We start from the raw sequence: 70,225 nt of genomic DNA, 5'->3' as shown, positions 1-70,225 counted from the left end.
CACTGTATTTTCTACAATCGACGAAGTTACGCCTTTGCATATACAAATTCCACGTAGAGCTGTATTACTTACGACGAAGCCAATTTTCCAACTGTGGAAATCTATATATCTAGCCCGATGTGGATAGTCTACGACTTTACAAACGTCTTGGTAATATCTTAAGCTGTAAGCTACGACTTTCGCTTAGCGGTTCGGAGGTGTCAATTCTGGGAACCAAGGGGCTAAAGAGTATATAGAATTTAAAAAGTGATATGATCCTTGCTTACAGCTCCGATAATTTCGTAATCTCGGTTTTAGCTGTCACCCCCTCGCGTAGCCTAACCCTATTGACAAAAACACTCATGTGTAGATTTTGAGCTTTGCATATGTTTTGTGCTGTTCGAACATTACGTTAAAGGTAACGGCTTGCAACATCGTCATCCCAGCTCACCTCGCCTACATCTTAGTCGGTGCACGCCAGCGCTATGAGGATGCTCGCCAATTCGTTGTCTACGTTTGATTCACTACTTTTAAGTGGCTCCTTCACCCGTTCGTCGAAAAGGAGGTCGACTTCTTGAACCCGCTTTTAATCGTCGCTTTGCTGAGGCGGTCCCGAGCCGAACGTACCCACGCGACGGCTTGACTGCGGTCTGGCGCTCGCATCTTGTCCTCCACGAACGCTGTCAGCCTGGCGCATTGTCGCTTCAGAAACGGCAGTCAATATCCTCTCAATCGTTATTTTAAGGGCTTGTTCCAGGAAATATCGGTAGGCTGGCAGCAATGTGTGTAGCCAGGAGGCACGCGTTGTAGGACAACCTTTTTCTACTGAACAACCTCAGCAAATCGACGGCGTACCGTAGCTGCGAAGCTTTGTGCAACGTCTTCGGAGTCGGTTGGCTCGGAGTGACAGGTTGTAGCGTGATAGGTAAGATGCCATCCACGTTGAAGATGCTGCGAACGTTGTCGACAGAATGTCGTAGATTGCAGCGATATCTAGAGCTTCCTGCCGCAACATGGTTGCCGAGACCGGAATTCCATTGCGACGCAGCGCTTCGAGCCACTCAAAAATGTCAATCTCTGCGTCGCCGACCCCACCTCTCTGCACCACTTCGTCTTGGCTGTCTTGGTGCTGGCAGCGAGAGTGTCGATGCGAGAACGGTGCTGCCTCCACTGCAGAATCACTTTGGTCATATAAGCTTTACTGCGTTGCGCAATTCCTGGCCAAAAAGACCCAACTGACGACATGGTACCTTGTGGTGACATCTAACCAAAACATTTAGTGAGCTGGCAAAATCTTAGCCACGTATTGGCTAATGGGGTGGGGTGACAATTATCAAAGGGTGACAGTTAACACCGAGTTACGGTAAGTACCGTTGCATTTTTTTAGTGAGTGGACGAAACAGATTTTTTTCTATCTGCGCTAACAGTCCCAAAACTCAAAATGATTTCAAAAAAACATATTTTCGCCTCTGTTTCTATCAACTCGGTGGACATCTTGAAGTTTACTAGCGCAATGTCTTGTAATTTGATTTGAGTAAATACCGTATAAAAGATAGATCCGACACCAGACTGTCGTACGTCTAAAAAGTGAGCTAAACGAAGCTGGGATGCTTTCCCAATAGCAACGTCCTCCTTTGTTCTACTCTTTGTGGGTCAATTGGTCTCCTGTTGAATAACGCGTTAGAAATCACCTGATTAGCCGAAAAATTCAGGTGCGAGTTTTGTGGGTGTCTTTCCGACTTCGCTTGTGTGGGATCGTTTTTCTGGCTTTTTTCAGCACAACAGCGACCTAGGACTCGTAGTAAATGGCGACTCGACCTTCGTTTTTGATGCTGTTAGCAGCAAACACCTTCTGAGCAGTCAACTCCAGCTTTAATTGGTCAACCGTCAATTATGTGAAGTCTTCTGATGCTGGCGAATGGCCCAAATTGCTTGTAATCCGGTATTTGCTGAGCAATCACTCGCTACTTACTACAGCTACACCAGCGGTGTCAGGGCAAGGTAGAAGCGGAAATTATGCCCAAACACATGAAGCTGACAAATAGACCGCAGTGGTTCTCAAACAAAGACTCGGATTGTGCTCTTGTTAGGAAAGAACAAAAGGCCATGCATGGCTTAAACTACCCCGACCCTCATCTTTGGGATCTTGCTCCGTGATCTCCGTTAGGAACGGCCCATCGATAGAAGTAGCAAAGCGGTACGTGTGAGCAACAATACGAATAAACCACGTCTGTTTCTACTGAATATCTTTCTATAGCGTTCCCACTCGCACGGAGCTTTGTGGCATTTATCGCAAGCCAGTGAGCAGCGGAGTATTGCAACGAGCTTCTGGTCGCAAAGCAACGCGCGGTTGTGGTCCAAACGCCCTTTTTCTTGATTATGATTGAGGTTGGTGATTCGCTAAAAAACACACCAGTGTATTGAGGGGTACCGGTTTCAGGCGGTAAGTACACAAAAACCGGTAGCCAAACCGGTCCAACACGATCCCGCGATAATTACGGTACGTTGATTAGACGAGTAGGATGATTGGACGAGTGCAGAATGTTGGTGATTGGATGCACCAATTGATTGGATGACCTAGGTAATGAGGACTTTGTAAGCTCCGATAAATCAATCACTTCGTAATCTTCCTTCTTCCCCTCAAGTGTCTTCGCTCCGGCTTACTCCCCGAGTGGTGACTCTTCCCTTCGCTCCGTACAAGCCCAACGTTGCCTAAAACCCGTGACCTCTATCAGGTTATGAGCCCAAATAACATGTCCTCTGCGCAAGACGTTTCAACTAAGGTCTCCATCGACAAGCTCAACGGTGACAACTACTCGACGTGGAGCCGCTACATGCGTGCTGTGTTCCTGACCAAGTCAGTATGGCATGTCGTGAATCGAGAGACGACTCCAAGCTTCACGGACCCTCGTGCGAAGGACAATTATGTCAAGTCGAGCAACATCGCGTTCGGATTGATGCTGCTCCACATGGATGCGGAATACCACCACGTGGTCGACAACTGCGAGGAAGCGTGGACCGCGTGGGCGTGCTCGAAGACGTTGTACGGTGGATCGCAGAAGGCTGGTCGTATTTACCTGAAGCGACAGCTCTTCAGCATGGAGATGTCTGAAGGCGCTAATGTATTGCATCACTGCAATGAAGTTCTCAACATCAGCGCCAAGCTTAGTAGCATCGGCGCTAAGATGGAGGACGAGGACGTTTCGATCTGCTTGTTGCGCAGTCTCCCCTAGAGCTACGAGAACGTCGTGCTACCCCTGGAGATGAGTACGGCTGAGCTGAAGACGCAAGACGTTGTGAAGGTGCTCACGAACGAGCATATCAAGCGACAAGGCGAGAAGTTCTCTGCGGTGAAGACTGAAAACGCGGCGAAGGCGTTCAGTACCGAGCGGGAGTCTCGCCAGTGTACTTACTGCGGAAAATTGGGGCACGTGATTGAGAAGTGCTGGACCAAGCAGAAGGATGAGAATCGAGGAGGCCGACGCGGCAGCAACAGTCGTGGACGCGGGGCCAACAATGTCCAGTTGCGAAACGACGACTACGACCACGGCTATGATCGCGTGGCATTTGCGGTTTCGTTGGAATGTGGAGTTTTGACGGGCAAGAGTATGTCCGGGCTGTGGGCAGTCGACAGCGGTGCGACACACCATATCTGCAATGACAAGATTAAGTTTGTCATGCTGAACGAACGAGAGGAAGGCGAGCTGAAGGTCGCTGATGGCACTAACGTTGCAATCAAGGGTGTGGAGACCATCATCGAGCGCGTGGTTCTGCCCAACGGCGATGAGCGCGAGATCGAGATCAACAACGCGCTCTACGTGCCCAAGATGAAGAAGAACTTGCTATCAGTGCCGCAGATCAACAAAAGCGGCAAATTTCAAGTGGTGTTCGACGGTGAAACCATGCACGTTGCGCACAAGGATTCGAAGGAAGTGGTGGCTACAGCAGATCTCGTAGACGGTCTTTACTGGCTGCGCACACCACTATGCTCGATAAACGCAGTGACTTCGGAGGCGAACGTTGACTTGCACGCGCGCATGGGCCATGCTCCTATCAACGTGGTACGCAAGATGGTCAACAGCGGCATGATCAAGGATGCCAAGGCACCTTTGAAGTCAAGTGAGCAAAGTGTCTGTCGCGGGTGTCAGCAAGGGAAAACGGCCCAGAAGCCGCTCCCCAGTAACCGCGACAAACACAGTTACGACACGTTCGAGTTGCTTCATTTCGACATCTGCGGCCCCATGGAAGAAGAATCGCTGGGTGGGAGCAAGTACTTGCTGCTCATCGTTGACAAAGCCAGTGGATGCATGAAGGGTTTCTGCTTACGAGCCAAGTCGGACGCTGAAGAATGCCTCAAGAGCTATATCACGAAGGTACAGACGCAATTCGGCAAGCGGGCAAGTTCGTACGCCATAACGGAGCTCGTAAGTTCGCGACAAACTCACTCAGGGTGTTCTACGAAGATCGAGGCATCGAACAGCAGACTACGGTTCCGTACGCGCACCAGACGAACGGCACTGCAGAGCGAGCTATCAGGACTATCGTCACGATTGGTCGCAGCATGTTGCACCATGCCAAGTTGGAGAAGTGTTTCTGGGGCGAAGCGGCAATGGCCGCTATCTACGCTAAGAACCGTCTACCGTCACCCAAGATCGAAAGCAAGACTCCATATGAGATCGTGTACAAGTCCAAGCCAAGTGTGAGGCACATGCGTGTGTTTGGTTGTCGGACGGACGTCCTAACGCCGAGGGAAAAGAGACTCAAGTGGGACCCCAAGGCTCGAGAAGGGTTCTTCATGGGCTACGAAGAAGTGTCAAAGGCGTATCGAGTTTATGACATCGAGGCGGGGCAGGTGGTGGTTAGTCGCGATGTCATTTTCGACGAATCAAACTTTGGGTTTTCAACGGCTAGTCCAAGTGACGACGATGCAGATTCTGAGCTCGACCTCGACTCTCTCAGTATCAACGATACCGAAACTGCGAGCCCAACGGAATTCAAGCAGGCGGGGAAACGCAAGTCCCGCACAAGTAACGTTCACGGTATGACTACGAGACCGCGCGCTGCACAGCAGGCTGCCGGTTTGGAGGAAGCCAGTGCTCGAGAAACCTCGTTTGAGCGTCAAACAAAGCGCCGATCAGGTGTGCGAAATGACGGCGATGTGGCCGATGAAGAAGAAAAAGACGTCGAGGATCAAGACGACGATGACGCAACTCCGCCTGTATTTTGGCGAGCATGTGCCAACGCAGTGGAAGCTGGTGATTTAGCTGAACCGGCAACGTTCTAAGAAGCGGTAAACGGGTCTGATCAAGTGCATTGGCGCAAGGCCATCCGTGCCGAGCTTAAGTCGATGCGACTTCGCGGTGTGTTCCGAGCTGCCAAGTTACCGAGCGCTCAACGGGCCATCGGTACGAAGTGGGTGTTCAAGATCAAACACAAAGCGGATGGTTCAATCGAGAAGTACAAGGCGCGCCTTGTAGCGAAAGGCTTCAAGCAGAAGTATGGCATTGACTACACCGAAACGTTTTCGCCCGTGGTGAAGAATGTGACGCTGCACATGATCATTGCTTTGGTCGAGTACCTCGGCTGGCCCCTGGACCAGCTGGACGTGGTAACAGCATTCCTGTATGGCATAATGAAGGAGGTGGTGTTCTGCATGGTGCCAGAAGGTGTCGAACTTGATGATGAGTTCGACTGCCTGGAGCTGGTGAAGGTGATCTACGGTCTCAAGCAAGCATCGCGCGTGTGGAACGAGACCTTCGACGACTACGTGTGCTTCATCGGCTTTCAAGTTTCAGCATACGACCCGTGTCTCTACATCAAGATTGTGGATGGTCACTGTGTGCTTCTGCTGGTCTACGTAGACGACGTTTTGGTGACTGGTAGCTCGGCCGACCTCATTCCAACCACCAAGAGCGATCTCAAGAAGCGCTTCGAGATGACCGACAGTGGCAAGTGTGCGTTCGTACTGGGATTCGAATTGGTGTACAACGCTGACGAGAGCGTGACGATGTGCCAGCGCCGATATATCGACGACATCCTTAAGCGATTTGGTATGGATGAGTGCAAGGCGGTGGTGAGTCCAGCTGATTTGAGCTCTCGACTAGTCCCAAGCAGTGCAATGACCAAGGTGAACGCTCCGTTCCGCGAGGCTGTAGGTGCACTCATGCACTTGATGACCGCGACACGACCGGACATTGCCTTTGCCGTGGGATACGTTTCTCGCTTCATGGAGAACCCACAAGTCGAGCACTGGGCTGCTGTAAAGCGCATCTTTCGCTATCTACAAGGAACTAAGTCGCATGGAATCTGCTTCAATCCTGGTGACAAAGTGGATTTCCGCGGGTACTCTGACGCAGACTGGGCTGGTGACCACTCCGATCGCAAGTCAACTTCGGGCTACACGTTTCGTTTGATGAGCGCACCCGTGAGTTCGGGGAGCAAAAAGCAGTCAAGTGTGTCGTTGTCAACAAGCGAGGCAGAATACATCGCGCTAAGTTTAGCTATTCAAGAAGCCAAGTGTGTTCACCGCCTACTTTGCGAGATTTTGACGGCAGCAGGAGAATCGGGACCAGAACTCAAGATCCTCGAAGACAACCAGTCATGCATCAAGATGACCAAGAACCCAGTGAGCCATCGTCGGGCCAAGCACATCGACATCAAGTACCATCACATTCGTGATGAGGTCAAGCGCGGTGAGGTCAAGCTGGAGTACTGCGAGACCTCGGTGATGCTGGCGGACATCATGACGAAGACGCTTCCGGGGCCACGTCACAAGGACCTTACGGCGGCGCTCGGAGTCAACGCGTGTTCGCATGAGGGGGCGTATTGAGGAGTACCGGTTTCAGGCGGTAAGTACCCATAAACCGGTAACCAAACCGGTCCAACACGATCCCGCGATAATTACGGTACGTTGATTAGACGAGTAGGATGATTGGACGAGTGCAGAATGTTGGTGATTGGATGCACCAATTGATTGGATGACCTAGGTAGTGAGGACTGTGTAAGCTCCGATAAATCAATCACTTCGGAATCTTCCTTCTTCCCCTCAAGTGTCTTCGCTCCGGCTTACTCCCCGAGTGGTGACTCTTCCCTTCGCTCCGTACAAGCCCAACGTTGCCTAAAACCCGTGACCTCTATCAGGTTATGAGCCCAAATAACATGTCCTCTGCGCAAGACGTTTCAACTAAGGTCTCCATCGACAAGCTCAACGGTGACAACTACTCGACGTGGAGCCGCTACATGCGTGCTGTGTTCCTGACCAAGTCAGTATGGCATATCGTGAATCGAGAGACGACTCCAAGCTTCACGGACCCTCGTGCGAAGGACGATTATGTCAAGTCGAGCAACATCGCGTTCGGATTGATGCTGCTCCACATGGATGCGGAATACCACCACGTGGTCGACAACTGCGAGGAAGCGTGGACCGCGTGGGCGCGCTCGAAGACGTTGAACGGTGGATCGCAGAAGGCTGGTCGTATTTACCTGAAGCGACAGCTCTTCAGCATGGAGATGTCTGAAGGCGCTAATGTATTGCATCACTGCAATGAAGTTCTCAACATCAGCGCCAAGCTTAGTAGCATCGGCGCTAAGATGGAGGACGAGGACGTTTCGATCTGCTTGTTGCGCAGTCTCCCCTAGAGCTACGAGAACGTCGTGCTACCCCTGGAGATGAGTACGGCTGAGCTGAAGACGCAAGACGTTGTGAAGGTGCTCACAAACGAGCATATCAAGCGACAAGGCGAGAAGTTCTCTGCGGTGAAGACTGAAAACGCGGCGAAGGCGTTCAGTACCGAGCGGGAGTCTCGCCAGTGTACTTACTGCGGAAAATTGGGGCACGTGATTGAGAAGTGCTGGACCAAGCAGAAGGATGAGAATCGAGGAGGCCGACGCGGCAGCAACAGTCGTGGACGCGGGGCCAACAATGTCCAGTTGCGAAACGACGACTACGACCACGGCTATGATCGCGTGGCATTTGCGGTTTCGTTGGAATGTGGAGTTTTGACGGGCAAGAGTATGTCCGGGCTGTGGGCAGTCGACAGCGGTGCGACACACCATATCTGCAATGACAAGATTAAGTTTGTCATGCTGAACGAACGAGAGGAAGGCGAGCTGAAGGTCGCTGATGGCACTAACGCTGCAATCAAGGGTGTGGAGACCATCATCGAGCGCGTGGTTCTGCCCAACGGCGATGAGCGCGAGATCGAGATCAACAACGCGCGCTACGTGCCGAAGATGAAGAAGAACTTGCTATCAGTGCCGCAGATCAACAAAAGCGGCAAATTTCAAGTGGTGTTCGACGGTGAAACCATGCACGTTGCGCACAAGGATTCGAAGGAAGTGGTGGCTACAGCAGATCTCGTAGACGGTCTTTACTGGCTGCGCACACCACTATGCTCGATAAACGCAGTGACTTCTGAGGCGAACGTTGACTTGCACGCGCGCATGGGCCATGCTCCTATCAACGTGGTACGCAAGATGGTCAACAGCAGCATGATCAAGGATGCCAAGGCACCTTTGAAGTCAAGTGAGCAAAGTGTCTGTCGCGGGTGTCAGCAAGGGAAAATGGCCCAGAAGCCGCTCCCCAGTAACCGCGACAAACACAGTTACGACACGTTCGAGTTGCTTCATTTCGACATCTGCGGCCCCATGGAAGAAGAATCGCTGGGTACTTGCTGCTCATCGTTGACAAAGCCAGTGGATGCATGAAGGATTTCTGCTTACGAGCCAAGTCGGACGCTGAAGAATGCCTCAAGAGCTATATCACGAAGGTACAGACGCAATTCGGCAAGCGGGTCAAGTTCGTACGCCATAACGGAGCTCGTAAGTTCGCGACAAACTCACTCAGGGTGTTCTACGAAGATCGAGGCATCGAACAGCAGACCACGGCTCCGTACGCGCACCAGACGAACGGCACTGCAGAGCGAGCTATCAGGACTATCGTCACGATTGGTCGCAGCATGTTGCACCATGCCAAGTTGGAGAAGTGTTTCTGGGGCGAAGCGGCGATGGCCGCTATCTACGCTAAGAACCGTCTACCGTCACCCAAGATCGAAAGCAAGACTCCATATGAGATCGTGTACAAGTCCAAGCCAAGTGTGAGGCACATGCGTGTGTTTGGTTGTCGGACGTACGTCCTAACGCCGAGGGAAAAGAGACTCAAGTGGGACCCCAAGGCTCGAGAAGGGTTGTTCATGGGCTACGAAGAAGTGTCAAAGGCGTATCGAGTTTATGACATCGAGGCGGGGCAGGTGGTGGTTAGTCGCGATGTCAATTTCGACGAATCAAACTTTGGGTTTTCAACGGCTAGTCCAAGTGACGACGACGCAGATTCTGATCTCGACCTCGACTCTCTCAGTATCAACGATACCGAAACTGCGGGCCCAACGGAATTCAAGCAGGCGGGGAAACGCAAGTCCCGCACAAGTAACGTTCACGGCATGACTACGAGAAAGCGCGCTGCACAGCAGGCTGCCGGTTTGGAGGAAGCTAGTGCTCGAGAAACCTCGTTTGAGCGTCAAACAAAGCGCCGATCAGGTGTGCGAAATGACTGTGATGTGGCCGATGAAGAAGAAAAAGACGTCGAGGATCAAGACGACGATGATGCAACTCCGCCTGTATTTTGGCGAGCATGTGACAACGCAGTGGAAGCTGGTGATTTAGCTGAACCGGCAACGTTCTAAGAAGCGGTAAACGGGTCTGATCAAGTGCATTGGCGCAAGGCCATCCGTGCCGAGCTTAAGTCGATGCGACTTCGCGGTGTGTTCCGAGCTGCCAAGTTACCGAGCGCTCAACGGGCCATCGGTACGAAGTGGGTGTTCAAGATCAAACACAAAGCGGATGGTTCAATCGAGAAGTACAAGGCGCGCCTTGTAGCGAAAGGCTTCAAGCAGAAGTATGGCATTGACTACACCGAAACGTTTTCGCCCGTGGTGAAGAATGTGACGCTGCACATGATCATTGCTTTGGTCGAGTACCTCGGCTGGCCCCTGGACCAGCTGGACGTGGTAACAGCATTCCTGTATGGCATAATGAAGGAGGTGGTGTTCTGCATGGTGCCAGAAGGTGTCGAACTTGATGATGAGTTCGACTGCCTGGAGCTGGTGAAGGTGATCTACGGTCTCAAGCAAGCATCGCGCGTGTGGAACGAGATCTTCGACGACTACGTGTGCTCCATCGGCTTTCAAGTTTCAGCATACGACCCGTGTCTCTACATCAAGATTGTGGATGGTCACTGTGTGCTTCTGCTGGTCTACGTAGACGACGTTTTGGTGACTGGTAGCTCGGCCGACCTCATTCCAACCACCAAGAGCGATCTCAAGAAGCGCTTCGAGATGACCGACAGTGGCAAGTGTGTGTTCGTACTGGGAATCGAATTGGTGTACAACGCTGACGAGAGCGTGACGATGTGCCAGCGCCGATATGTCGACGACATCCTTAAGCGTTTTGGTATGGATGAGTGCAAGGCGGTGGTGAGTCCAGCTGATTTGAGCTCTCGACTAATCCCAAGCAGTGCAATGACCAAGGTGAACGCTCCGTTCCGCGAGGCTGTAGGTGCACTCATGCACTTGATGACCGCGACACGACCGGACATTGCCTTTGCCGTGGGATACGTTTCTCGCTTCATGGAGAACCCACAAGTCGAGCACTGGGCTGCTGTAAAGCGCATCTTTCGCTATCTACAAGGAACTAAGTCGCATGGAATCTGCTTCAATCCTGGTGACAAAGTGGATTTCCGCGGGTACTCTGACGCAGACTGGGCTGGTGACCACTCCGATCGCAAGTCAACTTCGGGCTACACGTTTCTTTTGATGAGCGCACCCGTGAGTTCGGGGAGCAAAAAGCAGTCAAGTGTGTCGTTGTCAACAAGCGAGGCAGAATACATCGCGCTAAGTTTAGCTATTCAAGAAGCCAAGTGTGTTCACCGCCTACTTTGCGAGATTTTGACGGCAGCAGGAGAATCGGGACCAGAACTCAAGATCCTCGAAGACAACCAGTCATGCATCAAGATGACCAAGAACCCAGTGAGCCATCGTCGGGCCAAGCACATCGACATCAAGTACCATCACATTCGTGATGAGGTCAAGCGCGGTGAGGTCAAGCTGGAGTACTGCGAGACCTCGGTGATGCTGGCGGACATCATGACGATGACGCTTCCGAAGCCACGTCACAAGGACCTTACGGCGGCGCTCGGAGTCAACGCGTGTTCGCATGAGGGGGCGTATTGAGGAGTACCGGTTTCAGGCGGTAAGTACCCATAAACCGGTAACCAAACCGGTCCAACACGATCCCGCGATAATTACGGTACGTTGATTAGACGAGTAGGATGATTGGACGAGTGCAGAATGTTGGTGATTGGATGCACCAATTGATTGGATGACCTAGGTAGTGAGGACTGTGTAAGCTCCGATAAATCAATCACTTCGGAATCTTCCTTCTTCCCCTCAAGTGTCTTCGCTCCGGCTTACTCCCCGAGTGGTGACTCTTCCCTTCGCTCCGTACAAGCCCAACGTTGCCTAAAACCCGTGACCTCTATCACAGTGGTATGCTCAAAAGAGCTAATAGCGTTACTACGAGAACATATTTGCTACGACAGCATAACTCACTCTTTTAAATCTTTAACGGAGAGGAACAGCAAACCTTTTCCGTGACATCGACGCACCCGGCGTCCCATGTGGTAAAGCATCAACGGATGTTGTATCCCAGTAATTAGATAATGATGGCGCTGGGGCCATAGTATTTAAGCAATGAGAAGCTCAAAATGTTAGGCACATTCGTGGGTCAAACGCATTCATTGTTTTGCAGGCGCTGGTGGATTACTTTTTCAGCGACTCGACTTCCTTTATGCGTTTGCCACGTTGTTTTTACATGTCTGATCAAAACGTTGCTCACGGGATAGAGCGGTTAGGGCGGCAAATCGACTTTTTCTTTGTCAAAAGTAGATTTTTCGCAAAAAGTATCATTAACCCCTTACTTCCCGTGACAAAAGTGGGGGTATATTTTGTTGTTATGTTGGAGGTCCAACATATATTAATATGGGATTTTGTATGCTTTAGAATCCGTCCGGTTTTGTCCTGTGGATAGTACAGGATACCTCCAGTAAAAAAAAAGACGAATCCAACTTACTAGCTTCTTATGTTGGCACTAGTGATTGTCAAAATAGTTTAAGATGTCTGGGCAACATAAGAAATGCCTTGTTTATTTGGAGGCCATGTTTCTGCATCATGGCACGCGTCTAACACCACTGCCTTGAAAAGCGAGAGCCAATAGATAATGTTGAGAAGAAGACGTTTCAATTAATTACGTGCCCCAGCAGCGAAAACAAAATAAAAACACTCAGAAAAAGGCTTCCTAGGCGTCACTCGCCTCCGCTTCGCTGTCCAAGTCGTTTTCAGCTTCTTCGCGGTCGCTTTGAGCGGTGCTCTCGACATCCGCGCTGCGCCGACGTCGCTTCTTGCCAGGGTGACGTGAAGGCGGTCGGTCGCGGACTTTGTGGTCCATCAGCAGGCGCTGGGGAATGTCGTTCCCGTTGTTCCAGTCCGTATGCCATACGTGGAAACACGTCTTAGCTCGTCCTTCACGAGCTACGTTACACATATACTTGCGGCGATTTCCTGTAGAGCACCCGGGACAGAAGTATTTCGTGTGCTTCCGCGGCTTGACCTTCAATAGCGCGCATACTTTGCAGGATCGGTGGCGTCGCTTCAGTCCGTGTTCTCCGTCTACGGTGTCCGGATTCTCCTCCAGTGTATGCCCATTAGCGATAACATCGTCTGGATCGGTTTGTCTGCTCGAATCTGATCTGGCTGGAGACGCAGCAGTCCAGGCTTGGGCTTGAGTTGATTGCGCGATAGTATCGAAGGCCTCAATAGAATCCACGGCCAGAAGCTGGTCCATCAAGGTCTCGAAGAGCTAAAAGTGTTTCGCCGCGCTCAGGTTGTTCATCTGCCGGTAGTGGCGAAACACGATGAAGGCGTTTACGAGCGCCATGTCGAACAACCCGAAGAACAGGGTTTTATAGTACTTTCTCGTCTTGTAACTGAGCTGGACGCTGTAGCGCTGCATCCGGAGCTGGTCGTGCACATCGACGCCACCCATCCAGCGGTGGTAGTCCCGTACCAACTCCGGAGCAGGTACTGGGGTCATCTCTCCGTGCACACGACGCATTACAGTCCCAGTGACTCGGCTGCCTCCGCTGGAGAGCATGTGGACCGGGTTACGATCCATCCACATGAGTGCCGTGATTGCTGGGAGCATCTTGTTCTCTGCTATCTTCACCGTGCCCTGAGGAGGAACTACCTCTTTTCGGCCATTCACTTGCTTATACTTCTTCGACGTGACCACTCCATCCGCATATCCAGTGCGATCTGTTTGTGTGGTGCCAGTCAGGTACATTCGTCGATGGAGGGGTTCTAGCGCCAGGCCCACCGAGGTATAGAATCTATCCGTGACCACTAAGCGCCAGGGGCTTGTAGAACTAGGCGGGCACATAGCATTCATGTTCCGGATCACAGCGGCTTCTCCACAGTTGTTGTCCTCAGGTACTGGTGTCCGGAGTGCCCACTGCGTCCTCGTCATCACCACTGACCAGGTTGTCGTCTTGTAAAACAGGACGTCGACGTCTCTTCGATTGACTTGACTTTCGAGGCTTGGGGGGTCGACGGCTCGTGCCAAGAGCTGGCGGCCTCCGCGTAATCTGCTCTTTTGTTGAACTCCGTGAAGAAGTACGCGCAGGGGTGTCCGCATCGTTGTCCACGCGAGCCGCGACGTCGCTCTCCAAATTGGACATCAAGTCGGCCAATATCTCGATCACGGCTGACTCTAGAGGCACCTGCGCCTCGGTAGGTGCTGCGGATGACGACGGTATCGCTATTGCCTCAGCAGCGACGTCCGTCGCGTCAACCTCAATGTCCTCTGCGTCCTTGGCTTTATCACACTATTCTGATCCAAAACCCCGAGCCCTGTGCAATGGCTCATCTTGAACACATAATACTACCTTGACTTCAGTATGCCGATCTCAATAGATCTGTTCCAATACAAAAATCAAGTATGACTTTCGCTTATGTTGGTCCTCCAACATAACATAGATGCCCAAAAAAAAGATACACCCGTTATGTTGAGCGGTCCAACATGCGGGAACTAAGGGGTTAACGTTCTATTACCCCCCCCCCTACGCCCAAACGTTGTTTCTTTCAGCATGAAACATGTTGTATAACATCGACGTACAACATTTCCCAATAGGGATTGGCTTTAAAAGCAGCCAAAATTTAGCGAAACCACAGACGATTATGCAAATGCACAGGAGTAGGCATTTATCTCGCATAAATAGACGGTTAGTGTGCTGCACATCGCTCCCTCTCCTCCCTGTTGAGTGGCTGGTGGTCATTCGACGAAAGCCCGACTTGACATGAAGTCTTAGGCAAAGCAAGAATGCCGCCCAAACAAGTTCCACCTCGGGAGACGCGCAGTGAGCGCGAGCCGTTGATGCGCCGACTCGAGGGTCGAAGAAGGAGCACACACCCTTCCTGGCTAGAAAGAGATAGCGATACGCTGATTTTGGAACTGGAGCTCCGCCTCCACCAGTGGTGGCGCTTACACCTCGCCCGACAAACAAAATACCCACGGGCAACGACGTTTCGTGTTTGAGGGCTCAAAAGGGACTTTACTGCAGCAGCGGCGCGCAGTGGCGGCCAAGACCGTGGTCAGGACTGAAAAGAAGACCCCATCTGCCAAAAACGTAAAACCAAAGGACGATGACTACGTGCCTGATGACGATGAAGAGGACGAGCATGACGATGATGAGTGGGAGTACAAGCCGATAAGCTCGTCCAAGACGGCGAAGAGGAAGGCGGAGGCAAAGCCCAACGCGACGGCAAAGCCCACCATCAAGTCAAGGAAACCGGCTGCAGCTCAGATTGCCAGGGTTAAGGCGAGGGAAGCTAGGAAGGCGGCGACGGGGCAACGGTGTGTTGCGGGGAAGTAGAAGGTGTGGTGGAATCTGCTCAAACTCGTAAAATATTTTAAATTAGAGCAAGAAGAAGACAATCACATTACGTTCAGCTAATGGTTTTCATACGTCGTCCAAGCCAAAGCGACGCATGCAGCAAGTTATAACTAAGAGCCCCGACTCGTCAGAATTGCCACCTCCAGCATCGCCAAGGTACAACAGGATTCTAGTTGTCTTCTACAACATGATCTAACATCTCATGTTGTATTCATGCAGTGGTCTACATCATGACAATAATCAAGCATTTTTACTACAGCATCTCAAGATCCCAGCAGGTACAACATGATGATACAACATCTGGGGTTGCATCGCTGTCTGGTACAACATCGTGGATATACGATGTGTCACGCTAGTCCGTTTATTGTCCTAGATGTTTTCGACTGCAGTCCGATGCTCCATCAACACCAACTTCAAGTCGACAGCTCTCTGGCTCAGGTATCATCGGTCCTCGCGATGAAATCGAAATTGAAGCACCTCGACTCCCGATCGAGAGTACGAGGAGTTAGTTAGATTTGGGCTGCGATAACACTGAAACTGAATTTTGTTTTTATGACGATGACGAGGAGCTGGAAAAGCTCGATATGAAAGACGCGCAGCACGACATGCAGTCCGATTTGGGGAGGAGGACGACAGTGCTGAAGGCACTGCTGATGACCAAGATAGCGAAATGAGCGAGACGGATAACGAATGCGAGCATGAAGGAATGGAGCAAAGCCTGCACGACATGGAGGTGAGCGAGGATGGTGTCGCAGTGCAAGATGATGGAAACTACGCTGAACTCGACAAGTATGAGATGGTTGATTTAGCTCAGAACGAAGGCAATATGGCTGCAATGCGAACGAACGGGTGGATATTTGATAAGTGCTACAAATGTGTTGTATAATATAACATGTACTTAAGACCAGATGTTGTACGTGATATCATGTAGACCACTCAGCGTTTCCACCCGATCAGAGATATTGCAGAGTGGAGAATATGGACCCCAAACGAAGTTTTGGCGTTGGCTGACTCTCCGTTGAAGTTGTTTCTGTTTTTTATGCCGAAGACGTTTTGGAGCTTGTTGCACGTGAATCAAATCACTGCTTCATACCTTCAAGCTCGTGTGAACCAAATGTATGAGAAGCAACGAGCGCCCGGTAAAATGACAAGGGAGGATTTTATGACACGGAAAGCAAAGAAGGATGGCGTTTCGCCTCAGGAGAATCCGCATGTGTTGGGATTGCTCATGGCGCGTATGCTGAACCCGCAACGTCGCCAGTTTCGAGATCATTGGCAAACAGAACGTGTTGGAACAATTGCCCGCGGCGCTTTCAATGATTACATGCCTCGACATCGCTTCGAGCACACTATGTCCAACTTGCACATTTCAAATAATATATCGTAAACTATGCCATTTTTTTACTCTTTCTGACAATTGGATTGGTATGTCATCAGGGAGACGAGCACGAGGCACAGGAGGGATACGTCACTTCGTCCCATGCCCATCCATGGTACGTGACTATCACCGTTGGATGGGAGAGGTCGACATACACGAACAGCTTCGACTTCAGCGGTATTTACTCCAGCTGCAAGCATGGAGCAAGAAATACTACGAGGCAATCTTCATGGGGCTGGTTGACGTAGCAATTGTGACCGCCTATATCGTGTTCCGCGAGGCACAAAAGCGAATTGACGTCAAACCTACTTCTCACGCTGATTTTTGCTGGAGCTCCATGCACAGCCGCTGACGATGAAGAGAGAAGACTTCGTTGAGAGGGTAAGCGCTCATGTTGTATGGCTGACATGCTGGATGTATCGTCGCATCTGTCATGTTGTATGGTTGACATGCTGGATGTATCGAATTCACGCTATATTGTGTGTAGTCTACCGCCTTGGATGTGAATAGTGATGAGGAAGATCTAGCACCGCTTACAAGAGATCACGAACCAGTGGAATGCCCAGACTGGCAGGTCGTAAATGGCGTTCGCAAGCGTCGTCAGAGGCAATGTACAGTGTGCTCGATTTCGAAGCGCAAGATTGGTAAGCGTCGTGCAACTAAATACTGCTGCGCTCGCTGCAGCAAGTCTGACAAAGGGCGATACGGTACGTACAAGTCAATTCGGCTGCGGCGATTGAACGCACCGACTAATCAATCACTGCAGGTTGTATCTGTGCAACAAGGCGGGGAAGCGTGCAATGTTGGTAAGTGAGCAGGTCCCATCGTTCATTTGTTCCATCGCTCGGTACTTGGCGCCGCCTACCGCTGAATTTTTTCAGTTGTCAATCCGCATTCTCCTTTACACGTACTAGTAATAATTGATGTTCCTTAAACTAAACCACCAAAATGATGATGTAGCCTGGTGAAACTTATGGACGTGTACATGTGAGACATGATCAGTTTTAGGACGCAACGGCGACGACAACACCAACTGACATGATTGAGAACGAGAAAGCAAACCGAAATATTCATCTCTCGCGTGACGACAATCTCATCATGGTGAATTGGATGAAGGTCGAGGACAGCCTTGCGGCTATTCACGGCTCAGGTGACAAGATTCGCATCGACGGGAAGCCAAAGATCAAGAACTTTGACGCTTCCACAGCACTAGCGAAACATGTTATTATCAAGACTGACAATAACGCGCTACGTGGGGTGGGGCTAACGGGTCAGAAAATGCAACAGCGTTGGAGAGCCTATATGCGCCGCAGCCAATACACTGTCGATCTTCCGTAGAGGTTACTGGTGAGCACTCAGCTATGGCATCCTCGAATTCTCGTATCGTGGTCTACGATATGTAGGGGAGCTAGCTGAGGGTCGGTCTTAACGAGGCAGTAGTTTGGTTGACTGGTGGTTAGCTGGGCAGTCTACCTCAGATCTTGTCGTTAAGAGCGATATGGTGGTTTGTGACTGAGGCGAGATTCGTACCAATCCTGTCCGTCTCCATCGCCTATCTCAAATAAAAGCCAATCAGCTTTTATTAATAACAGCAGATCAGCCTCAAGAACGACCGGACGTACCAACGGGCTCTGTTCTCAAAGACCACGTCTTAGTCCAGCACCTCCAATTCGGTTATACCTAGTCCCAACTCCGAGCATGTCAGCGCTGGCATCGCAGCATCAGAGTCCAGCTCATCGAGCAGCTCCGTGCCCGCGCTTACTGCAGCAATAGTGGTATGTAGAGCCGACTTATTAGAGCTCGTCTCGACCAGAAGCTCCTTTTTTGTTGTTGATGGCTATAGCTGTTCTATGCCTGGGTCAATTTGAATCGGAGTGGAAAATTATGTGTGGGCGTATAGAGTGATGAATCATGCGATGAAGAACTAGAAGACGAGGTGTTGATGTGTATAGCAGCAGCTACGGTGGCAATGAGAGGTATTTTACCGCCAACAGATAATTTGGAGTTTCCATGTAATGACACTTCACAGCAAGATTAAATTTAAACGAAACTATCACGGTCGCTCACTTCTTCCAATATCTCCGAGCAAGGCGGACGAATAGGCAGAGGAGGCGTCAGCAGTGCTTCTACAGTAGCTGGGGCTGAGCGAACATAATCCATGAGAGGTATTACTAGTTGGGCGTGTATAGGCTAGATGAAAAATCGGGCAATGAGACAAAACTACACAAACAACTGCTTTAAGCCCCTCGATGCTGGTCTTAGTGATACTACCGCTCTTTTCACATAATAATCATAGCCGTAGTTTGACAATATCACCAAAAACCAGTTTCAAACTACCTGGCCACCTAGAACCATCCAGACTACCGCAAGTTATGAACAACCATGAGGGGAATTTCTCCTTACTTAAGTGCGTAATTCTATTTTAAGTTCGACTCTCCCTTTGCCCTTTATGCTCGGTTTTTAAGCACACATCTAATTACAAGTTGGACACGTCTTTGCTCACTTTTTGAATTATATTTTAAATTTCCCACTCCGAGACTCGGCTTCGTCTAAGAGCTAAGCAGTTGGTCCCCGCTGTCCTTGAAATGAACCCCTCGATATCCTGGCGGTTTTTGCATTAGTATACTGCCACCTGTACTGCTACTTGTGCGCAGGGATGATTGTACTACTTGTGTCGCCCATGGAATTCGCAGAGGAAGACCCTTGAGGCTAACCCGTGCTTTGCAGACGTTTTTAGCTTGCACTGTCCACAGTAACACGTTGTTTCTCTGCTAAGTGAGGCGCCTGCAGGCTTCAAAACCGAGCACGCCTTGCAGGCGCGCTGCCTGCTTTTTTTTACTCCTCTCTGTTTTTTTTACGCCACTCTTAATGCGAGTGACTAAAAAACGTCAAATTTGGTCGGAGCTCATAATTATAAATTTGACAACAAGTTGCCTTATGGAAAGCCTCTTTGGGATGTAGCACAGCACTGGCACCAGTGTTGTGCACGACTCTGAGCCTTTCATGAAAACGCAATCGACCCCTAGGGATGATATTTACAAAAGCAAGGCAACGGCGCTCGGTGCTTTGTTACTTGCGCAAAGGATATGGAGCGATTCCTCTTGTCACTCTCTACCTCTATCACCATCAAGAAAAATGAAAACCAAGTAGCTTTGAGGAAGTGTCCTTCTTCGCACCAATCTGATACTTTTTTTGTTTCATTCAAAACGAGAGAGCGTATTGTACTTTTCATAATTTGTGACATATTAAATGGCCTGCTGAAGCGGCTTATAGTTATTAATAAACAAAAAACTGCTATATTTTGCCAAGCGTATCCTTAACCTGCAGCAGCTACTCTTTTTTCTAAAACGTTTGTCTGTTCATCAGAATTGTTGGGTTAACACTTCGACTTTGACAGTGCTGGAAAAAATGATGGTGAGAAAATGTAGTTCTTGAGACCTAGATAAGAATCTAGATGCATATAGCAAAAACTGCGCGAAGAAGCTTGTAGCTCTTGTATTATCAGTATATACTTGACGGCAACGCGCTTTTAGCCGACCTACAAGACGCACCAGATAGCAGTCCAGGTAAATAAACAAGCTGCATTTGGGATTTAACCTTTTTTTTATTAGAGCCTATAATAATAGATCTTTCGGTAGTACACGATAGCCACAGTGGTGTTATCTTGTAATTATTGAACTTTTAAATAGATATTACGATTGTGAGACCTATCTGTTTGTTCGAATGTCCCATCACAGTGCGAGACGACGAGCGGCATTGAACGGACTCTGTCCATGAAAACCACATGAATCTCGAAATTGTCCAATATTAACTCTTGATTATTGCATCGCCAGGTTGCGAGCTTTTTGAAACTTCTGAATGATATTTTTTGGGAGCCTGTAGCGGTAAAACGGCTACGAATGAGCTAAATCTGACCTATTTTTCGGAATCAGAGACCGGGAAACCCCTATATGTCTAACTGCTGCAATCGGTTTTCCTTGAATAAGACCCTTCTCTGGCGAGTTAAAGCTTGGTGTCAGGACTTCTGAAGAATACAATAGATTTTGCTCGCGCTCACATTCTGACTCTTTCTCTCTCTCTGTCTCTCTCTCTCTCTCTCACTCACTCACTCACTCACTCACTCACTCACTCACTCAATCACTCACTCACTTACTCACTTACTCACTCACTCAGTTCCTCACTCACTTACTCTCGCGTGTTCATTCTGCGCGCCAGGTTGTAATGACCATCTATTATTAATAGGGACACGGGTGGTGAACCCGGAGAGTTCAAAGTTACGGATGGGATGCTGTGCTTAGCGTTGAGCTAGTTCACGAGAAACTCCTACATTATTTTCGCAAAGTATTAATAAGTATCTTGGTATTATAAGCACAAGGTTTGCATGTAAATGTCAGAATAAACCTAGATTTTCGGATAGTTTTCCCACACTACTAATCTTAGTGACAACGATGCAGGCCGACAAACGCAAGTGGACGGTTCTCCACTCCTCAAGAGAAAGCGTGTCACCACGAAAGTGTTGTGGAGAGCCGCCCACTCGCGTTTGTCGACCTGCATGGGTGCCATTAGCGTTGCTACTACTTTAGACTTATCAAAATTAGGATAATACCATACGGCTTGCTAGTGTTAGTGCGACGATATCAAATATATGGTCCTTGGTACGCCGATCTCCAAGACGAAATGTCAAACATAGTGGTTGAAATCGGTAATTGCCTCGCCACTTCATTAATTGACTGATCATGCCTCTTACCATGTGGAAATTTCAGGACACTCCAAACTGATGGAGTGTCATTGCAAAATTGGCTATTTGAGCCAATGACGTCGAGCATTTTCGCGTTTGACCCTGTGAAAATTTCTAGTATTGTGCCTTTCCAAAGTTTTGGCCAATCTGACCTTTAAAGGCTGGTCCTAAGCAAGGGTGGGTAGGGCTAAAGGTGGAATTTGAAGACGAACTGGAGTTGAATTGCTAAGCCAGGCCACTAAATAAAATGATATTTGACCAATAACACTGTTTGATTTTGCCGACTAGATCCAATAATACTTAATTGTGGAGGCCCTCCGATTTGGTTTAAAAGGTACCTTTTAACAAATTAAGGGCTGAATGACCAGTATTTGCCGGCCATTTATACCTTACGTAAGGCATCCACAACAGATTGATTTTACCCTTACGTAAGGCATCCACAACAGATTGATTTTAAATCAAATATGGGCTACTCATCAGACATACGCTGGCGAGGCAGGAGTATGTGAACAGGCTATTGCCTTTCTACAGCGGGCCAGATCAAATCGTGTTTGTCGCAAAGGATGGAAAGTATTGTTCTATTTCAATTTGTGACTGCTACATCTTACCTTGCTAATTTGTTGTATGGTATTGCTACGGTTTAGGTCCTCCCTGAGAAAACACGCGTGGCCCGGTCAAAAATGTCTTTGATTGGCATCGTCTTTTTTTTTCGTCAAAGGGTTAGGCTAAATTTTAGTCGGATGCACCCGATCAGATAGGAGATCTTCCGTAAGAGCCATCCTCCTACGTAGGACCATAAAACTGAGGGCGTTCTGGCAGAAAGGCACAATACCTGGTTAAGTGTTGTTTAGTACCGTATTTCGCATGTAGACCGATACACCCCATGTTTTGAGGGATAGGTTCCCCTTCAAAAATGATGTTAAAAAGCTGAAGAAACAAAATCTCTATTCTTTGACAGTTGTCTCTTCGATGAAGAAACAAAATCGTTATTTTTACTTTCATCTACCGGTTGCCCTTCTAGTAGCGAGCGTTTCTCGTGTTAGGCCACCAAGATCCTGCTGGGTCGACGCAGCTTGAATGTAGTGTCAGCAGCTCATCGACATCCGCTGGCTGCGAGACAGCGGTCGCGCTCTTCGGCACTTTCATTAGCACTACGTTGATTGATTTTGTACGATGCGGCGGCTAGATTAGGATAGAAGTGAGAAATGGTGGCTCGCATAGCTCCCGTCGTCTTGACATCACAGGAACCGCAAGCTTCTTGTCAACTGATTCAGCATTGAGCTTGTATTGCTGCGCGTGGCGGCCACGTCCTCCTCGTCGGGGTCTTCCTTTTGGCTTGACAGGAACCATTCGCTTGAAGTGAAATTTCTGAAATTTGATGGTCATTACTTCCTCCGTCCGAAAGAATAAGCAGGATGGGCGGGCAAAACTAATTTTAAGAACAGAAACCTTTTAAACGAGCAGCTGATTGGTCTTAATTGCTGTTTAGATTACGGCAATTGTTTTGGTCGACGTTTGAAGCAAATCGGACACCTGGTCGCAAAGTTATCGTTATGCAAAGCTCGTGCTGAAGATGTGAAATTTGAAAATCTTTCGCCAGAATGTCAATTTTACACGAAATGTCATAAAAACCTGTAGAGATGTAGCGCGTGAGATTCTCTGTTGAGCGGTGCCGTGAAGAGTGCCTAAATATTTCTACGGTCTGGTTTGCAGCGGCCGGCAACAACAACAGCATTTGTATGGGAGTACTTAAGTGGAATACGACAGTACTATCAAATGGTTTGAATTTGTAAGCATGCCGCTTTTATTTTCGGACACGGTTTAGATAGATGCCCCGCTTATATTTTCGGACAGAGAAAGTATTTCATTTTGGTGTCGTGTATCACTCGACATGCGATTTCCTGGGATCTCAGCTCTAATCAATGATTCGCTGCTGGGTGGGTGTATCGCTCTAGTAGCGGTATCGGTCTACATGCGAAATACGGTACCTTCTCACGGAGCGTCAAAAATACTGGCGAACAAAAGAATCGACCTTGATGGGACTCGAACCCACAACCCCCTGATTAGAAGTCAGATGCGCTATCCATTGCGCCACAAGGTCATCTTGATAAGAGTAACAATTTTGTTATACTGATACAGTTCTCGGTATCTTTTCAAAAGGTAGGTTTCAGAAATGAGAAAAAAAAACGCAAACTTTGCGTAGGTACGAATTCCTTAATCTTAAAGATGGCAAAGTTCGAACCAGCATTTCAGTCACGCACGCAACTATGTTGCCCTCCGATCATAGACTGCGCGATTGCGACTGTGCACAAGGGATCAAAAGAGCGAATCAATATGCAGGTTGGTCCTTCTAGTAAGTGGCTTTTACTTAATTTAAGCAATGTTACGGCTACGTTTGTGAATTATTTAGCCTTTGCCCCGTGTTTCTTTCTCCTCGGAGGCTTTTACGGCGAAATATGCCTCTGATGTGCCCTGAAGGACCTCTGGGGAACCATACCGTCTGCTTGTTTGTACGAGGGCGACACGCGTGGGACAGCTCGTACCGGCGTTAGCAGCGCACTCGAAGGCAAAGACCACCTCCTTCACCTCTGGTCTCACCGTGAGCTCAACCACCGCCGCTCCGCAGGCTCTTTGGCTTCAGCGGTACTTGCTTGTGCCTCCGTCTTTTTGGCTGCAGCCGACTCGGCGCGCGGGGGCCTAGACTTTGCAACTTCCATGGCCGCGTCATTATATTCATCGGCGTCTTCCTGAAGCGCTTCTTCTCTCGGCCCCTCTCATCGCCTTGTTCCAGCTCTGCTGCCTGCCTCCCACATTTCGACGAAGGCAGCGTCGGTAGCGGTCATCCAGCACTGCCAGACATCGCTGGTGCTCTTCTGGTGTCAAGATATTCTGCATTCTACTAAAAAAAATTCCATGCGTGGTTCTTGAATGAATCATGAACGCAATAGCGCAAATCTGCTATCACTTGGCTTGGAAAAACCCACTTAAGTATGATTTTTTGTTTTGTTTTTGGTTACAAAACAACAGAAAATTTGTAAGCGAGTGATTCATTGAATGGGAGCAAAACGGCGAATTTGGTCGGAATTTACAATATATGTATGACGAGGTGTCTGTCGCAACCATCTCTGCCTTTTTCTTTGCTTGTTGACCTCGCACTCTTTCTAAAGAATGAGATAATTCGGTGGCTGTTGACCACCGCTGTTGTGGATGACACCACCTTTCTTTATCCCGCTCAGCCGAAGATCCGGTCCAGCTACCATAAGCATGTGTATTCGGCTGTTCTAAGCTCGCACATTTAAATTGTCTCAGTATTGAGCTCTCTCAAGATTTTTTCAATATAAATTTTGTCTCGTATGTTTAGCGGCTCTGCATAACATCGATGCCGACAGAAACTGACGGAAGCTCTATACCTCTTATGTTTAGCGGCTCCACAAATGGGAAGTAAGGGGTTAAAGATCACTTTGCGGGGGCTATCCAACCGTATGTCCCTGATCAATCAGCTTAAAGTGCTTGCTGTTGCGCTGCGCTGGGCTAGAACAAGTTGTTTTGCGCAATAGGCGATCTTTGTTTAGTGTAGCGTGTGCTGTCGGTCTCGTGCTTGAACAATTGTTTTGAATGCTACGCGAACAATTCACAACAAAGAACTCTAAATTCTTAAAAATAACTCATAGTTTTGGAATAAGAATTTTCTTCGTCCAGAAATATAGTCCTGTGGAATAACGCGATCCTTCGCTTTTCCACTGGTATGAAATATCGGAATATCGATCGGTAATCTATCCGTCATTTATTCAGATTTTATCCAGATAATCGTCATTCCAAGCCTTGGGTTCATTCAAGGTGTGGGGTTGTCAGGGGTGCGCTCAGATCAATTTCCAGCAAGAAAGCTGGTTCTAACAATTTCTACTGGGACTTACCAGACGACTAAATGAAAATATGTGTTAGATTCGAGTCTGTGATAAGCCATCGATCGCCATCTGAAAAAAATATCTGTGCCGAGCTCTGACAGCTTTAATTAAAAACGGTGTCGAAGTAGCATGGCCACACGTGTCGATGTATGAATAACGATGGTATTAGACTTGTTCTTATTTCTCTGTCCCACCGATTTATAGAGATTTTGGTATTTTTAAAGAAGCACTACCAATATGAGAATGCGTCAAGCAAAATGTTACTTATGAACCTAAGTACGAATCGCGATTTCAGCACTCTAAACGAAAGCGGGGCGTCTCCTCTATCTTTTGAGCCCTTATAAGCTGCAGAATGCTTAAAACTGAAGAAGTTGTGGTCGCCTAAAAAATAATATCTTTATTTATGGGCCCTCAAAATGACGATACATTTAGGAGTGTTGTGAGCTCAATATTTTTTTCAATTTTAGAGATTTAAGCGTTATTTAAAAGCTCTTGTTAAAAGCAATTGAATAAGGGTGGTTTTTACAGTTTTTTCGATGGAAGTTTACAATAAATGTAACTGTTTCGGTTAAGTGCGAAAATCAATTGGCCAACTTTAAGCTCGATTATCTCGATAGCTCTCAAAGGTTCGTAAGTAACATTTTGTTTGACGCAGTGGACGCCTTTCAAAAATGGTTTAAACACCCACTTTATTTACCGTCGGTATGCTAGGCGTAGAAGAAGTGTATGCTCATCATATCGGCCTAAGCACGCACCACAATTACCATACTGCCGACGTTTTTGTCCTGATATAAGTGTCCAGATTCTGAGACTCCTACATGCTAACAGACATACCTGTCACTTGCTGCCGGACGCGCCTCCGGTGCTTTTTTCCATGTTTCTCGCTGGATTTGCCCACTTTCGAATTTGCAGCTTCTACCGTAAAGATGGATGAATGCACGGAGGAAGCACTTGTGTGGCTTTCACAAGCCATGGCGCACGTGGAGGCGGACCTAGTTGTGGCTCGTACAGAGATCTACAAATTGATGTTGGAGGAGGCGTGGTGTGTAGCCATGAGAAGCAGGCACTACTTGACGGCCCAGTGCCTGGACACGCCGAGTAATTCAGCTTGGATGGCTTTGTATACGCATGGAAACGACAAAAACTTCTTAAACGCCACTAGCTTGACGAGGTAACGTTCATTAGCAACTAATGAATCTATGGAGATACTAACTCTGTTGTGTCTTAAAGGACGTCGTTTGACCAGCTTCTGGGAAGATTTTCGACATTCTACAGGATTCGCCAGTCAAATGCGAGGGGCAGGCCGCCGAAGTTACGCTATCACCACCAAGGACTTGGTCTGGTGCTCTGCTACTACGTTGGCTCAATGGAGATCAGCACGCTATGCATGCTGTTTGGGGTGCCTCCCAGCACCATGGTGCGAGCGCTACGCAAAGCTGAGGAGGCGTTGGCGAGCACGCTGAGGAGATACACCCCCTCAAGGATTGCTTGGCCGTCGCCAGCCCGCCAAATTGAGCTGGCCCGACGTGTGGAGAGCCGCGAGCCGTTGCTCCAGCACACGTTTGGATTCATAGACGGCAAAAATCTGCGGGTGCGGCTATATTATCATTGTATTACTTTTAAAGTTTTCTAATTATCCTAACCGCACTTGTGTGTATCTGTAGGTCATGCAGCCTTCGAATGCAGACATGCAAAACGCCATGTACAACGGGTGGTTGCACTGCGTCTTCGTCACGGGGACAATTTGCTTTGCGGCGGACGGGTGCATCATCTGGAGCAAGCACAACTGCTCGGGGTCTTGGAACGACTCGGACACGTCGTTGGGATTTCGTACAAAGCTATTGGACCCGAAGTATTGTCCGGACACAAGGATGAATGTCGTATCTGATTCCGCGTTCCCGTGTTCGACCGAACTAACCGGCCGCATTCTCACGCCACTTAAAGACGGGGACATCGAGCGAATTTTGCCTTCACTTAGAAGTTCTGCCAGGACACTTCACAATGCCATAACATCGGTGCGCCAGGCCGCGGAGTGGGGCATGGGCAGCATGCAGAAGGTGTATAGTCGTCTTAATCTTCCGCTCCCGTATGACCCCGAACGCCGCGGCGTGCGCATCGACAACATTTTCCGCATGTCTAATTACCGTGTGCGTACGGTAGGCATCTCGCAAATCCGGACGACTTTCTTGGGTGAAATGGATATGATGGCTGCAATACAGTAAGTGCTCCGTGCATTTGAGCGACTAACCTGCAACACCAAGCTACCTGTCGCTAAGCAGTTTAGTGTAATGGCAATACGTGCAGCTTTGTAATGAACATTGAAAGTATTTGAATTTGAAATTGACAGAGGCTACGTTAAAATTACTCTACATGTGAATGAACCTCGACGTTCTGCTGTGAGTCGCAAAAGAGAAGTCCATCCTTACGCTTTCTTTGACAAAGCACCAATGAGTAGGATCAGCTCTTGAGTACGTGCGCGGGCTTCTTCCTTATCGCGGCGCGTTCGCTCCTCCATGTCTTGGACGTTCTGGCCGCTGCGCTAACAGGAGTCTATACCCCGTGTTTCGCGGACGCTTAGCTCGATCGAGCTCAAGCTCTCCTAGATACTGATCCAGAATTTCTCCGACCCCAATCGTCTCCGCTGCAACGACGCCTAGAGCTCGCGTTCGTACATTGCGCGCCAGGAACACCTTGGCTGACTCCACCAGACCGTTCCCACAGTGACCCAAGTAGGGGCAGCAGTTGATATTGCAGTACATATGCATGAGCGAGTTGGTGCATGTGCCAACACGACAAGCCGATCGGCACCCGCACGATCCAAAGTGAGGAACATGCGGGAGCACAATTCCCAACGGGTTGTACTGATCCCTGAGGTGGGCCACACGACTAGGCCATCGAGCTGGGATGAATTCTCGTCGCGGACGAGAGCTGGGAGACCGCAGACGAGATGTCGGATCCGGACTTGTACGCATGAGACCGCAAGAGGTGATGGTCGAGTGCTCGTGCTGGCGAATTGGAGACACTCGTGGTCGACAGTATGGCTCAGCTTGAGATCGCGCAGCTTGAGTTCTGTGGCCCAAGCGAGTGGTACGACGGTCTTGGCGGGAGCTGGAACGGTTGTCAAGAACAGAGCACACAACTGGACGGGACCTTGAAGGAGGTCGAGCTGCACGACTAGGTGGCGTCTCGAGCAACACAGGGGACGAAGTTGTCGGGCTGGCAATGAAGCGAGCGGGGACTGGAGACGCAACAGAGATGCCGGGGGAATCTTGCTGTGGAGGCGACTTTAGACCAGTTTCTATGGGCCGCTGGCTTCGCCGCGGTGTTGCCCATGTCGTGGTCATCGTTCCCGACAAAGAAAACAGTTCTTCTTCCGTCTCTGAATCAACTGGAAAATAACTGGCGCATCTGGACTTGGCGCCACTGCTTCGAGGTACCAAATGCACGTTTGGCGGTACATTTTCATCGTCACTCGACGTGTCTTGAATGCACCGTTGTTTCCAAAACAACACCGAGTGAGATCGGCGCTTCATAGTCTCTGCTCACATTACGCTACAGTTAGAAATTATATTATTATCACCTCAGCCATCGCAATACATACCGGGGCGGTGCTTTGTGGCCTTGCTGTCCAGTTTAACAATGAACTGTGACGGGAATTTAAAAGATATATGTTAGTAGAGTGATGGTTTATCTGTTAGAGTGCAGGTCACCTTACTTTATACAAAAGTCAATATGTTCGTTTAAGTCAAGAGGGCGGCGTAAAGCTAGGGGTAGGTGAGTTTACTGAGACCGAATTTACGTCTCATGACTTCTATGTCGAGTTTAAACACTGGCATAACTGCAGTGAATAAGGCGGGCGTTTACTCCATTTTTGAAAGGCGCCCAGTCTCATATGAGCTTGGTAAAAGTCCAAGTAGCCTTATTCGGAAGCTTGAATCAGTGTGCTATTCGCTTTATTTTTTGCGCGTTTATAACAGCGACCAGCAAGTAAATACCGCCATGAATGTGGGCTCGTATTTGTAGGGAGTTCTGTTATTTTTCGGAATTCGTAAGTATATTAGCGAAATTTTACAGAACTTGCAGTAAATGCTCATTTCGATATGGCGATCCAGCGTAATCACGATCGACATGTGTAGCACTCGCTAATAGGCGCTCAATTACATACGGTTTTACTGCTTGTTAAGTCGATATGTATCAAACAAGAGGGAAATGTCATCAAATCATTGGAAGAAATACGGTATCAGCCAATGGGATCATTGTAACATTTTTCGTGTAAAACACACAAAAACGAAGTCCCTTTAAATTGGTGGGACAGAGAAGTACTACTGATGAGATGCATGCATCATATTTGCATCAAAGGTTCTTAATCGAGCTTAACTGTTTTGAGCTAACAATAAATCGCGAAGATTTGAGAGCTCCCCACCATTTTGCGACCCTAGCTCGAGGCAAAAGGCGTCAAGAAAATACGTCTGCAAGTGATGTTTCTACTGGCCCTACTATTTCTTCGGACCTCGTACACGGTGTGAAAGGCCACATGCGTAGATCTGGGCGGAGTTTACCGTCATGCCGGCTCCTAGAAACGGATAAAAAAATATGTGAGGTGCAACCACTTTGAATCGCGTCCAGCCATTTCGGGGAATGATGAGTCACGCTATGAGCTGTCAAGAGATGCCTGAGCTTTTGCGTCATAAGTGCCGCAACGCTACGGTGAGAAAAATTGCCACCGCAGCGACTGACATTTTCCTGTTGCAGATTCCAGTGTTGGAGACAGTCTTGAGACCTCTCCAATATCTAAACAAGCTAAACCAAGTATTACCAGAAAGCTTTGTCGTCAGATGACTATTGTCATGTTCTTCAACACAGAATCAGTGACATTGCGTGCTGTGGAGCTCCATGGGCTTAGGCAGATGTTTGCCTGCATCTACCCGAAAGCTGTTGTGCCATCTCGAGCAGCTCTCTGCTTACTCTTGCTGATAGAAGTGTGTTAGCGAGGCGCTAAAGAATGTGCCGTACACTCACATTTTCCAGGCGTAATACGCGAAGTAATTGCTCAGCTCGGCAAAAACAAAAACAAATTTACAAAGTGCACAGATAAATTTAATATAAAGTGCCTTTCTTCGATTTTGCTAGTGAAATCGGACCTTCTCGGGCTTTGGTACATTAAGTGAGATGTGTCACGCCGATTTCTGCAGCACCAACAATTCGGACGTGTAATTTATGGACAGAGTGTGTGCCTATATAATTGCATCATATACACACTACTAGCCACTTGTCGACACACCGTACGATAAATCGACATGGGGTTGAGGCCGTGTGCGCTAACAACTAGCGCATTTGGCTGTTCTGTTTAATGCTACTAGCCAAGCGCCGCCGCTACGCGGCGGTAATTTAGGTTTTACTCTAGATTTTTGCCTTCCCGCCTTCGCTTCGCTTCGGCGGGATAATTAGTCCAAATCCTCTGAGTCCCCCATGTGCCTAAATCGACTTCTTTAATTTCATAAATCTGCGTTTCATTTGCTACAAAATGCTGAGTTCCCAGTAAGCCGTGTAAATATTTTTACCGGTACAAAAGACTGAGACCCTAGCATCATACTTACCATGCTCATAAACTACGATTACGCTAGTGATCTTGGCAAAGTCTCTTTATTGTTGTTGGCGATCAATGTACCTTAATCTTCCACCCAGAAGCACCTGCACTTCAGTCTAAAACCGCTAAATAATATATTTAGTTTAGCGTCGTGCTCGATTTCACGGGCCGTTTCTGAAACCTAGATTGCAACAATGCAAAGAAAATCTGTCCAGCTTGCATCAAATACCCGCTTGTACTGCCTGGTTAAGCTTGTAATAAACTGACTATTAACCACTTCGCAAACCAAACTCGCTACTTTGAAAGAAAATTAAAAGTGTTTCAGAATTAGTCATTAGACACTCCAATCTGTGCCTGTTATGGTTATAGCCTTTGGATATAACGATGCGTCGCAAGACGCCTTGCTGTAGTTGTTGTTGACGGCGGTATTTTTATTTGATACTTAATTGATGATTCCAGGATGGATTAGGCTCTAAGTTGATTAACGTTTCTTTACGGGCCTACTTATAATAACCATAATTGACACCTCTCATGTTGTGCTGTTATCTTACCGCTGCATATAAAACCTTATTATACGCCCTTATTGGCAAGGCGTCTACCTATTAAGAAGTATCAGAATTTTGTTGTCTAAAAAAACGCTAAGGAAACAATGGTCAAGTTCAACTCGCTTACAGTAGTAATTGTCATCAGCACATATAACTTCTTTTTGTTCACACGTCAATCTAGCACTATATATCTTTGTGGATCAAGTGACAGCGTTTATAAGCACAGTTTTGTTCTTACGGCCAGTCTACACGACCGGCTACTGCTGTACATGTAACATGTACGAATTAGCAATACCAGAAACCCACTCAGATAACTTATTAATGCTAATATTTTTGCAGTAAAAAAAATGAAATTTCATTTTAGTCAGTGTAACACACAGATCCTACTGAGTACAGAGTATTAAGTATACTTAAACCATGTCCTCGGAAACACGCATGCTTACGTGTACGCTAAGCACCCTGCCCTCCGTTTACTGTAGTATTCAAATATCAATAACAACATGCATTATGAAAAAGTATTTAATATTTAAACGATGCCGCCTTCGGACTTTGTGCAAATCTCCATATGTAAACTGGGAAACACATGCATTTATTGATGTCAACTACACATTCTAGTTTTAACCAATTGAAGCCACCTTCGCTGCGCTCGGCAGCCAGTAGAAATATTTAAATTATTTTATCCAATGATTTGTCCGGAAAAGCGTGACAGGCACGACAATTTAGTGTGACGGACAGACAGGTTGCTGCAGTAGATGTTTAAGACTAGCCGTTCGCCGCCGCTACGCGGCGGAGTGGCATGGTTTGTTGGAGATAAGGTGGCCGCAATTTTAAGTACTTCGTGTGTTGTGTGCTTTCAGTCTGATCTTGTACCCCGAGGCTTCGGCCATCCCCGTGCGATGTTGTGTCGTGTACTTAAAACACCTGTCATTTCGTAGTCTCATGTGGCAGTGTACGGTATCGTTAATTCGTACGCGTCCGTTGCTCCGTACTACTGGTTGGCGTCTATGTTCCTCCGTGGATATTGCCCTTTTCCGTTAATGCGCTCTCTCTTTTGGGCTCATGCTTTTCAGTAGTACGACACCCTTTCGTGGCTGCTATTTTTTCGTGTTCCCAAGGTCTTGAGTGGGTTTACAGGTTTAGTGGTCCATATTCATTCATGGTCCATGGCGTCTCATCGACGGTACCCTCGCCGACGGGTGCTATTCCGTAGTTATATGGATCCGTCCCCCGTGTAACGTGCTCTCCTGGTGTGACTTCATCGACCGCGTTATCGCGCTATCATGCGAGCGCAGTATAATTCTGCTATCCTATGCTTTCGTGCTCGCGTAGTGCATCTGTGTTTCCCGTGTTATTATATTCAACAATGGCATACTGATCCACGTTGTGCAATCGTGATATCCAAAAGCGCTCCCCGGTGCTTCCGTGGCTGATCTGCCGCCCGTGCAATCGTGGAATCGCCTTTTGTGGCTCCGCGATTTGCCGTCTATAACTCCCGTTGCTGCGTGTTATCTCACGGTTTAGTGGCTGGACCACCGTCCGTGCAATCGTATTATCTCGCGGTATCGTGGTTGGTCTGTCGTCCGAGCTATTGTGAGCTACCGTAACACTGTGCTCCGTGGCTTGGATCTACCCTGGTATCGTGCTCCAATGCTCGGTGATTTCCCGCTTATGCTCTCCTGTGGCTTTGTGTTAGGTTCATCGTCTGTGCTTCATGTTCTACCGTGGTGTTATGGAAGAATTGCTTTCCGTGCACCTTACCGTTTCCGTGGCCCGTGTTTTTCAGCATGTTGGGGTGTCATTACTTCAGTTACTTTCCGTGATCCATACGCTCCCATCATATTCTTGCCATTCCAAGTTCATGGTAGCGTGGTCGTCCGTGGTTCGTGCTTTTCAAAATGGCTAGCTGCCTTCATTAATTTAGTCCTTTTTCAACGTCCGTGGCCTTCTGTGCTTCGTGTTTTTTTCTCTACCCCATCGTGTACATAGTGTGCGCCGGTGTTCCTCTGTTTTTCGTGTTCTTGTTTATCCACTTGCCTCCGCGCTAATTCAATCGCAAACGCTGTTTTTATTTTGTTTGATGTATGCTACATATCGTGGTGAAAAGTGCGCACAATCTCTTAAGGTCGTACACTACGCGCGCGAATACAAAGGAATACGATCCTTTTTTATCGGCGGCGGAGTGGTGTACATGGTTATGTGGGGTGGGATGGTGGGAAGCCACTATATTCACATTTTAAAAGTGTTCGAATATTTAATATTAGTAATAAATTGTGCATCTTTAAATAACGCAAATATAATACCGGTACTTTGATTTAAATTGATTAGTATTAGTAATAACATGCGTTTTTTTTTCTTGCGCAACTAATTAATTTTTTGTAGTACTGCTATAAACGTCTGCAAGAAAAATATGAAATTCTCAGAACATAGTATTACTCAAAAGTTTTGTAAGTTTTATTATTTAAAAGTACTACGAAGCCTAAAAGACCATTATATATCCTATATGTACTAAAATTTCGATTGAGGCCGAAATATGAGTCACCAAATCCTACAATTTTTTTCAACAGCTCCTACGACGATATAGTATGTGTGTGCTTATCGGCGCCTTATACTAATGCTAACTAACGCGCACGCCACCTCACGCGAAGGGCAGCGCCCTTCGCGTGAGGTGGCGAACCGCAGCTGAAAATGGGGCAAATGGAAATTTGAGCGGTGCATTTAAGTACGATGTGTAGACCACATAATGCGATTTAAGCCAATCGACGCCGCCTTCGCTGCGCTCGGCAGCCAGTAGAACGCGCGTATTAGCGTGAGTTTTATTAACCCTATTCATGGCTAAAAGTGCAATTTTTGCATAGTCAAGCCGAGTCACAAAGATAGGTGCAGTCGAAAGGATGGGAAAATATAGTACCGAACAGGTGGAGTGTAGCCATGTGCGAGGAAAGGTTCATGCTAGCAAACAGGCCCGTAACGGACGGACGTACGGACAGACACACGTCAGAGGGATAAGATAGCAAGCGGAAGCACACGGCCCTCTACTCCACAAGCGAACGGACGCAGTAAATCGGATCTAGAGACGAAGTGATGATGCCGTTATGCTGCCATTTTTTACTTGGTGTCAGTAGACTTCGTGCAGTACTGAGCTAATAATTACTAAGTGTTTGACGCCTGCTTAGTCGGCATAGCTATCATGGAATCAGCAGCTGAGATCACACAGATTCCGCCTCAGCTGAGCATCAAGTCAGCGAGCCATTGACACCGTGTCGGAATCGGCTACCAGGGCACGACTTAGCTTTCATGGTAGCTACACCGTTCACTCTAATTCGTGCTTCGAAATTTATCGTGCATTCGCGCTTTAGTGACGTCAGAATCCTGGAATAATGTAGAAGGCTCACCAATTCTAAACAAAAACATTGGTTTTGGACAGATCTCGGCAATTTCTTTATTTTAGTCTGCTTGGTTTGAAATATGAAAATTTACTAATTTCTGTGCTCCAACCTAAACACCATAATTAGTCATGGCATGACTAATTAGAGTGAACGGTGTAATGGCTACGGTGTATTGGTAAGGCACATCAAGCGGATAATTGAGACCGCAAATGGGCTGACGTCGAGCAAGCTTGTAGTTGTGAATGAAAGCCGGCGATCAACGCGCCCCAGAAGATAGCATTTACAGCGCAGACGAACTCAAAACCGAGTTAGAAGTGATTTTCCACTAGGCTTGCCTACGATTTTTTTTTGGTGCTACAGCTCTTCGTCTACTTTCCTGGGGCCCGTGTGCAGCGGCTAACGTGCCTTAGTCATACCACCGACGCCCGCATCGAGGAGCAGCTACCTCGCGTTGCTAAATACTTTACGGCGACCAGTCAAGGTCAATTGCCGGAAGATGCTCCGACATATGTTAGCTTCCAAAATTGCAGTATACAGTATAGACTGCCGGCCAAAGTCTTGAAGAGAGGGCAGCACCAGCCGCAGGTTGCTGACGAGTATAAGCTCACCCGAGCTCGTATTTACGGCGTTATCGTGCCTCTGTTTGCTAAAAGTGAATTGGATCTACTTTTAATTATTTTTATGTTCCGACTTTACGGTAAACACTGGAGCTACCCGCCTTCAGTTGGTGACCCTTATATCGAGAGCTACGCAATCAGGCCCGCCTTAAGATATGGTGGACGAAGACATGCAAACAAAACGGGGGACATCTAGTCCTTTGCTGGAAGACGCTACAGAGGGAGAGTACTTCTCTGGCCCACTCCAATACGACTGTTTCTGTTTTTGGTCGATTGCTCGAGACCCAGAGCTCGCCCATTAACGAATAGCGCACCAGCTCAAAACCCAAGTCATGGCGCACACTGACATATTTTTTAGCCTGCTTTAACATCAATTGTCGGAGAGTAATATCCGCTCAAACACCTCGCCATCTAGAGGCCGTTAGTTTTTTTTGTCGCAGTTCAATCAATATTTAGCGATATTAAACCTTTTTTTAGGGCAGATAGACCAGACAATTACCAACAGTTGGACGCGTTCTTGTACGCAGAGATGCGCTGGAAGCGCTACGAATTCGAAGAGACGGGAGCGAGGTTTAATGTATAAAACCAGAGCATTAGTGTAAACCAACGATTCTTATTGACCAATCAGCGATTGTGTAAGAAATTAGCCAATAATTACGAATAAAATTGCTGAAATTAAAGTTGCCACCACCACTAAAGGGACCGAGTCTTAAACACTCTTAGTAACAAGTGTACCTTTAGGTCGATTAGCAGAGCTACGAAGGGCTTCAACCCTTTTAGCTATAGCCAAATTACGATCTTACCATCGAAGTACTGCTTTTTGTGGCAATCGTATCGGTGCCGCGCAACTGCAGCCAAAAACATGATTTTACCGATGGACCTTTTGTTCTAACATGACCGATATGGAAGTTGCTCATTTGGTAATACTTCGTGGCTCATTTATAAAGGCTAAACCACTTTTCATTGACATGCACGGTGTCATACTGTACATGTGATGGATTCTTTACATCCTGGCACCTTAACATCTTAAAACACAATAAGTTTTTTTAGTTGAGAAAACAGAAATAAAATTTAAAGAGATACATGTTACTTAATCTAGCGGCAAGTCAACATGACATAACACCCATTGAAGACGCTTGATCTTGTGGTTATCCGTAAGTGTAGGGAAGAAGCCCGGTGTAGTGTTCGGCAAGGTGGCGCTTGCATGTACTTCTTGGTATTCCGGTTGCAGCGGCGAGCTGGCGCTGAGTTTGACGTTGTATTTCGAAAAGTGACTGAGTGCGTATAAGCCTCTGCCAGCCATGAAATTAGTGGTCGGTACCCAGCCATATAATTATAACAATTTAAGCCAATGGAATGGTAGTATTCGTTTAGGTGCGATTAATAAAAAAACCAATCGTCATATTGGAGTGGGCCAGAGAAGTAAGCTTGTGTTCCAAAGGGGGGTAAACCCGGTAACTGTGCAAGCTTAGCCCTATTGTTTCGCTACGTTTGGTACCGAAGTTCATTGCTTCAAGTACCTTTTCTGGTGCTTCACGGCAAAACATAAAAATAGAAGAGCCCCAGTGGCGTGGCTTAGATTTTTGAGCTCTTGATACATGTGGATCTTGGCGCTGTCAAGAACAACAGTTAAGCGTGGCAACGGCCAAGAATTAAGGATGGAAGCTATTTTGTTCTCGAAAACATCCCGAAAACAGCGTTTTGGTAAAGGTATCGACTGTCATTTCCCACGCAAAGAATCCAGTGACGTCCATGACGGCCAAAACGGAGGCGCTTTGCCTCGGGCGAACGGGATACTCACATTTACTGGAGTAGTGCGAGCTAACCACCCGTGATGTCGTAACACAGACCTACTTGTAGACATGGTAAAGTGTTTGGGAGTACAATCCTATAATTAGAAAAGTAGACACAATATCTTCCGTCTTTTGATGTTTCATCTAGGAAAACAAGTTGATGAGTCCCGCTGTAATATGGACTCAGTCTCGACATATACTCTCGTCGCTCCTTGGGGAGGCGGTCGCTCGTTTGGTCAGGATATTGCGAGTCAGACCGAGGTCCAAGCGCAAGGTGCGACAAATAGTAGCGTACGAAAGGCAGATATCATTAGGAAGGTTAGCTAAAATGACCGTACAGAGCTCCTCAAAGTAAAAAAAAACGCATGGCTTTTTAGATCTTCAGATACAAATGTAAAAACCGCTTGACGCCATCTTGATTTCTGCTCGGCTGATGCCTTTTTGTCGACGTTTTCTTTCGTATTTTTTTTATTTTCTATCAAGGCTCCTTTCTGAATTACCTAGCAGAGTAGCTACTTAACGCAGCTGTATGACGTAAGCGTAAGTAGGAACAGTGATATGCCACTTCAGCCCAAGACAAAAAGTCCTCTTTTACTGCACTGTGGCCCTTTGGGCCTACAGCTTAGACTGCAAAAGTCAGAATGCCGTGGAAAGCGTCGGCAACCGGGGGCATGACTGGCTGGAAGGAGGTGCAACGCTTCCTGCTAAACAGACTTACAAACATACAAATGAAGTGTAAAGTGAAGTGAACTCAGAACGAACCAGTAGAAAACAAAATTTATATGGCTGGAAGGAGGTGCAACGCTTCCTGCTAAACAGACTTACAAACATACAAATGAAGTGTAAAGTGAAGTGAACTCAAAACGAACCAGTAGAAAACGGAATTTATCTCAAGTTAGACAAATTCCGAAAAGTCACAATATACTATAAAAGGGAGCTACTTCTTGCAATAATATTATGTAGCGACTTACTTAGCTGATTTACCGCTCACTTATTATTCCTTCTCACAGCTAGCTCGCACAACGCCATCAACCAGTCACGTCTTTGCCAGCATTGACGAGGTGAAAACACTCTGCCGCAGCTTATAAGAAGATTTTTTTTCTAGATTAGCAAGTACTTCGCTTAGCTTTGTGCCTTGGATGCACCTTCTCGTCTAAATTATTTCCCAACCAAATTGCTAGTGATTTTAAAAGCACTGCAAACTGGCGTTAGGAAAAGACTTTTCCCACAAATGCAAATGTTGTCAAATTGTTATCCCATTGGTTGCAAACGCTCAACTGAGCCTAGCTACTCGTTTGGCGTGAAAACCACTGAAGCTTCACCCCCACAAATCAACCAAGACGCTAAGTTACAGTCTTTGTACACGCACCAACCTCTTGCATGCCATCAACACTAGAGCCAACGACAGCAGCGCGTCGTCACGCCCGTGAACTAACTAAAGATGGCGTTGCTCGCGCATTTCATGAGGGACGCGACTGGAAGTGGGTTGCTGCAAGCAAAGATGTAAATTATTGGACTACAAGGAGGGTTGTTATGCGTTTCGGCAGAAGTGGAGGAGAAAGAGCCGTGAGAGGTCGGATGTGTGCGCGGAAGCCGTGTCAAGATGACAGCTGGTGAACGTGCGACTGTTGCCCCCACCCTCTCTAACGGGGCAAACCTACACATTCAAGACGGTGTGTTGCTTGAGAGCTTTTATGACAGCACAACACCGAAGCCTACCGTGACCTGGAGCCCAGCACAAGGTGGTGATTGTGACAGATAATGCTCCAGTTCACAGCCACAGCAATTCAACCATGATGTGATTGTTGATGATCGCACTCGGGGACACACGATAGCAGACCCCATAAGCACATCCCGGGAGACCTTGAATATGACTTGACATTTTGAAGACCGGCACAGGGCAAAGGCGTTTGTACCCTCAATCAGGACGCACATACCTATACCTTCCCAGCCTATCGACATAAAAGGGTGTAACGGGGTTACACGCAAGCTACACATAGCCACTTGGTTACGAAAGAGGTTTTCCACATTGGTGTGAGATACACCGATAGAAACATCCGGCAGACTGTTGGTCTGCATGCATTCAAGGCATTCATTGGTTGAAATTTAATATCCTCAACCAATTTGAATAATAGTATACTGTCAGTAATTCGCTGACGAATACTTTTCATTTAGATAATTAGATTAGGAGGCAAACCGAAACAAACAAATAAATAGCTCTCATTTTTACCGGAAATCGGCTTTGCTTTGCTATTAAATAAATCTAAACTTTCGGACGAAAGTTTATTTAATCTAAGTGAAGCGCAGCTTACGCTTCCTCATACACGTGCGCTAACGTGTAAGCCGAAGAAGTGGGCTTAAAGTAGGCTCATTATACCTGGTAGCACTTTGTAGTCCGTCCAACGACCGATTAAGTAACGAGTTCGTATGGGATACGAGCACGGGGCGGAGAACCAACCCATGGATAGTAGTCCGACCATGCGCAGCCTAAATTTATTTGCTACGCACGTTGTGCGTGCAGACAGTCCCCATCTGGCGGACCCAGAGTGGGAAGCTCTCCAAAGACTGTCAACAGTTATTCGAGAGGCAGCTGTAGCGACAATGCTACGTACGCTGTCGCCGACAGAGCAACATGGTGTTGCTCTGGGATTCATCGTGAGCGAGCAGCATGCGGCGATGCTCGGCATCACCGCGTACAATAAACAAATGTGCAGAACCAGTGCCCTACTGGTATTGTAGTCGCGCGTGTCTACAACGGACCGGAACACTGGGGGACTGCAGCCTCCAGCGAGATGGATTCTCGCTGCAAGAAGCGAGGTCACAAATCCAATCTTGTCATCCTGAAAGTGACTTCAAAGAGAGCAGTCTCTTCGTGCTTTGCTTGACTCAGGTGCGTCGACCATCTTTGTCCGACTGGAAAGTCCCCCGAAGCTGAACTTCGAGGAAGTCAAAACACCTCAAAGTGTTTTATACGTGCGGTTGGCAACAGGTGTCACCGAAAGAACGAAGAAGCGCGTAGTACGCGTGCGCTTCTCGTACAAGCACCGGGTGTTTGTGGAAGATCTTATCATCCTAGATCTAGACGATAAGTTTGACTTGGTATTCGGCATGCCGTGGCTTGCACGGCATGATTCAGTGATTAATCAGGAGAAGTGTACACTTGTACACTTCGGACGCAACGCGACAGAGAGCGATGGCCCTGTCACTGTCGCGCAAGCACCGCGAGGTGCACCCTATCCCACCGTTGAGGCAGCACCCTACGCTGCAGCCTCCGGTGCCCATTTACAAGTCGCAACCACTGAGGCATTCGCTGGGTCTGTCTCAAATCGGAAATCAGATTTGAGACACGTTCATACTTCAATGACCGTAGCAACCCGGGGAGTTGATCGATCAAGTATGAAAACTTCAAGTCACAGGCAATGGCTGTGGCGGAGGTGCGTCGGTCCCGAGTACTGACGCATCAGAAACGCAAGAGACTCCAGCTATATACAGTAGCTGTGATGTCGGCGTGTCAACTCCGAGAGTTGACGCGGTCGTGATTGGTTCAAACATCACGAAGGGCTCGCCGAAAGGCGTCGAGGTAACAAGGACGTGTCGACTCCGGGAGTCGACACAAATTCGATATCAACATCGAGAGGGGACTCCGTCAAAAGGCGTCGAGAGGATGACAGCGCGTCAGCTCCGAGAGCTGACGACGCGGCAAGCAGTGTTGGCGGTTGCAAACGTCCAATACTGAAAAACTTGTGTGCCCGGGCTTAATCATTCGCGACCGCGGAAAGAATCTGCCGACGGCTACAGCTGAAATCCGTCGAAGGTCGGGCCTGGACGAGAAACATGTGAAGTCGGGTTTCACAAGAACAAATGACAGCGCAAGCGGCGAATGCTGCGCAAGTCTCGGTCCGGGACCGAGGCGATACGAACGATGTCTGCCGGGCAGACATCGGAGACGACGTTGTGCGTCGAGACGTTGAACGTCTAGACGCGGACCCGTACTGGCCTCCAGTACCGGTCAATGGAGAATCCCCCGACGAGTGCGTCGGAGTTGACGTCGTTTCCAGTCATGGGCTGGATGCGCTTCGCGAAGGACCTGTACGATGAACGCATCGAGCAGATAGGCATCCTTTCGGATATCGAAAGGGTGGAAAGCGAAACGGAGGCGTTAAGACAACTTCAAGCTGCAAAAACCACTGAGAGAGAGTAAGGACACTCTCAGTGCGAAGACAAAGAAGCAGCGCTTCGACGAGCAGAGATGGGACGCATTGAATTCGAGTCCCTTCTACGATGTTCTGCTGGAGCACAAGAATGTACTCCCGGAAGCGATTCCTGCGAAAGTTCCGTAGGATAACGGCATACAGCACGAAGTACTGTGTGACGCGGCAGTGACCAATGCTGCGTGATCAAGTAAAGGCAATCGACGACATCTTTGAAAGTCGTCGTAAAGCGGGTCAAGTGCGGGAATAAAAGTCCCCGCACAGTGCACAAACGGTTTGTGTCAAGAAGCCACGGCGGATGCGACGATACCGACGCAGACGCCGATACCACGAAAAGATGTTATCATCGATTCGATGGCCAAGAACACCATCTACAGTGCTCTTGATCTGCGCGCCGGGTTCTATCAGATCCTGATGCGTGCGAGGGACATCCCTCTCACGGCGGTGAGCACTCCAAGCGGTATGATGCAACCTTCAATATATGTGCTACACATCTATTGCGCTCAGTGCGTGACTTCGCACCGAGCTACTTCGATGACGTGTTTGCTCACAGCCGGGCTGTGAGCTGACGGGGAGGTCACCCCCGTCAGCTGCTAGGGATTATGCGTAAACATAAGCTCTATGCGAACCCAAAGAAGTGTATCTTCGGGGCGAGTGAGATACCCGTCCTTGGGTGTCTCGTCGGGAAAAACGGCGCACGGCCTGACCCAGAAGAGGTCAGAGTGATCAAATTAATGGCCTACGCCACCCAACGTGAAGGAACCGAGGCAGTTCCTTGGCCTTGCAGCGTACTTGTGCCAGTACGTTGAGAATTACGCGGGCAAGACTCGCCCGCTGTCGCAGCTCTTGATAAAAAAGCTTAGTGGATTTGGACTACTGAGTGTCAGCAGGCCTTCGATACCTTCAAGCAGGTCTTGACTGAGGCGCCGATCTTTACAGTGGCTGACCAAGATCGCCCTTTCCACATCGTGTGTGACGCGTCTTATTTTGCAATCGGATGCGCGTTGATGCAGCACGATCACGAGGGCTGTGATCGTGTGTTCTACTACCAGTCGCGCCAGCTGAGCGTAACTACCACTGTACATGACAAGGAGCTCTTTGCCATGAAGTATGCACTCGCGAAGTTCCGAGTGTATTTACCTGGGAGTAGACCGTCCGTGGTCTACACCGACCACGCTTCACTGTGAGCAGCAGTGACGACTCCGCACATCTAGCAACGAATGGCGAGATGGCTGTCGCTCTTTGCGAAGTACGACTTCCAGTTGAGTACAAACCTGGAAGGTTGAATGTGGTGGCCGACGCGTTGTCGTGTCGACCTGATTATGCTATCAATACAGCCGCCGACAATTGAATTGGCGTCGACGAGTAAGTGTTCCGTCGTCGACATTGATCGACGACGCGAAGACCGCGTGGCAGAAAGCCAACGATCAAGCTCTTCCTCCACAAGTACTGCTTGACCGCTTGGCTAAAAAAATTTCACTGGGGTTTTTATTAAACAAATCCGCCAGCTCTTCCGAATGGGCGATCGGAGATGGCGGCGGAATCACTTGCAGCGACTCATCGCGGGACGAAGAGCTGGCATTTGCTCTAGGTTGATTATCAGCTTCGACTTTAGCATTGAGGAAGATAATAAGCTGTCGAGCAAACTCTTTTATCTTGTCAACATTCCGTTGAATTGTATGGTCGTCTGTGGGTAAAAGTAGATGCGCAGGATCAGCTGCCAGTTGTGTGTTACACACTCGGATAATCTTCAACATGGCCTTGTCGGGATTCTTGAAAACAGGATGCAGGCACATATTTGTGCCTCAAGAATGTTTGTTTGTCGGGATTCTTGAAAACAGGATGCAGGCACATATTTGTGCCTCAAGAATGTTTGTTTGTCGGGATTTTTTAAAAACAGGATGCAGGCACATATTTGTGCCTCAAGAATGTACGACATGTCCCGCATTTTATTGCGATCTGCTTTCCGCGAAAAGAAGTTTCTCTGACGCTAGCAATTGTCGGGCATACTTCGTTGTTGGAGTCAGGTCGAGTACGCGAAAAAAATATGGAGGTTCAGACGCAGAGCGAAGACGATCTTTGGCGCCTGTAGTTTCATCCAGCACTGTAAGCCGAAGCCGATACAAACTCAACAAAACTGCCTCTCGATTGTCCCTTTCACCTTGAGCGCGCACGCTCAACGTTGTTTTCGGGTCCGGTAGTACGAGTAGTTGCATTAATGTCGTCTTGTCATCGACGAGAGGGAATTTTTTAGGGGATCTTTTCGAGCACCAAGTGCCTTGGCGCGCCGTTCTTCAAACCACAGATCCAGCGCTTCCCACGTTTAAAGAAGGCGGCGAATGACACGTGTAAGACTCGTAGGAGATGCTCCTTAAAAGCCAAAAGGTGTTTTGCACCGCCCAATTGCAGTAGCTGATAGAGCTCAGCAAACAGCGAGCCCATTGAATCATTGGAACGCCTAGCGTACACCGTCTTTATGATACGTGATATCAGATCGGTCAGTACAGTTTTTTTAGGTGTTGCGCTGCGCGACGACGCCAAATGCGGTATTCGTGGCTGCGTTTGTAAGATGTGAAATGTATCAAACCTATTTTAACGAGAGACCCGTGCGCAACTTGACGTCAGGCCCTGCGTCAGAAGTCGCACCAAAAAAAGTCGGTTACATTGAGCCCAAGGTTCTGCAGCAGCTCAATGATCCGCCGTGTAATCAGCGCCATATATCCCTAGCTTCTTTCACCATTCAGCGCTCAAAACGCCGAGTTCCTAGCAGCGTGAACTCGTAGCACCACTGGTTGTTAATGAGACAGACGCGAAGCCCTAAATAATGTTGCCAGGTTGAGACTTACAGCAGCAAAAGTTCACCATCATGGCAAACGATGGCACCCATAAAAGGCAATTGGTGCTGCGGCAAGTCACCGCGCAGGTGTAGGAAGAGTCGTAGAGATCGACGATGGCTCGTGTTACGGTGTGTCGGTTAATCGTGGCGCAATATGCTTCCTTCACTACTAGATCGGCAAGGAGCTCTGACTCATCGCTTTCTCCAAAGCTGAAAGGAAGATCGCTGCGAACAATTTGCAGTGTTTCTTTCCAAAAGTAGTGTCATACGCCAACTGTCATCCGTATTCAAGATCGCACTCGCAATGCAGCTTAGCTCTTGCTGCCTTGATCACTTGCGATTTGCTTCAGCTTTTGACTTTGAGGACAATTCACGATGAGCATTGGTGAGGTGCTTCGTAGCTTTCGATGTGTTCAGAATGGGATGGTTTTGCTTTCGCGCTGGCATGCCCGACTACCCATGTAAATCCTGCCTATATAAACTTTGTCGTGAAGCGTGCACGACACACGCACTCCCCAATCAAAGATAAGAGAGCGTTCGCCACGACGTTTTGGAAGGACGGTAAGATTTGGAAGCGGCTAATAATTTTGAATTGCTTGTGTAAGATAGTTAGTAACCGTCTGAGTATTGAAAGGCACACGTTCTCCAGGCTGATTTGAAGACGTATCGGATGGCATTGACTGTTCGGACTCGATTCCGGGTGCTGGTGCGGTACTGGACGACGTGTCGCTTAACCCACTCGATGAACGAGCTTGTGCTACAGGTACTACCACTGTGTTTAAACAAGGTTCTTCACGAGGCTGAGCAGATGCTGGCACTTCGGAAGCGCCACTCCCACTACCATTGCCTGTTGCCCGGCGCTTGTAAAGAAATGGGTCGTGAATTTTTGCTTAAAAACCTGCTCTAGTCGATCTAGAATGAAGCTTGGATATTTGATCGACAACAAGAAGAGGTAGAGAATTGCGAGGAGCTTGCGAAGAGGGCTATGGGAGCGTATGAAAAGAAGCGGGTGAGTAGAGTAGAGATATTTGTGAAGTAATGTTGTACACTTATTATTATTCACGACTCGTAATTCGAAAGGGATGGCTAACAAGATCGATCGTTTTGAAGGGACGCTTTGCTGCGTCTTTCAAAACCAATAGCTGGCTATACCTTAATGGTCTTTTTAGCCATTCGTTTAGGATATCAAGATACGTCTTTCCTATTGCGTACCCATTACGGCTTTTGGTGAAGACCGTTGCTAGGGGCTTTTTACCAATATATACGCAGCAGTTCAAACCTTTCTTCAACTCACGATGCAAAACTTCAAACCTAAAACTCCACACCCAAAAATGGTTTGAAGCTATATGTGTTTCCAGTTGAAACCACGGCGCTTCGCAATTTTGGTTTGTAATCGATGAAATACTCCTTCGAACCAGAAGATTGCGCTTTGGCTGGTTTGGTTCCAGGTTGTTTTCCTCAGTCGCTCATACACCTTGTCAAAAAGACCGCATGACCACAAGTCCTCCTAAGAAAGCTTCGATACGAGAGGCTTTGCGTACAGAGCACCATCTGGCAACTTAAATGAAGTCTCTTGAATTTTGCTAGAAGATTGCATGATGCCAAGTTCGCCCTCGGCTGAACCCGCCTAAGCTAACACAGCTCTTCGAACTGCGAATTTCGTCCTATTTTCAGCTTCTTTTCATTTTACAGATATCGTGAAGATGGTAGAAATCCCGTAAGAGTAGCTAATCATATTTTTCAGGAGATCCTACCAATATATCCAATAAATGTTCTCCAGTCACCACGATATTGAACGAGTATCTTCGTAGGGTTAGGTGTTCTCTTACTCACATGCTCGAAGTATGCAGGACGGCGTCCCTCAGTAAAAAAAAATGTGCGTGAATAGTCAAAACCTTCCAAATGTCATAAAAAGTATCTACTACAGTTTTGCAGGTAGATGTATTTCTGGTACAGAGGCAATAGTCTCATTTCTGGATTTAGCTGTAGAGGTGCTATGGAGCCACCAGCCCTTCAGGTCGAGCTCGAAGAGAGTGCCCACGCAGCGCTGGACCAGTGTCGTGAATCCCGCCTTGCAAATACTGTTCGAGCCAAAACAGCGCGAGCTCAAGGCATGGTGTGACCGCATTAAATTTCATAAAACTACGCGCTACCTTGTTACGACTTCGAAGCTACATCTATTTCTACGTGAAGAAGTGGTAGATCGCGAAGTTCGTGTCAAAAATTCACAGCGAAAGATTGGAGTTGCTGCTGTAGAGATGTACGTGAGAGCTATGTCAGATTTGTACAGCGATCAGCAGACTAGAGATGTGAATTCACACCGTCATCCACGCAACACCTTGATCAAAGCACTACTTTACACGCTGAAGCGAGAAAAACACGAAAAAAATAAACGCGAATATGCTGACCGTGGCGTTGGATCTCTCCTGGATGCGTACTGCACCACAGCCGGTCTGGTTGCGATTTCTCGTTAGTATATGAGTGAACACAGAAGCAGATCTACGGAATCGGATGAGTCATTTCCTGTGCCACGCATGTCTCTTAAGAAGTGAGTCTGCCCGTAATTTGGAGCTACCCGAATTTTTTAGTGTGAATCTGGAACACGTAGGATTTACAGATTGCCGGGTACTAGTCATGATAATCTAGCAGGGGAAAACAAACCACTACGGCCGTCGTGAGTTTGATTCGTGTATTAGGCACATTAATGTTGACGTTTGCCCAGTTGGGGCACTCACTCTGTACCTGTTTTATTGCTGGTGTATGCAAATGGAGGTGGTACCTATCTTTTTGGCGCCTGAAGACTTGTACGACATCAAACTTCTAAATTGAGCAAGAATCCAACAAAATCAATGACATACCGATCGCAATACGACGCCACTGTAAAGGCCTTCACAACATTAGGCATGCATACGAAGGCTAAGACACATGCGGAGCGTGGTTCAGGAGCAATGATGGCCGAATTAGCAGGTGCTACAGATTCACAAATTTGTCGGTTAGGAAAGTGGAATGACCTGAGCGCTTTGCCACGAGAAGCGATGCGGTCACTAGTAGGATTTCCCCCTGACAAACGGTCATTTTTCTTAGAGCGGGCAGCTCTTCTTCTTCCTGAGCATCTTCAGCGTGGCGTATTTCACTTTGTCGATGTCTATATGGCGTCATACAAACAGCAATCACCAAACGTAGCAACCGGGGACTTCTTGGAGTTACTACTGTACCTTCGTATACTTGTCCAACATGACGCCGTGCTGCTGCGTGACCTTCACCCAGCCCATAAACTATGGACTCACCCTTCATTTAACTGCAGCAAATTTAACACATTCGCAGCTGAATTGAAAACCAAAATGTCACGGAGAAATCACCGCAAGCGGATCATTTGAATGACGTTATCCCAGGTTTAATGCAGCATCTAAGACAGCAACAAGAACAAGCAGTGGCACACATTGATAACAAACTTAGCGAAGTCAGTAATCACATTAAGAATACGATTTCGGTGCTGCCACCGTACGTCTAATTTTGACCTGTAGCACACCAACGGCTGCAGCCTCGGCTCCATCTCAGACTTCACAGCTACGCACGACGTACAAGCTCGCGAGATCACTCAAAACGGTCCATCAAGTATGACAGGAGAGGACGACGGAAATTAATGGCTCCTACTGCTCGCGAATTGGAGAAGCTACACGGAATTGGCGTAATAATGCAGCCGAAAAGCGATTCTACTTCAGGCGCAAAAGAATTATTGATCAAGTTAATCTGATCGCACAGGAACAGAAAGTTAATGAAGACGAAGCAGTCTGTATTCTGGAGGCTCAGCGCAAACAGTCACAACATACCCTCAACGCACTGAGTGAGAGCTTCAATGGGAGACTGCAAACTACATAAGACTAAATACACTGCAGTCACAAGTGAGAGTTTCGTATTAGATTTTCCGTCACTAGTTTTTTACGCATGCATTAACTTTTCACTAGCGAGTTATCTGCTCATTCGCCCCGCTTGCCCTCGTTTTAATCTTGCCGTGGGCTTCCGTGTCGTTCCCTCCGGATTTTCTTCTTCATGTTGTTTCTTCACACGCTCTAGTGCTTATGCTTATCCTTGTACAAGCATCACCACACTCGGACAATAGCTTAACATAGCAATACACTGCACTTCACCTAGCATTCAGGCGTCATTCCGCGCCTGCCCCATACACGCACCATCATGTTCAGCACAACGCTCAGTCAAACTTAGAATTCTCCTCGCCATACCATCCACGGGTCATCACCTCCCTCACACGACAGCACAGCGTACACTCTGTCCAGGCATCGCCTCCCTCGCACGGCAGCACAGTCCAGACATCGCCTCTATTGTGTTGCGGGCCGCAGCTTGCGACCCTTTCTTGCTTCCTGGCCTCGTGGAAAAAGTCTCTTGCTGCTAGCTGCCTTTGTTATTGTATTCTTCCCTATTGGTGCTGCACCACTCTTTTCTTTTATGCATTGTGATTGGTGGAGCGTCCGCTGGGATAACGGCTGTTATTGTAAGTGGCGACTTCAGATAATCCGGATATGAGAGGGACGTGCTGAGGGACAAGACGGGGACGAAGAGGCGACGAAAGCCTTCGCCCACTTCCAATAATTCCGTAACTTGGTAGCGCGTAGTTTCATGAAATTTCTTGCGGTCACACCATGCCTTGAACTCACGCTGTTTTGGCTCGTACGCTCAAACTGTATTTGCAGGGTGGGATTCACGACACCGGTCCAGCATTGCGTGGGCACTCTCTTTGAGCTCAACCTGAAGGGCTCGTGGGTTCATAGCACCTATCCAATTAAATCCAGAACTGGAACTATTGCCTCTGTACCAGAAATAGATCTACCCTAATGCTTATGTCATTGGCGGTGCCAATGTGCAACTTGTCCCTGTCATACATGATAAACCGCCTATGACATGTTAATTGATCAGTATACACATCTGTACATAAGGATAAACAAAATTATAAATCATTGAAATGAATAATTATTTATTTAATGAACGTTTGCCCCTGCGCTAGTGTTGTCGGAGTTTTTGTCGAGCACTCAGTTAAAACTTGTTTGTGTTTGCTTTACGTTCAAAACGAATGGCTTGACGGCCGTTTCCACGAGCGCGTAGGCGGCCTACGTGCTCACAAAGTGGTCGGAGTCATACAGGATGCGAATTCTACAATGCCATTGCTTGCTGTCCAGCAGTAATAACGTTTCTCTTTGTGTTCATTTACGTTCAAAAGAATTGAATGGTGCTTGTGGATTTAAATATTCAATTTTAGTACCGTAGTGTGCTTTGGTAAATACGATGTGCCGTAAAATAACAAATTTCGGGGCTACCGCCTATGACATGTAGTACAGTAATGTAGATACTTTTTACAACTAATTTTTTTACTGAGGGACCTTACTTAGAGCATGTGAGTTAATGGACACCTAGTCCTAGGAAGATAATATAAAATCCAGTTTTTGGCCCCATCCTATTGGTCCAGTTTCAGTCCTACATCGCTTCACTAAGTACGATGCTACTTTGAACATCGCACAACAATAATCAAGCCTCTCGCTCCGCGGCAGACACTTCGGCTGTCTGCACACACTCGCCAGCCACCATGGGCAATGCGCTGGGCACCAAGAAGACGCTAAAGGAGCAGCTGCGCGAGAATAAGCGCGAGATCAACCGCGCCGTGCGGCAGTTGGACCGAGAGCGCACAAATCTGCAGATGCAGGAGAAGAAGCTCATCATCGAGATCAAGAAGATGGCCAAGCAAGGTCAGATCGCCAGCGTCAAGATCATGGCCAAGGACCTGGTTCGCACGCGTCAGCATATCACTAAATTCTACACCATGCGCTCGCAGCTTCAGGCGGTCTCACTGCGTCTGGAGACGGCCAAGTCGGCCGAAGCCATGACGTCGGCGCTGCAGGGCACCACCACGGCCATGAAGGCTATGGCCTCCACTATGAACCTACCTAGACTCAACCAGATCATGATGGAGTACACTAAGGAGAGCGAGAAGATGGAGATGACGCAGGAGATGATAGGCGACACCATCGATGACGTCATGGACGCCGACCAGGACGAGGAAGAGGAGGATAAAATCGTCGGACAAGTGCTGGACGAGATAGGTATCGACATGACCGAAGCGGTGCCCGAGGCCCCCACAACGCGTGCTGAACCTGCTGCAGCGATAGCACAAGCGGCCCCGGCGGTGGCTTTGCCGCCTGCTGCGCCCGTGGCAGCTGGAGGAGGCGACTCGACGGACTCGACCATCAGTGACCTCGAAGCGCGTCTGAACAACCTGCGACGGTCGTGAGAACCGTGACAGTTAGCTCGCTCAATAGTCGACATCTCTGTCTTCAGTCTACGGCATTGAATCACTACTTCAGCCTGTTGTAAGAACACGAAAATGAAAAAAAGAATCGCATTATCTACGCTCCAATGGCGGTCACTTGAAAGTTGCTAGAGACTGCTTCTAGCCGATGTCGGGGATGATAAGCAGACTCTTTGGGATAAGACAGAAGTGCAGCGCGAAGTAGACGAAGCGATGGCATAAATACGACTTGTCCTCGAACTCCTGATAGACCTCTGGGTGGTGGAAGTACGTGTGCGAGAAGATGCGGTACAAACGACGGGAGACTGACTGGAAGTACTGAGTGGCGTTGGAGCTGATGCTCACACGTGACGGGAACACGCGGCTGCTCGTGAGCAGCGTGTTGACGTTGTCCATGGTGTGCACAATGTACTCGAAGGCGCAGCATTCCTTGGGTGCCTTGTGTGCTGCACACAAGAACACCCAGTCGTCCGTGGCTTTCATCACAGGACACGACTCGCGTGTACAGCTGCCATCCAGCCGAGCTACCAGCACATTCAATTCCTTCATCACCTGACGCAGATGCTCATACTGCCAGAGATACGTGTCCTGGTCGTCAGGCACATCGTAGATATGCGAGAGCGCGGTCGGGTCAGCGCGGATCTGTCGCTGGATCAGCTGCTCCACCTCAAAGGCGCCACCAGTATCGGCTCCGCGGCCTCCCGTAGTCTCCTCCCAGCCAAAGAACTCCTCGTTGCGGCTGCCAGGCAAGTTCTGCCCCACTACTAGCGTCGTCATCGTCGTTGCAGCGGCGGTTGTAGTTTGGTCGAGGAAGCGTTTGATGTGCACTACACGATGTACCACATCCTCGAAAGAAAACATTTGTATTCGAATTAGAAACCCTGGTCAATTTGAATGTTGCTCGAACGACCCCCCTTTTAGACAGGAGCTTCTCCAGGAAGCACCAGTTTGTTGTTCCCCGCCACCACTAGGGACGATGGACCGGCGGCGACGCGTAGACAATGGGAATGGACGGCGTCGACGTAGTCGCAGTCGCAGCTTCAGTCCCGTGTCTTCGCGACTGCGCTACCAACTGCGAAGACGCCATCCTCGGCCTCCCCCGGTGCCCAGCACCCCGCGCCGGCGCCGACGCCGCACTGCCAAGGACGCTAACGAGAACGGAACACGCAGTCGGAGTCGCAGTCGCTCGCATCACGGCAGTCGCTCCTCGAGACGAAGAACAGGTGCGAGGCCGGACTATTTTCCGCAATGATTGCGACATTTTATGACCTATTTTACCGATAGACTCGAGAGCACCGCGATCCAGGTCTCGATCCAGGTCCAAGAGGAGACACTCGGGGACTCGATCGCGCACGGGATCCAGCGGTAGTCATCGCCACCGCCGACGGTGCGTACCCAATCCTACCTGGACTATGTAATGACACACTATTGACGTCACTGTACCTGGTTCAATGTAAGTAGATACAGCGGCCGGAAACGGTCGTCGCGCACCGACAGCCAGACACGCGGACGACGTGGCAGCTCTGAGAACGACTACAATGGCCGCTGTCGGTCGTCACACGGCAAGAACAAGCAGCATCACTCACGACGACGCGATTCGTACCACGACCGAGAGCCTTTGCTACCTCCACCGCCAGCACAGAAGGACGGCAGTGAAGACAGCGTGGGTCATGACGACACAGTGGGCAGCTACGCCGGAAAACCTGGCGACTACATTGCCAACCGCTACAAGATCATCCGCGAGGCCGGTCTGGGCACGTTTGGACGTGTCCTGGAGTGTCTGGACAAGCAGCGCAACATCGTGGTGGCTATTAAAGTGGTTCGTCAAGTGGAGAAGTACACGGAGTCCGCTAAGATCGAAGCTGCGATCCTGCAGGACGTGAACGACAAGGACAAGAAGAACGAGTCGCTCTGTGTGCGCATGTTCAAGTGGTTTGAGTACAAGGGCCACGTGTGTATGGTGTTCGAGCGTCTCGGCTGCTCCCTGTACGACTATCTGAAGAACCACGACTACAAGCCCTTCCCGCTGCACTGTATCCGTGCGTATGCGTGGCAACTGCTGACGTCGCTGGAGTTTATCCACAGTATCCGCCTCATCCACACAGATCTCAAGCCCGAGAATATTCTGCTGGTGGACGACGAAGAGGAGCGACTATCGTGTGAGTCCTCGTCGCCTTCCTCGACGTCCTCGTATAGCTCACCCGATGGCTCCAGACGCGAGCAGTGGTCCAATGGGCGACAGTGGAAGAAACGCGCCATGTCAGACGCAGATACCGGTCGGCTGTCGCTGCGTCCACCAGCAAACAACGCGGTCAAGCTCATTGATTTCGGTGGCGCCACGTACGAAGACGAGTCCAAGAGCTCCATTATCAATACCCGTCAATACCGATCACCCGAGGTGATTCTCGGACTCGGCTGGAGTTATCCGTCGGACATTTGGTCTGCCGGGTGTATTATCGCCGAATTGTACCTAGGCGAACTGCTGTTTGCGACGCACGAGAACATGGAGCATCTCGCGCTGATTGAGCGGTGCTTGAACCCTCTGCCGGTCAAGATGGCGGCTCGGGCGTCCAAGAACTCGACGTCAGGCCAGTTTTTCCACCGCGGACGCCTGAACTGGCCGGCTGCTGCTCCGAGCGAGGAGAGTGTGGACCACGTGCGGAGGATGCGCAAGCTGGAAGACTTGATATCCCCCGAAGACGCGCAGAGCGGGCTGCTTGAGTTGCTGCAGCTGATGTTGGTGCTGGACCCGGAGAAGCGGGTGACGGCCAGAGAGGCGCTCAACTCGCCGTTCTTTGATGGGTTTTCGTATCGCAACATCGTGCGAGCGGGGCACAGCGACTGATCATACTGAACAGTTATGTAGCAAGATGGAGAAAGAGGACGAGAAGGTTGATACGCTCTTATAGCGAGAAGAACTGGAGAGAACGAAAGCATAGGTTGTCAGTATGATTGACATTGCGCTCGTGACACTGAATCAACCAATTTTTTTTCGTGCGTAAGAAACTAATTGCGTCTATAGCCACGTATATTTCATACTTGTCCTCCAAGATGACAGAATTACATGTAGAGCATCTGGCTATGCGTTATTTACAACTGCACTTGGGGTGCGCCACGTCTCGAGTCGGTCGGTACCTCGTCAAAAGTGAGCACCACGTTGCTTCCTCCTTCGTGACGCAGACACGTGTCTTGGAATTCCATGTTGGGCTCGCTACTTGAGAAGTAGTTCGCAGCGGGAGAACTCACACGCACCTTGGAGCGAGTGGTACCGAATGGGGACGTTGAGCCGACGGACGAGTTGGTAAAAGGCGGCACCACATCGACGCTAATGGAACTCGGAGTGTTGCCTTCCTGTACTGTGTTGAGCGTTCGGTTTTCGGGGGTGAAGTCCCCTCCGCCTGTGTATTCACAGTCCGAGCTGGGACGATTGTCGTTGTCATCTCCGTTCACGTCGCGCTTTCTTTTGTACGTGACTGCCATGACAACTGCACCCACACAAGCTAGAGCGCCAAGACAGGCTGGAAGGAGTGTACCCATACTACCGGAAGACGTGTTACCAGCACTTATGCCACCGTTGCTGTCGTTGAGAGAGTCAACGGAAGCTGTCGACGACTTGGACGATGTCGACGTGGCTGGTGGAGCATCGGTTTGAGTAACCGAGTCAAGAGAGCTACGATCCGAAGGACTAACCTTTGCGGGTTTTTCGGCTGTGTTTTGCTCTTCGCTGTCAGAAGCCGACGTTGACTCCGATGCACGATTGGTAGGTGGCGCTGTTGTAGAAGGAGGATCAGTAGTTTTGCTGGTAAGCGAAACTGTGGTAGCCGGGGCCAGAGTTGCTGGAGCTTGTGTGGCCTTATTGGTGTCCGATTCGGCGCTTCCGATGACAGCAGGGGTCGATGGAGAATCGTTCTTGGTCGAATCGCTCCTTGTTGTAATTAGCGAATCAGCAGTTGGGGAGAGCGTTAGAGTTGACAGTGTTGCACTCGTACGTGCATCTACAAAATAAGTAAATAAAAACCACAGGTTAAGCTCTTGTAATACGTCATTTCTCGAAAATTTGGGAATGGTATTTCTCTTTCGTAAAGCAAAGCGTACCTGCTGCAATAGCGAGCCCTAAAACGGCAACAAGCAACAACCTGCGAGCTGAGCCCATGCTCTGACGTGCTCCAGTCTCTAAGGAGTAGTACAGCAGGTTTGGCGTTACGGGCGCTCTGCTCGTTCCTGCTCGTGGTACTCTCGTCTGATCCAAGTCGAAAAATGAAGCTCGCCCGACGCTTCACCGATACAATTAACGCGGCGTCGAACAATCAAAATGCGGGAAGGGTGGCGAACGTCTCTCTACCAACAGCATGGGACGCTGCCTGCCTTGGTTTTTAGCGCACGCACTGCACTGCCCCAGAACCAGCTGCACCCATGTTGTAACCCGATGTTTTCACTTATCCACAATGCGCGCCAAGAATTTTTTCATGTCTTCAAGAAAAGTCCGGAGCGGCTAGCTAACATGCGAGGCTTGTCACCAGCGAGCCAGACTGCAGTCACAGCTGTAACTGCTACATAATGCGCGTCGGCCACACGATGACTTGAGCTATCGCGATGATCGTCACACGAAGCACGACGTCAAGCTTATCAGCGCAACTAATAATGCTGTGCCACGCTGAATAAGTCACCGTCGTCTCGATGGAAGGACAGCTTAAGGTTCGAGTGCTACATTGCATCTATCACGTTGCCCTTTCCCGCCATGCTACGTTGGCTACCAAGTTGGTACAGTACTGTACATGAACTGTGTCCGTCAAACGGTGCTCTTCGAAAGACGCACATTTCGGCGAGGTCAAGTGCGGATAGTACAAGTAGGTTCATCGAATATTATGCTGCGATCCATGTACACGTAGCGCTGCCAGTTGATCTGCACGTTGATACTACGACACAAACCAACACAGAATTATTGCATTAACCCTTTAAGACCTGAGGTCGTCTTAGAGTCCCTGCCAGGGCCTCCTAAAATGTAGCCAATAAGATTAGCGTATTTCGCAATTTCTACCAATGACTTATGGTCATTTACTAAAGTGGTATCTTTCTGGTCGAGTTAGAGTCCCAAACTGGGACTCTTAGAAAATAAAGAGACAGGGCACGACAGAAGGGACTGGCAAACGTTCTATAAATGTATATATAGCCAATCGTATGCTTACGTAAGAGGCCCCCTGAGGGACTCTAAGGCTTAGGTCCTAAAGGGTTAGAGCATCTCCAGCGGTAGGCTCTAACGATGGTTTTATCCCAAAAGTTGCGCAAATAAATCTCTCGACAAGTTTTTTTTGCCCCACCCGTTGGTGGTATTATTAGTTTTAACTTCAGGAAGACTTATATTTCTGGTCCAAGGACTTTATATAAAACCTCAGTCTAACGAAAGGAAACCTTCGATCTCAGCACCGACACGGAAACTTGCAGTACGATGGGGAAGGGCTTAGCGTGGAGTGAGAGCGAGACCATACAGCTTTGCCTGTCGTGGCTGGAGGTATCGGAGGACGCAGTGCGTGGTGCAGGACAGAAGAAGAGCACGTTCAGCAGTCGCTTGTACAGCCACTGGCTGGAAAACAAGAGACCAGAAGACAAGGATCCACGAACGGAGGTCGCGATAATGGGGCGATGGAAGAAACTGCAGCCAGAAGTAACGAAGTTCTGCGGTATATATGCGAAGGTCACCAGCAGAGAGCGATCAGGATGGAATGACGCTATGTATCTGGACGCCGCGTTGAAGGTTTACCAAGAGCGACGCAAACAGCCGTTCGAGTTTCTTGCGGCGTGGAAGGAGCTCAAGGACAAGCCCAAGTGGACCAACAAGATCACTTCGGCCTCATCTATTGGAGTCAAGCGAGGAACAAGTGACGTTGCGTCTTTGGAGAGACCAGAAGGCCGCAAAGCAGCAAAGGCGGCTAACGCCAAAACTAATGAGAGTCATGGAAGTGCTGGAGCTCAAACGATTGGGGGTGAAGCTCACCTTAGGTTCGTTGTTGCCACAGAAAAGAAGGTCGCTGTGATGGAGCAAAGTCTCCATCTATCTATCTTCTTGCAGAATCCCGCTAGCTACGAATCACAGGAATATTTTACTATGCAGCGAAAAACCATCCTCGCCAACATGAGGAAGACACTTGCTGTTTCACAAGAGCGCCAGCAGTTACAACAAAGCGAAGAGCTAAAAACACCTGAGCGTTCGTTCATGGAACCGCACGTGGCAGGACTACATAATGGCGAGGGTGAAGAAAGTGAAGTTGCTGACAATCAAATCAGTACTTTAATTTAGCTGGGCTTCTACACGTAGTCTAGCTTAAAAACCTACTACACAGGATCCAGAGAAAAGTTTTGCTAGCCGAGATCACCGTAGCACTGCCATACGTGTTCGATCAAATCCGTTTTTAATTCATAGTGAAGCTCTTCGTCTTCAAGCACTTGCATCGCGTTTGCTATCATTGCGACTGGGCACTCATCCGGTACACCAACTTCTGCCGGGCTGACCCATTCATCTTCAAACAGGTACTGATGATTTACCGAGGTAATTCGCTGCTCGTCTTCCACAATCATGTTATGGAGGATGATGCATGCTAGCATTACATCATTCATTGCATCGACACTCCATAGTTTACAGGGCAGGGCAAGAATTCGAAAGCGTTGTTGTAATACTCCAAATGTGCGTTCAACGTCTTTGCGAGCGGCTTCCTGCTGGGCAGCGTAACATCTACGCTTGTTGCCTTGGGGCGCACTGATACTGGATTGGAAAATTGCCCAAACAGGATAAATTCCATCTGTAAGATAGTATCCCTGATTGTACGTCGCACCATTCACAGTGAAGGAAATCCTGGGAGCAACACCGTTTACCAGGTCATTCAACAAAGGTGAACGCTCGAGTACATTCAAATCATTGTTGGCGCCAGGCATGCCATAGAATGCATGCCAAATCCATAACGACTTAGAAGCCACGGCTTCCAAGATCACCGTCGAACACTTCTCTTTTCCCTGAAAAGCTCCTTGCCATGCCGTTGGACAATTCTTCCATGTCCAGTGCATACAGTCCAAGCTACCAATCATACCCGGAAATCCGCGCTCAGCATTCTCGGCAAGAAGTATTTTCAAGTCATCCTTGGTCGGCTTTCGAAGATACTCTGGACCAAATAATCGGATAATATTTTTGCAGAACAGCTTTAAGGTCTCCAACACTGTGGACTCAGCCATACGAATCAACTCATCTAATTGATCTGCTGATGCTCCATATGCCAACATCCGTAAAGCACACGTCACCTTCTGTTCTGGTAGGAAACCAGCACGTCCAGTTGCGTCACTACGCTGGACGAAGTAGCTGCATTCTTCATCCTCAACCAGGGCAATGGTAATGAGCTCAAAGAGGTTACGACGCATACGAAATCGCCTGCGGAAGTCATCTGCATCAGAACGAGTAGCCATGAGCATTAATGGACAGTTTTAAAGGAGAACATGTCGTTTACTCAAATACATACCATCATCGTAGACTGGGTTGTCGTTAAAGTAGTCACTCATTAGGCGTTCACCCCACATTTCTCGATCCCGCTCTTTATTTGCTCTCCTGCCTTTGGTGGACCCGCCGTGTTTGCCCCGCACTGCGCTCGTGTTGTCCACCCCGCCCTCAGGCAACATGTAGGTGAAATAGTACTCTTCTTCCGAGTCGTCGTCCATACTTGACGTCACCAGCAGCGCTTCACTCCTTCGTGTATTTCTGATAGTGTGGTATCTAGGGAGATCTTTTGTATCGCCGTTTGATTGGACAAAAAAATGTTAAGCCGCGGTGAGTTCCAAACCGCTGTAGACAAGATGCAATCAGGAGTTCTATCCTAAAAATTGAGGTCTCATCCGTCTCAATAGGACTTGCAAATAAGTCTAACCGCTGGAGATGCTCTTAAGGACAATAATTATGCAAGCAAGTTGAAGCTTTGTGGAAATGGTGTTTCAGAACATCATTCAGCGAGTCGGTGATATTGATGTGCACCACACCGAATCGATTACCGAACAGTCAGCTCTGTTATAATGGCAATGGTTCAGCAGGAACTGGAGGTGAGCGACGATGGCGGCCGCGTACTGAGCATCCAGTCGCACGTGGTGCAGGGCTACGTGGGCAATAAAAGCGCTGTATTTCCGTTGCAGCTGCTAGGCATGGACGTGGACCCCATCAACAGCGTCCAGTTCTCCAACCACACAGGCTACGCGAAGTTCACAGGCCGCCGTCTTACAGGCGACGAGCTGCACGAACTTCTGGATGGCATTGAGACCAATGACCTGCTGCAAGACGCGCATACGCATCTACTCACGGGATATATTGGCTCCATCTCGCTGCTAGACGCCATCGTGCGCGTGTACGAGCGGATCCGAGCCGCACAGACCCATCCGGAACGCCTCGTGTACGTGTGTGACCCTGTAATGGGAGATCTGGGAAAGCTCTACGTGCCTCTGGAGCTAGGTACGCGGCGTAAAGTATATGAGTATAAAGCGAGTGATACTAACGGAAGATGTTTACAGTGGACTTGTACCGCTCCAAGGTGCTGCCAATTTGCGACGTCTTGACTCCGAACCAGTATGAATGTGAGCTACTGGCGGAGATGGAGTTGCGTACGGTAAAGGACGCTATGCATGCGTGCAAGAAGCTCCACACTCTCGGCCCCAAGGTTGTGGTGATCAGTAGTTTCCAAGAGGCCTCCGAGGGCGAGACACCGAAGGAGCTGGTGGTGATTGGCAGCAAGGTCGTCGCTGGAGACCTGCGTCGTTGCGAGCAATACGAGGTGCGTTTCCCGTGGATCGACAGCTACTACACCGGCACAGGCGACTTGTTCGCAGCGCTCCTACTAGCGTGGCTCTATCGCTTCCCAAACGACTTCAAACGTGCCCTTGAGAACGTCATTTCAACCATCCAAGATGTGCTTCGTATCACGTTGAAACTGGGCGGAAAGGACTGTGACTTGAAGCTCATTCAGAGTCGTCACGTGATCGCCAACCCCACTGTGCGCTTCTTTGCCACACCGCTCTCAGTGCCTGTCCTGTTCGTGCTCGTGGACTTGGACATCCTCCTCGGAACGACCAGCACTGATGAGGTTGTCGATGTCCCAGTTGACGCATCGATTCAACGTCGTGACCTGCTCAATGCGTTGATATCTCTCCTGGGCGCCGAGAATGTCAGCGTCGTCAGCAACTACAGCGTACACTCAACACAGACGCTACTCCACCAGATCGATACGATATTCAAGGTCATCTCGTCGACGGACGTTGGCCTTCCTGTTGATACACGAGTTGAAACCCGCAACTGCGAGACGCTGGTCGTGTCCAGCTCTGCATCTCTCACTGCTGTGGCGTCTAGTGCGCTGTACCAGATCGCTCCCGCTTCTGCTTCTGATGAGGCTGTGCTGACGTATATCAAGGAACACAACGCCCAATGTCTTCTCGCTTGACATGACTGGAGCAATAGATAGAGCTTCTGTATTTCGAATTGGGATAAAGCGGCGAGACATTAACGAGCCTTTTAACTTGTATTGGCGTCCTCAATCTTACGGATGCACCGTCACACGTGCAGTGATCGTTGCGTGCGTCGACGCGAGCGCTCGAGTCCATCGGTCCAAGGCGTCGTACATCTTGCTAGCGTCACGCGCTCTACAAGCAGCGAGCACAGTCAGAGCACACACAGACCAGGACGAACTAGCAACACCAACGACGTACTTTTGCCGCGTCTGTAGCACCAGAAGACCGCGACTTTGGTCGATCTTGGCGTCCAGCTCGAGGTTCTGGATCAATGCCACGGCGATATCTTCCACATCCGCCGCCGTAATGTTCATGCTCTTCGAGAGGCTCTCAAGGCGAATAGCTTGGTACGGACGCACGAGCTTCTTCATCACTTGACAGCGAATGTTGCGCAGCAGCGGGTTTAGATACCGCTTCATGATTGGATCGCTTAGCAACTTGTACTTTGGATTCTTCAAAGTCTTTTCGAACTGCACAATGTCGTTGGCTTCATAGGCGCCACGGAGCAGCAACATGGCACCGATCTCCTCCACGTCTTGATACACCTTGGCTTCTCTCGAGTCGAATGGATTAATATCGGAGCTCGCCAGCATGTTGGCTAGCACAACGTACTTGAGACATTGAGTTGCACGAGCGTTGCCGGCTTCCTGGTAGTTGCGGAAGCTCTCGAAGAATTCGTTGTACGCCAGCATCCACTCCTTTTCCTCCAAGTACATTTTGCCACCTTCTTCTCGAATAACTCTTCAGATACGTTAGTGAACAGTTAAGAATCCAGTTAATGACACAGTTAACAGTTAAGTATCCAGTTAACGGTATTAACGCATACCCCATGATGCGTGGGTCAGCAACTGCAGCGTCCAGATCAAGCGTCTTCGGGTAGATGACACGCATCTTGGCACTGTTCTTGGTTGCGACACATAGCTACAGTATCCAAATTTAATACATCAACAGGTTTTGAGCGACTAACTTCAGTGCAAACTGAGCGATGGTTACAATTACCTGGATCTCCAACGCGTAGACTTCCAATAGTGACGTGGCTTTCGAGTGATCCTGCACACCATCCGGCGTCTGGCAGTAGTCGTACAGCTGATTAAGAAGTCTCTGCAGTTGATCAAACGCCTGCATGTCGAGATAGAGTTTGCCCAGCTTGACGTTCATACTGAACCAGAGTCGGTCGTTGTTGACGTCCTTGAGCTTGTCCAGGGTCAGTTCGTACATCTTGGACGTGTATTTCGCACTATCCTTCTCCTTCTCCATACCTGTGGCGCTGGAGACCACGTCTAAAATGGACGAGATCGACTCTGTGCTCTCGTTCCTCGTGACGAACGCCAAGTGCTCCAGCATCTGCTCGTAGTGACGTAGCATTCCTTCCCATTGGCGTCGGCTCACGCAGATTTTGACCACGTGTTCTAAGGATTGAAAGCTCCACTTGCGCTCTTCAAGCGGTGTCGCCTCCTTCTCCAATGCGACAACGCGCTGGAAGTATTCGAGCGCCTGCGCCAGGTCTCCACGTTGACGGAAGTCTTCAGCCTCATAGAACGTGTTCTCCAATGCGATTTGCGCTTCACGAGCCGCACTCCGTTGCTGCGCAGCCTCACCTTCCTCACCGTCGACAGCTGAGCCTTGGTCGTCGCTGTCGAACTGCTCGTCACTGTCATATTCGTACTCGTATTCCTCCGAGTCCGACATTTTAGCGATGGATACAGAAATCTCCGAAACAATTTCTTTGAGAATCATATTGATTGGTAGATATAAATTTCGATTTTCGGATTGGTCAAAAATAAATGTGGTATTTTGAATGTCGTCAGTTGTCAAGAAACATCAAAAGCCACAACCATGTTGGAGCAGTTGAAGGCCAAGTCCACGCAGGCAGCGACGCTGGCGTTGGACACGGCAGGTTCGCTGAAGGACGTGGCACAGAAGTCCAATATCGCCAGCTCACTCAAGGACGTTACACAGAAGGGGTCGGCGGCGCTGCAGGCGAAGGCGGGAGCACTCAATCTCAAAGTGCCAACTGTAATTAAGCCTTCGGGGTCATCTTCGTCTCTGAGCACTATAGACTCAGCCAATGAGAGCGATCTGGAAGCAGGCAAGTCCCCATCGAACGCCAATCAGGAAAAGGAGGGGCTGCTGAATGAGTTGGGCCAGGAGTGCGGACTCACCAAGCGCCAGCGACTGTACGGCGCCATCGGCTGCTACTTGTTCGGCTCACTCTGTGGCTTCCTCTCTACACTAATGTTGTGGGGCGGTCCCAAACATCTCAAGCAGTTTGCGTTCTTTTACACACTGGGAACACTCTGCAGCATCGGCAGCTCGCTGTTTCTGATTGGCCCTATGAGGCAGCTCAAGGTCATGTGTATGCCCGTCCGACGCGTGGCTTGCTGCATCTGGATTGGCGCCATGTGCACGACGCTTATTATTGCATTTGGCTTTCCCAAGGCTGGGCCGCTCGTGCTGTTGCTCGTGATTATTCAGTACTCGGCGATGCTTTGGTACGGCGCCTCGTTCATCCCATACGGCCGAGCAATTTTAAGGAAGGGATGCACCAAAGTGGCCAGCTACGCCACCAGCTAGGTCTGTAGCTGATACAGTACCTTGTCAAGGTTTATTTTATATAAAATCATCACTCGTTACCAATATCTACTGGACTTCCATCCGTAAGGATATCTTCCATTTCTAAGTATTTTCTTATGAAGTTCATACTAAAAACAACTTCAACGCCACGAATTGTCCAAAATACTAAAAATACTTCCTCGATGACTTTGCTGAAACATCTCAGTGCGCAACCATTCTACCGGATTTGGCAACCGATCGCCTCAGACCTCCCCAGAAGTCCAGTGTCGTAATAAGCACGTGGTTCCTTTGGCTACTTGTCCCATGAGCTCGTGCATTGCCATGTGGTGCAAGCTTTTTTTGTCAAACAGAGTACAGTCTACTAAGCCTGCTGGTGCTCAGATGGCTTCTCTTTCTGTTTGAAAAAGGCGCGCAACCAACTTCCCATGCCTCGACGTTTGAGCACCTTTAGCGTCGGAGAAACGGTGACTCCATTCGACAGACACCTTCTCGACGTGTATGAAGGTCGCACACCAGACGGTCTCGCATTCTTCGAAGCGCATGGCTACTTTGATGTATGCGATACAGCCAACACGGTTCAAATGTTCCGCGAGAACGTCGGTTTAGATGCGTTCTGGGACGACCGCGAGGACCTTGACACGTTTGACCCATTTCAGCGGGCAACGGTGTACCCTTTCGGCTCGAAAAGCAAGGTGCCAAGCAGCCGTATGCGCAATGAACTACATCGAACCAACTCGGGACGATTCACGCTATTGGATGACGACGGTAACCCCGTTACCGAGGACGATTTGCTGGAGATGGAGCGGGAGGACCGTCTCAAAGTGAAGAGCTTAGAGCTCGACGATGAGGACGTGGCTGAACTGGAAAACGAGTTGGTATGTCTGAAGGAGGCCAATGAGGTGATCCGTGTGGAAAAGTATCATTTACAGCGAGTATTCTTTCGAGCGCTTTACTCTGAAGACGCTGATAAGTCATCAGTGGATCTAGAGGATCGATATAGCTTTCCTATGTTTGTTGATCTCCCTCCACTCCCGCCTCCGGTCGCTTTACTGGATCTGCCACCGTATAGTGGCAATTTATTTGTGCTTCGAGAGTCTGTTGCGCTACTTCGACGCAGCTGGAGCAAGCGCTGGTGTACATTGGACTTTCAAGCTTTCATCGTCAGGATGTACAAGCGCAGCTATTGGCGAAGTCCTCGCGGTGAGATCGATCTACGTTCGGCGTCTAAGATTGAGATGATGGGACATGGAGGCTTCCGCATCGAACTTAAGGGCAGCAACATGTTGCTCTTGCGGTCAAGGAATGAGAGAGAGGCGGCGAGTTGGGTGCAGCTACTCCGCATCGCCATGCAGATCATGTGGAGCAACGCAACTCGCTGTCCTGAGATCTCCCGACTCACAAATGGCTAACGAGATGAAGCTTCTAGATATCTTATTGTGAGATTTTAGTGCGCACTGTTCATTATTGCGGTAAAAATGACAGCCACGCATTCGACATCGGAATCGAGCAGGCTGGGCAATACATCGTCAATTTCCGCTTGTATGATTAGATCTTATACTCTCTTGCTCCATGTGGCTTTCCAGACGGCCCCATAGTCTTGTTGTCCATGAATGGTGTGTGTGTGGAAGAGGCCATATTTTCCAGCTCTATTCAAAGACGGAGTGTTGGTCAAATGATACGCAACTCAAGCTTGATTAATGCAACAGCAATAATTATTATCGCATTTATTCTACCCCATCTGGCAACTTTACTTGTCTTACGGTGCAGGACACACGACGCCACCGAATAAATCAGTGGAAAGTGCGCTCACAATCGGATTCTCCACAAGCCACAGAAGATCGTTTCTGCTGCCACCATGATGGACCAACTGAAGGAGCAGAGCAAGAAGGCGAGCGACAAGCTGGAGGACTTTGCCAAGAAGACGCAACAGGAGATCGAGAGAACCAGCAAGAAGGCGCAAGAAAGCATCGACAAAGCCACCAAACAGACCAAAGACAGCATCAACCGGACCACCAAGCAGAGCAAGGAGCACTCGGAGAGCAGCAGCCTGCTGGACTCGGCCAAGGAGGCCTTCCATATCGACATTAAGCAGGACAAGAAGGACAAGAAAAAGGCCAAGCCGCGTCGTAAGGACTCGAGCGACTCGGACACCGACGAGGAGGATGGGCTGCTGGACGATATCGGCGACGAGTTCGACGAGCTTACGCTCAACCAACGCGCGCTGGGAGCTATTGGCTGCTACGTGCTCAGCGGACTCTTTACTTTTGCCGCCACGGTGATGCTGTTCACGGGCGTGCACCACGTGCGCTTCTACGCGCTCTTCTACTCGCTGAGCAACATGGCCACCTTCTCCAGCCTCATTTTCATCATGGGCCAGGAGCGTCTCAAGAAGCGTATGCTGTCGCGTAAGCGCAGTGTGACGGGTCGTGCCTGGATGGGTTCACTGGCACTTACGGTGATTGTGGCGTTCTTGTGGCCGTCGCACTGGTTCATCGTCATCCTGCTGCTGCTCGTGCAGTTCGGGAGCATGATCTGGTACAGCCTGTCGTACATCCCGTTCGGTCGCAAGTTCCTGCACAAATACATGGCCAAGAGAGTTATTCTCGTGGACGCCTTGGACGGCAAGATCGACGGCAAGTAAGCGGGGTTAACAGTGTGGTATCCTGCAATTATTGTCTATCTTTTGCTTTTTTTATTGTGATATTTGACTCGGCAGGAATTTTAGCAGTAGTGGAGAAATAGCAAGTTCACATGTTTTTGTACTACCTCCGTTCTGAAAAAGATAACCATTTCAAATTATATTACAGCCTACCCCAAAAAAATACCCCCTCTATGCCGATCAGATTTTGGATTTCGAATCTCCCGCGCTTTCCCGACCAGACTGGCTCCCGCGCCTAGCTTTCATTTTGAAAGCTGGCGGGGGAGATCACAGACAGTGAGCGCCAGGCCGTCTGGGAGACCTTACTGCTTCGCAGCGTGGGAGGAGTGCTCAAACATGGAGAGATCGTTCGGGTTGCAGCGTACTTCCGTGTGGGCCGCCAAGTTGTCGAGCGAATTTGGAGGCGTGGAATCAATTCGATGGGAGATCGAGTAGCAGCCGTGGTCAAGTCAAGGAAGAGCGCATGTGGTAGGAAGAAGGTGGATCGAGCTGAGCTGTGCGAGAGAATCGCTGCAGTTCCTGTCAATGAGCGCGAAACCCAGCGTCTGCTTCAGCGCGCGTCCAACATGAGCTGCTACCTGGTTCAGCAGCTGATCAAGGAAGGCCAAGACCTCATCAGGGAAGTGGAGAAAGCTTTTGGAGAAACTACAGCGGACACGCTTACCAAAACGTTCTTGACTCTGCAACACGTCATGGAGCAGGTTATGAACTGCAAAGGTGGTATTGATTACCGTCTCGGACACTTGCACAAGGACAAGCAAGTACGAGCTGGCACTCTCCCTACGTCACTGCCTTGTGACGCTATCTCACTCGCCAATGCTAACGCGTACATGCTGCTTCTTGCAGCGAGCAGCCCCCCACCGTCTACCGCTGAAGTTCCAGAAGCCCCACTGAGCGCCCCTTCAGAATGTGGCGATGTAGTTGCCGTCTTAGATCCGTTTTTGTATCTATAGTTGCACGGCGGAGCATGAACGCCTGTGTCTTGCTTAGTTTCTCACTGTCAGCTCTCGGTCATAAAGCTAGCTAGCCAGCCTCTCACAAATTAATAAACGCTCAAATGAACGAGGCGGAGCGCTGCGCAAAAAAAAAACAAATGGTTATCTTTTTCAGAACGGAGGTAGTATTAGCGAAGCAGCATTCGTAGTATTTTACTAGTAGTACTTCACCAACTAGGGCTTGGAATGGTCTTCTAACCAAGCCACAAAGTCGCGCACTACAGCATCGCGAATGCGTGGAGGTTCACTGGCCAAGTCGTGGTGTCCTCCTTCGTACGTCCTGAACGTTTTATCAGCGCTGCGTGTCTTTAAATGAAGCGCAGCTGAGCCGGTGACACTGCAAGCTTGGTCTGCTGTGCCGTGTTGCAGCAAGTACGGCGTCTCAATCAGCTGCAATTTGTCCTGGATACTCACAATGCCTTCAAGTAGTGCAAGGCCCGTTCCAACACGCATTTTACCAGGGTAATACAGTGGATCCGAGTACTTTTCGGCGTCGATAATTGCCGCCACTTCCGGGGAGCTGTTCTTGCCACTGTTAGCTTTCACTAGCGGCAACTTGGGCATGTATTCCTGCAGCAATCGACCGATCAGCTCCATCAACTGCGAAGGTCGAGATGCTTTGTGGACCTCGGTTGCTGGACACAGAATGACGGCGCCATCAACCAGCTTCGGACTTTTGCTAAGCGCGTGTAGGATAATTAATCCACCTAGTGACCTGCCACCAACAAGAAATATCACATTAACACTCCACAAATTTATCTTATCAGCTTTAATAACGCTTGCCACGTACGCGCCAAGTAGAAAAACCTTCTTCTGAGGGTACTTCGCCTTTACCAAGTCTATGAAGGCGATAGCGTCATCCACCAGCATGCTAACGCTGGAGAAGTATCCGTGTCTGCCATCGCTGCGACCCATGCCCTCGTGGTCCAGGCCTGCCACTAGGAAGCCACGTTGCAGCACCTCGACCATGAACGTGTTGTTGCGGGCGCTGTGTGAGTTGACACCGTGTAGAATATCAGATTCTCAGACGTGAGGTCCTCGCCGTGAGGATTACCAGCACTGAGAACGCCATCGGTGCGATTTCTTCGGAAACACTTTCGGGTCGTGCGATAACCGAGTTATTATAGTATTAATGATATGGTACCAGCAAGCGTTCAGCCCATTGTGGCTGTCATCGGCGCCTGCATCTGGGAGCACGTCATCAGCGCCTTTCCAGTGCCCACTGCTTACTGTATTGTGTGCGTCGAGCAATGGCGCTGGCGAAAAAAAATCGCATTTTCGCTGTCCGCTGGGTCAACGCAAGTCGGAGCATCTGGAAGAGCTGTCCTTCAGAACCTTACAATGCCGACAGCTGGCAAAGCACGTATATGTTCGCATTGAGGAGCGCGCGCTGAGACTCTCAGTGAGAGCGAGTAGTGGCACTGATCAGCAGCACTGCTGAGGTCTATGTGAACAACGTAGCATTTCGGTCGAGGGACAGCATCCTTGGCGCTGTCTAGGTGTCGAGGCAGCCATAATCGGTAGAAAAGCCGCATGAGTTCCCCGTTTGGCCGAGGTCGCTCCAATAGACCAGACTCTTCGTTGCCCGAGTGAACGTGGGAGAGTAGAAACTCCTGGTGCGAGGCAGTGTGCGGAGCTCCTCGCCGCATATTCTGGCGGTCAATACCAGGACCGAAGAGTGTCATAAGCGCGGCAATGCACGCGGATAGAAAGCTGACAAGCGCCACGAAGGCAAACAACGCCGCACTAGCGCTCCACATGAAGGAGAACTTCTTGCAACGATGACACGCAAAATTAGTCAGTCCTTTTTCGAAAAAAAAATACTTTTTAAAAAAAGGGGAAATTGCTAACGTTAAAATGTAAAGAATTAGAAACATTGCTATTGAGTAGAAACGATTCTACTCATACATTAGTCTGATACACGATCGCAATTAAAAAAGAAGTGAAACACCGCTTGTTCCGATCGTTCCTGGTCAGTTTCCGCGACAAGAAGTCGAAGACGCACGCTGGAGGAGGAAGGCATATTTTATTTGATACAAAAATCTGCCTGAATAAGGAGCGGGGTTTCAACTAATAGCCTCGCAATTTTATAGTCGGGAAGATTTTAGGGAGATGGGATAGTGATGGGCAAGGTACTGACAAAACAATCCAGGCACTGACTTTGATTTCAATTTAAAAATTGGCGCACAGCAAGTAATCCTCCTTCGCTTCAAGCCCTACGAGCCGAGCTTTATTCCTACATTTACATTCAAACTCACTAGCCGACTGCGTCCTCAGCACCCCATGTCCTCCAATCGTCTCCGCCTCACCTGGCCCGAGAAGACAACGTCTGTGTTGAGAAGCTACCCCCGAACATCACCGCCAAGATCCGGCCGCTGGATCAGGGGATCACCAATAGCATTTAAAGGCTACATCTTATCGTAAAAGATGATTTCGCATTGGATCGCCTAGGCGAAGGCCGCGACAACCCGTGCAGCGTCGACCAGCTAGCTGCACTGCTCTGGCGCGAGGTGCATGGTGCTTCCACGATTCAGCACTGCTGGAATCACTCTAGTCTCATTCAAAAGTCGAATCTTTAATTTATCCTAACTTACTTCAATACATGCAATGATTCGATATCATAGTCTGTTTTTAGCGAGGCATTGTCAGCTTATGCAATCTCTTTCTCAGGCGTTCCTTATTCAGAAAAAAATCTGTAGTGAGGCGAAGTTTTAGTACGATTATTAGTTGGGTGGAAGTGAGCAGCGGAGCTCACTTTATATTCTGCTTTGCTCGTAGCAGCCTCAAAGACCTCAATATTTTTCAGAGACGTTTTTTTCGGATTTTAATCGAAAACATGCCACCAGCCAGTCTCTATGCCTTGCTCAAATTTGATGTGCTCGAGACGATCGGGTACGCCTACGGCATCACAATCTCGGATCTGTAGAATGAGGATCCTCCGTAGTCGTATCACCTTCCAGCGCACGTAAAATACCCACCGGCCTACAACGAGGTTACCTGTACGCTCAACAACGCAGCTATCTGCTTTCACTGCGAGTGCGCGAGAAGTCTTACGCACTTGAACGAGAGGCGACCCAAGAAGTTCTGCTTTAAGACATTGATTAGTGCAATGTCAAGCGTCCAGTGTCCGGTCGCCGATGGACCATGTCAAAGGGGTTGCAAAATTTTGAGCTTGATCGGGCTAAGCAATTTGCAAGCAGCGAACTGTTACGAAGGCCCAAGCTGGATTTACCGGACTTCATTCGCCTTGTTCAAGGGGAGACATCGCATGACCCGGGACCTAACAATGCTTTATTTGTTTCTGACCGCGTATCGTGCTGGTCAACGTCTAAGTGCAAGGATTAATGGCACTCGATAGTTTGTCATGGGGTGAGCCCAACGTGGGTAGTCAACCCCGGGTAGGAGCTGATATGATTGACGGGAAAGCATGGTGCGATGGCCAGGTGTGTATCGAGCCTGATACTGACACACGATTAGATGAAGCTACGCTGTCTCTGCGGACTGCAATGGTCATGGTTTTGGGACCGAATATTTGCAATGATAAGAAGTTTACTCGTGATTTGTAGAAGGAAAGACCCTTGGTTTGAGGTGGGATCTCGTGAAGATGACTATCTATGCCAGTGAAAAAAAAAAACTGGGAAGGCGCTGGACCATGTGACTGCCGTACAAGGTGCCCAACCAGTATCAAGAAAGCAATCGATTTAGCTGTTTCGGAGTCTCCGTCACGTGACGACAGGTATCCGTGCGACGGCACCCTTCTTTCAGCGGATTGCATCATTGAATCACAAACTTTTCTGATTTCGCGCTTCAGCTATCCCACTGGAAGTCCGAGAGAATTTCCGTTGGCTTGCTGCAATTATTCAGATCGGTGGACTAACCTCAGTGCCTCTATCCCGGCTCATTGATTCCCGAGATCCCGAGCACCACATCCATATGGACGCCAGAGATTGTGTGTAGCACTGTGGCCGGCACATCGACAATACTTACAAGTAGAGTTCGATGACGAAGAACTTTGTCAGATCAGCACCTTTGATGATTCAGTATCATGAGATTTTAGCATCCACATCCGAGAGCTCTTGAGCGCGATGTTTGGGTCAATTGTGTGGTCGCAACAATGGCCCCGGCTACTACATGCACAAGATGATCCTTCTCATGCCGACTTTGGATTGATAACTCTTCT

At 48.9% G+C, this 70,225-nt stretch overlaps 12 protein-coding genes and 1 non-coding gene across 13 annotated transcripts; 6 read left to right on the top strand and 7 right to left on the bottom strand.

The window, feature by feature from the left end:
• Window positions 1-23,124: 23,124 nt before the first annotated feature.
• PITG_29273 lies at window positions 23,125-23,197 on the bottom strand. The gene has a single exon. It is a non-coding gene; the product is annotated as a tRNA-Arg (tRNA).
• A 13,029-nt stretch (window positions 23,198-36,226) lies between these two features.
• Window positions 36,227-36,439, bottom strand: PITG_17337 (uncharacterized protein; the record flags this gene model as incomplete). The annotated part of the gene is made up of 1 exon (XM_002896794.1): window positions 36,227-36,439. One exon carries the CDS (start codon window positions 36,437-36,439, stop codon window positions 36,227-36,229), a length of 213 nt encoding a protein of 70 aa, XP_002896840.1.
• Window positions 36,440-49,519: 13,080 nt separating this feature from the next.
• On the top strand, window positions 49,520-50,377 carry PITG_17335 (charged multivesicular body protein 2a; the record flags this gene model as incomplete). The annotated part of the gene is made up of 1 exon (XM_002896793.1): window positions 49,520-50,377. The coding sequence occupies one exon, from the start codon at window positions 49,573-49,575 to the stop codon at window positions 50,272-50,274; it is 702 nt and encodes a 233-aa protein (XP_002896839.1).
• A 56-nt stretch (window positions 50,378-50,433) lies between these two features.
• On the bottom strand, window positions 50,434-51,153 carry PITG_17334 (uncharacterized protein; the record flags this gene model as incomplete). Its single annotated transcript, XM_002896792.1, has 1 exon — window positions 50,434-51,153. The coding sequence occupies one exon, from the start codon at window positions 51,151-51,153 to the stop codon at window positions 50,434-50,436; it is 720 nt and encodes a 239-aa protein (XP_002896838.1).
• Window positions 51,154-51,232: 79 nt separating this feature from the next.
• On the top strand, window positions 51,233-53,137 carry PITG_17333 (serine/threonine protein kinase; the record flags this gene model as incomplete). The annotated part of the gene is made up of 3 exons (XM_002896791.1): window positions 51,233-51,515; window positions 51,577-51,679; window positions 51,754-53,137. The coding sequence occupies 3 exons, from the start codon at window positions 51,269-51,271 to the stop codon at window positions 53,135-53,137; spliced, it is 1,734 nt and encodes a 577-aa protein (XP_002896837.1).
• Window positions 53,138-53,431: 294 nt separating this feature from the next.
• Window positions 53,432-54,569, bottom strand: PITG_17332 (uncharacterized protein; the record flags this gene model as incomplete). The annotated part of the gene is made up of 3 exons (XM_002896790.1): window positions 53,432-53,503; window positions 53,545-54,287; window positions 54,388-54,569. 3 exons carry the CDS (start codon window positions 54,443-54,445, stop codon window positions 53,432-53,434), a joined length of 873 nt encoding a protein of 290 aa, XP_002896836.1.
• Window positions 54,570-56,900: 2,331 nt separating this feature from the next.
• Window positions 56,901-57,990, bottom strand: PITG_17331 (uncharacterized protein; the record flags this gene model as incomplete). Its single annotated transcript, XM_002896789.1, has 3 exons — window positions 56,901-57,049; window positions 57,372-57,719; window positions 57,795-57,990. 3 exons carry the CDS (start codon window positions 57,988-57,990, stop codon window positions 56,901-56,903), a joined length of 693 nt encoding a protein of 230 aa, XP_002896835.1.
• Window positions 57,991-58,344: 354 nt separating this feature from the next.
• Window positions 58,345-59,750, top strand: PITG_17330 (pyridoxal kinase, putative; the record flags this gene model as incomplete). The annotated part of the gene is made up of 2 exons (XM_002896788.1): window positions 58,345-58,768; window positions 58,828-59,750. The coding sequence occupies 2 exons, from the start codon at window positions 58,345-58,347 to the stop codon at window positions 59,748-59,750; spliced, it is 1,347 nt and encodes a 448-aa protein (XP_002896834.1).
• Window positions 59,751-59,752: 2 nt separating this feature from the next.
• On the bottom strand, window positions 59,753-61,509 carry PITG_17329 (COP9 signalosome complex subunit, putative; the record flags this gene model as incomplete). The annotated part of the gene is made up of 4 exons (XM_002896787.1): window positions 59,753-59,949; window positions 60,016-60,558; window positions 60,644-60,738; window positions 60,817-61,509. The coding sequence occupies 4 exons, from the start codon at window positions 61,504-61,506 to the stop codon at window positions 59,847-59,849; spliced, it is 1,431 nt and encodes a 476-aa protein (XP_002896833.1).
• A 144-nt stretch (window positions 61,510-61,653) lies between these two features.
• Window positions 61,654-62,391, top strand: PITG_17328 (uncharacterized protein; the record flags this gene model as incomplete). Its single annotated transcript, XM_002896786.1, has 2 exons — window positions 61,654-61,728; window positions 61,777-62,391. 2 exons carry the CDS (start codon window positions 61,654-61,656, stop codon window positions 62,389-62,391), a joined length of 690 nt encoding a protein of 229 aa, XP_002896832.1.
• Window positions 62,392-62,793: 402 nt separating this feature from the next.
• Window positions 62,794-63,800, top strand: PITG_17327 (uncharacterized protein; the record flags this gene model as incomplete). The annotated part of the gene is made up of 1 exon (XM_002896785.1): window positions 62,794-63,800. The coding sequence occupies one exon, from the start codon at window positions 62,817-62,819 to the stop codon at window positions 63,798-63,800; it is 984 nt and encodes a 327-aa protein (XP_002896831.1).
• A 412-nt stretch (window positions 63,801-64,212) lies between these two features.
• PITG_17326 (uncharacterized protein) lies at window positions 64,213-65,064 on the top strand (the record flags this gene model as incomplete). The annotated part of the gene is made up of 1 exon (XM_002896784.1): window positions 64,213-65,064. The coding sequence occupies one exon, from the start codon at window positions 64,250-64,252 to the stop codon at window positions 65,030-65,032; it is 783 nt and encodes a 260-aa protein (XP_002896830.1).
• A 1,155-nt stretch (window positions 65,065-66,219) lies between these two features.
• Window positions 66,220-67,805, bottom strand: PITG_17325 (lipase, putative; the record flags this gene model as incomplete). The annotated part of the gene is made up of 3 exons (XM_002896783.1): window positions 66,220-66,760; window positions 66,836-67,067; window positions 67,481-67,805. The coding sequence occupies 3 exons, from the start codon at window positions 67,803-67,805 to the stop codon at window positions 66,220-66,222; spliced, it is 1,098 nt and encodes a 365-aa protein (XP_002896829.1).
• Between the last annotated feature and the right edge of the window lie 2,420 nt (window positions 67,806-70,225).

Source organism: Phytophthora infestans, genomic scaffold, assembly GCF_000142945.1.
Source record: "Phytophthora infestans T30-4 supercont1.53 genomic scaffold, whole genome shotgun sequence".
In the NCBI taxonomy this organism is placed as follows: domain Eukaryota; phylum Oomycota; class Peronosporomycetes; order Peronosporales; family Peronosporaceae; genus Phytophthora; species Phytophthora infestans.
Note: the sequence above shows the minus strand (reverse complement) of the source record. Positions and strands in the feature narration are given on the sequence as shown.